Below are 72,089 nucleotides of genomic sequence, written 5' to 3' on the forward strand. Positions count from 1 at the left end.
GTAAGAATGATTCTCCACCTGAAAAAAAAGTTATTCAAGCTCCATCACCTACTAAAGAAATTGAAAAGACTATTTTTGTCTTTAACCTTGAGAATGAGATTGCAAAAATCAAGATATCGGTCCCCTTTAGTGAAATCCTCAAGGTAGAAAAATAAGAAATAAGATTGTTGAAATGCTTAATTCACAACCAGGAGTAGCTGATATCCTAAATGTACAAGAAGATAATCCTATTATTTTCTTGGGTCCAAGACTTGAAGATGAACATAATGAAGAGTTCCCTCCTTTCTACATAAGCATTAGCATTCATGACATGACTTTACATAATGCTATGTTAGATTCAGGGGCATTTCATAATATTATGCCCAAGGTGATCATGGAAAGACTGGGATTAGAGGTTACTAGACCATATAAGGATTTATTTTCCTTTGATTTAAAAAGATTTCAATGCATTGGTTTCATTAAAGATGTTGTTGTGGGTCTTACACAAATTCCAGCAAAAACAATTGTCATGGACATTGTTGTGGCTGACATTCCACCCAAGTTTGGGATGCTTCTTTCAAGATCGTGGGCAGCAAAAATCAAGGGCACAATGCAGATGGACCTTACTTATGCTACTATCCCTGTTTTTGGTGAGCAGAGAAGACTGTATCGGGAGACCAGAATGGCTTATATGGTAAGAAGCAAAGATAAACCACAAAACTTTCCTATTTATTCATGTGACACTGGTCTCGGATCAGCCATCCTTTTCAATGAGTCAGCTGAAGAGGAATTAGACGATAAGTTTTCAGAAAACCAGCGCCAAGGAGATCAGTAAAAAGATGAGAATGAGACTGCAGGTTGGTGGTCATTGTATTTTGATGGATTAGCAGGAAGAGAGGGGGCAGGAGCTGGAATTTGGATAAAAAATCCTAATAAAGAAAGTAAGTTTCTCTCCTACAAGTTGAATTTTGATTGCACTAACAATATGGCCAAGTATGAATCTCTGATTTTGGGATTAGAAGCTTTATTAAAATTGAAAGCTAGAAATATTGATGTTTGTGGAGATTCTGAATTGGTAATAAAACAAGTGGAAGGTGCTTGCCAAACCAAGGATGAAAGGATGAGTGCATATAGAAACTTAGTGTTGGATATGTTGGAAAAGTTTTAGGCTCATACTTTCAGTATAAAAACCAGAGACCAGAACTCTATTGCAGACTCTCTTGCTGTTTCAGCCAGCCTTTTTATTATTCCTACACACTCTTCTGAAAAATATGAGGTGGAAGTCCGTCACAGACCAGTTATACCATATAACATCATTAATTGGCAGGTCTTTGAGGATTATCAGCAAGTAAGAAATTTCATTGAGTTAAAGGAAGAATTTCAAAGTACTCAAATGGATCAACAGTATATGTTTGTGGAATCAAAGGAAAAGCGTGAAGTCTTACAATTAAAAAACAACTTGATTCCAAAGGGTCTCATTCCCCTTAAGAAATTGTTTGATCAAAACGATGTATTCAAAGCACCAAAACTACAAGCTGATGAAGAAGAGGTAGAAAGATGCAATTTAGGAGACTCACTGGTGCCTAAGATGGTCAAGATTTCAAAATTTCTTTCAGCTGATATGAAGACTAAATATGTTGAGATGATGAAAAGGTCCATTAATGTCTTTGCATGGAGCTATGCTGACTTGAAACAATATGATTCCTCAATTATACATCATACCATTCCTATTAAGGAGAATGAGAAGCCTTTCAAGCAGAAGTTAAGAAGAATTAATCCTCTTCTTATGCCTTTGATTGAAAAGGAAGTGAAAAAACTATTTGATGCTAAGATTATTGTTCCAATCATATTCTCAAATTGGCTTTCTAATTTGGTCTCAGTTAGAAAAAAGAATGGAGAGATCAGGATTTCTATAGACTTCAGAAACCTGAATAAAGCTTCACTAAAAGATAATTATCCTCTTCCTAAGATGGATTTGATTCTGCAAAACATTGTTGGCTCACAAAGGATGTCTATGCTTGGTGGTTTCTCAGGGTACAATCAGATTCTTGTTCATCTAGATGATCAGGAGAAAACAGCCTTCACAACACCATGGGGAACATTCATGTATTCCAAGATGACTTTTGGTCTCATGAATGCAGGAGCCACTTTCCAGAGAGCAATGGATATTGCTTTTGCTGAACAAAAGGACAAATCATTGGTGGTTTATCTTGATGACATCACATTTTTTTCAAAGAGAGAAAAGATCATTTGAAGCACCTTGAAAGGATTCTGCTGAAGTGTAGAAGGTTTGGTATTTCTCTTAATCCAACCAAAAGTATTTTTGCTTTAACCTCTGGAAAACTTCTTGGTCATATTATTTCTGAAGAAGGAATTAGGATTGATCCTAATAGACTTAGTGCAATTCAAAAGCTAGGTTTGACAAGAAGTAGGAAAGAGATTCAATCCTTCATTGGAAAAGTTAACTTTGTTAGAAGATTCATTCCTAACTTTGCTGAAGTTGTCAAGAGTATAACAAAGATGTTAAAAAAGGGGGTGGATTTCAAGTGGACATCTGAAGCAAAGAAATCATTCGAGATCAAGAAGGCACTCACACAAGCACCAGTACTTATCAGCCCAGATTTTGCCAAGGAGTTCCTTACTTTCACATTTGTTTCTGAAGACACAATTGCTGGAGTTCTGCTGCAAAAAGGAAGTCAAGGTACTGAACAACCTATTTCTTTCTTTAGAAATACATTAGCAAATGCTGAACTGAAATATAATATCCAAGAGAAGCAAGCCTATGCCTTGGTGAAAGCAATAAAGGATTTCAAAATTTATGTTTTGAATTCTCACATTGTTGCCTACATTCCAAATGTTGTTATAAAGGACATTCTAACACAGGCTGATCCAGATGGAAAAAGGGGAAAGTGGATAGCAAAATTGTTAGAGTATGACATTGAGATTAAACCCACAAAGTTGGTAAAGGGTCAAGGATTAGCCAAGATGCTGACACAATCAAATTTGGACTGTCTGGATATTAACTTGAGTACAGAGATCTCAGAAAATTTCTGAAAATGAAGAGGAATTGGTCCAAATAAATGAAAAATTCTTGCTGTCAGAATGGTATAAGGATGTAGAATTTGTTTTGCAGCATAATAAAGCTCCTGCTAATCTTTCAAAATCCAAAGCTCGGTTTGTCAAGCTAAAATCTTTAAGATATTTTGTGTATGACCAAAATTTGTTTTGGAAAGATGTAGGAGGGATATTGTTAAATTGACTCATTGAAGAAGACGCTGATAAAGTAATTGATGAATTCCACAAGGGAGATTGTGGAAGACATCACTATTGGAAAGCTACTGCAAACAAGATCTTGAGAGCTGGCTATTTTTGGCCAACTATGTTCAAAGATATCTATAAAAATATCACTAAATGTAATGAATGTCAGGTGTTTGAAGGGAAGAGGAAGCTTGTGCCACTGCCTTTGGTTCGTATATATGTTGAATCGCCCTTTCAGCAATGGGCATTAGATTTCATAGGGGAAATCCATCCTCCTTCATCAGGTCAGCATCATTGGATTCTCACGGCCACAGATTACTTTACCAAATGGATAGAAGCGGTCCCAACAAGGCACGCAAATGACTCAGTGATTATTTCCTTCTTAGAAAATAATATATTATCAAGATTTGGTTGTCGAATGAAGATTATAACTGACAATGATCAAGCCTTTAAGTCCAAGAAGATGATTAATTTTTTCCATCAGTATCACATTTCTCTTGGGCATTCCACTACTTATTATCCGCAAGGAAATGGCCTTGCTGAATCATCAAACAAAAGTCTTGTAAAAATCATCAAGAAGTTGCTGCAAGAAAATAAGAAAGCTTGGCATTTGAAATTAAAATATGCTTTGTGGGTTGACCGGATTTGTACAAAGAGATCCATTGGGACATCGCCATATGAGTTAGTATACGGTGTTGAAGCCATATTCCCAACATCCCTTGGAGTGCCCGTGATGATGCTGATTCAAGGATTAGAGGAGGAACCAAATGCTGTACAAAGAAGAATCAATCAGCTGATAGCCTTGCAGGATAAAAGAAATGAGGTGTTTGACAGTCATCAATAAAGTCAGAATAGAATCAAGAGAACGTTTGACAAAAAGATCAAAGAAGTTACTTTTCAGATCCATGATGAAGTGTTGAAATGGGAAGCTAGAATTGAAGAAAAAGGTAAACATGGTAAATTTGAAAATTTGTGGAAGGGGCCATATCAAATTTCTGCTTTCCATGGAAATAATACTTACATTCTGTAAGAGATTGATGGAAAACCATATGCTGGAGGACCTGTCAATGGCAGGTTCCTAAAGCATTATTACTAATCAAAATTCTGCCAGTTTCTCACAACATTGTATATACCCGTTTTATCAGTTTTTCTTTTGTTGCAAATAATGACAAGCTGAACAGAAAGCTCAAGCCCAAGGTGAAGGCCCAAGAAGCTAGAGAGGAATGCTTGTCAAGCAAATCTATGTTTTTCATAAAATGGACAAAGCATTGGACCTGCGAGTTCTTAGTGTACTACAGGAGCACACTATCCCAAGTGGAGCCACTGTTATCACTTAAGAATCCTAATGCCAAAATTTCTCATACTAGCTTGATGATAAAGGTCAGTGTTAGTCTAAGTTTGATTTTGTTTTTCCTTAGAGTCTGATTCTTAGGAGGTCTTAAGTCAAGCATGCATACTCATCTATCACTGGTCACCCTCATTCATCACCGATCTCATAGCCATGTGTCAGTGTGATTTAAAAATCATTATGTACCACACAGCCTTTTTAGGTGATTGCGTAGCGCATGTAACCATTCTGAGGTATTTTTGCAGCGCATTAATCGTTTTATAAGTTTTACAGTGCAAAGGTCCATTACGTGATTACGCAGCACAAAAGTACTTTAGGTGTTTTCGCAGCGCGATAGCTTTTAGGTGATTTCGCAGCGCATTATTCAAAATTTACACTGATCGCGCTGCGAAATCGGAGGTTCGTGCATTCCGCAACGAATCTTTCCCAACTATCAAATCTGTCAAGTTAACCTATGGCTACGTCATTCATTTTTAGTTTATGCACTCCATACATCATCTCCAACTGCTTATCTCCATCATTGCAATCACTAGGTACATTGGTACACACAAAATACAAGTTCCAAGAAAGGCCAAGTATGCTCGGTTTTAATGATGATTGTAGGCCTTGCATGAGAAACAAATCTACTAGATTTCAATTTGAAAACATCGTCATCAAGCGAGGCAGCTATCAAGTGAGACAGTCATTCAAGCGAGGCAGATTTTGGAGTTTGAGAAGCGCTAGCATTTCCATCCTACAAGTCACTGAATCTTCATGGAGGGATCGGAAGAAAGGAAAGACCATAGATCAGGCAAATGTCTGAGAAACGAGCCTGAAGGTTTGGATATAACCTTGAAGAACAGAGAGGTCGAACAGGCATTTAAACATGGTGGATGCTGGAATTTTTGCAAGAAGCTCCAGGGAGGACATGCACAAGTGACTAAGGAATTTTCACTGAATTTCAGAGGGCTAAACTCAAAGGTTGGCATGTTGATATTGCAGGTCTCACCAGACATGATATCCACAGTTACAGAAATACCAAGAGGGCAAGAAAATTGGTTCAAGAATTTCAAATTTGACATGAATCCATGCAAAGAATTTCTAAAGCAGCAGTTCATTAACTCAGATTTGAGAAAGTTTGTTCCTAGAAGTTATGTTAAAGAATCATATGCTCAATTGCTTACTTGTATACAAAAGTATCTGACCTGTGAAGGGAGATATAACAAAGTGTATTCTAACCATTTTAAACTGTTGTTGCATTTCATAGGGAAAACATCTATTGATCTACCTTTTTACATGTTCTGCAGCTTAAGTAAAATGTGTGATAAAGTACAACTGAGAAAGGTAGCCTGTGAGACTTCACTATTCCACCATGGCTTGGTTAAGTTAATGGTTCTGCATGAACTCCAGAGGGTAGGAAGAGACTGGGACACATTCATATTCATGTCTGGTTTCAAGAGCAAGACCGGTCTCAGCCCTCTAGCAGCAAAAGAACCTTCAATAAAAAGCAGTCCTCAAACAGAAACAAGAGCCAAGAGGGTTTCAAAGTTAAAAGCAAGGAAACAAGTTGGAGAGTCTACCAAGCCACTGACTATTTAGGATGCACCCCAGCAGTAAATTAAAGAAAAAACTCAGGTCAAAGAAACTGCACATGAATCAAGCACAACTGGAGGAGTTCAAAGAAGAATAACTAGGAGCCAGGTGGCCAAAGAAGAAGGTAAGTTAGTGAGTGTTGAAGAAAGCCTTGTTTCAAAGGGAGACTTAAATGATTTATTGCAAGCAATTGACATTGAAGAGTCCCCACTAGTTCAAGCTGATTTGATGCAGTCAGGGAAAGAAAATACAAAGAAAGTTAAAGCGTCAAAGAAACTCAAGTTTGATGAGCAAGTTGAACAATTTGTTTTCAAACCCAGGAGATCCATAACAAGGAAGTTCAAGAAAGTACAGGAGGTACCACCAAGGGTAGATGAAACAGGGGAGGAGACTCGGCCTCGTGAAAGAAAGGATAAAGGAAAAACAGTTGCCACCCAAGAAGAAGACAATATGGAAGACTTGAAAAATAAATTGGGATTGGCCAACCTTGAAATTGCTAGACTAAACAAGGTTGCCAGAAAATTTGCACTTAAAGAAGCCTATTTCAACCAAATGCAAGCTTGATGGGAAGACAAAACATTTCAAATTCCTGAAGTGGTGGATTTTAGTGTTCAATTTCGTAGCTGGACTACTCCTGCAATAAAAGAAGCTTGATTTATCTGAAAGGTAAACACAAACCTCAGGTCAGGGATCAAAGTAATGAAGAAACAAATTGAAGACTTAAAGATACAGTTGAACCAGCTACAAGAATCTTCATAAAGAAATATCACTACAAGTAAGGCTATGTTTCAAAGTTTTGATGATTTTGATTGGTATAATCCTTCTTGAAGAATCAAACATCTCATTTAGTTTTGAAAGGTTTTGGAGCTATTGAAAGAATCCTTAAATGGTAAAAGGATAAAAAATGGCAAAATTTTGGTTGAAGCTGTGCTTTTAGAACAACACAGTAGTTTCGTAGCGCGCTACGAAACTGCTGAAGATGATAACTAAAGCTCAGCAGTTTCGTAGCGTGCTACGAAATTGTTGAATCAACACAGTCTAATTTCAATTAACCAGTTTTGAATATGAGCGGGAATTTTTGATAGGTGGAGATAATATGTATTCGAATCCAACTTTAGATTTTTGTCATAAAGTGAGCATATTTACCACACTTCAGGATATGTGAAACAGTTTGCAAGAATTTTGGCTTTCACGCATGAAAACGGTGGACAGCACATCAAGGATGTGGTAGTCTGCTCCATTTTGGGTAATTAAAAGACAAAGGATATACTTCGTTGGATTCGAACATTTTGAGGCAAACTAAAGACCGACACACAGGGGTAGTTTCTTATGTTTCAGGGCATTGGAAAACATGTGAGATTGGAGACCAACATAGAGCCTTGATGGTCCATCACAACCAAACTAGAAGGGGACCAGATGTCAAAGAACGACGATGATTGTAGACCAAGGCTGTTATGGAATTTGAGTCCTACTTGATTTAGATATCTAGAAGGTCTAGTTGAAGTTTGTTACATATAATAAGCAGTTAAAAGTTAAACAGGTGTCGTTAGAAGTAGTTCTCGAGTTCCCCTAATGTTTAAGGAGGAATCTCAGTCAGGTATAAGAACTATATAAATAGGAGAAAGAAAAATGCACAAAGAGTTGGAAGTTTATGTAAAAAAGCCTTGTGGTGAAGCTTATGTAAAGATTCTGTTCTTTTGGTAATACAGTAATGGTCTTTGCTTCTCAAGAATCATAGTGACTTCAATGTATGAATTCCTCTTGTTGTCTTTCATTGTTGTTTACATTTGGATGAGTACTTGATTACATGGAAATCACATGTTGTGTTCTAATTTCTTTCATGTACTCATATACTGTCTCTTTTGTCTTTGCTGTACTTTATATATATTGAAGTATGAATGCCTTGATTTCATTGCAAAACCAATTCACTGTGGATGCTAAATGACATATGACTCCATGAGCCCAATGGATGGTTGTTGATTTAGATTTTACCAGCCTCATTCCTATTTGTTTCATAAAAAGTGTTAGCCATCTCAATCACAATCACAAACCTTAAACCCTTTGAGAGAGCCCTCTCAAGCTAAGGAGGCTAAGCCTTAGCTAAAAGATTGGTCTGAAACAATTACTTGAAGTCTTCCAGGTCTGCAGCCTTCTAGGGCCTGATTTTGAGATAACATTTTGGTGCGTCTGCCGGGAACCTGAAGATTATTCATTCCTGAAAACAAGAGACTGAACATCTGAAGGTAACAGGAGCTCAGAAGACCTTTCGAGGCTGCATTCTACCTTGGTGACTCCATACAATCTCAAAGTTCAAAAGGTGGCTTCGAGAGGGAGATATACACGGAGCAATCCTGACCTAGATCCACCTACTCCTGTGGACAATCCAAACACCATTTCAAGGAGCAGACAAAGATTTACTGAAACACCAGGTACTCCATCTTTTTCAAAATCTTTGCTCTCTGAATTTTCAAGAAGTCCTGAGGATAAAATTTTTGATGATAAAATTCATGAGGTGTTGTTGAGGTCTGAAAATGAAGAAGAACTTATTGGAATTCTTTTAGATTTACAAAAAAGAGGTATTGATACTTCATCCTTAGTGTCACAAAAAGATAAGGAGGAATTTTGGGAGGTTGTTACTTCATAATTACTGTTAGAAGAGGAAGATTTAAACAAACTCAAAGAGCTTGATCCTTTTGAAGTCTTACTCAAGTCTAAAACTGGTCTACCCCTTCCAAATTGGAGTACCTTTGTCAGTGGTTTGCAAAGTCCAAATAGTCCTTTTCGTACCAGCACTTTATCCTCTGCCTCTGCTAGTCCTAGCAACTCTTAGACACTAGGAAATCCACCTCATATTAGTTCTATTTCCAATGTTCATACAGTACCTTTCATCACTGCTCCTCCATTCATTATGGTCGTACCTGCTAGGTATTCTCCACTAGCCCTCCCTGCTGTTTTACATGACCTTCCCAACAAATATGCTGCTGGAATCCCAACATGGGGTGGAGATGAAGACATTACAGTAGAGGAACATGTAGATAGATTCAATGCTTTTGCTGACAAAGAGGAAGTTGATGATGAAGATGTGAAGCTAAGATTGTTTGCTCAAACTTTCATTAGAGAGGTCAGAAAATGGTTTAAAGCTCTTAGAGCTGGAAGCATTCACAGTTGGGTAGAGTTTGAAGATTGTTTCCTAAGGAAATGGGGAAATAGAACTAACCCTATCCAAGCTCTCACTGAATACAACAATCTTAGAAGAGCTCCTGATGAAACTGTTCAAAACTTCTCCAAGAGATTTAATAAAATATACAATTCCATCCCAACTCATTTGAAACCTCCTGGGGCTTTGGCACAACTGAGATATGCTGAAGCATTTGATTTTGATTTCTCCCTGTTACTCAGAGAAAGGGATTCTGCTACTCTTGCTGATATGAAAAATGATGCAATTAAAGTGGAAGTAAACATGATTGCTGCTAAGAAATCGAAGATGGCGAAAGCCAAACTAAAAGAAGAAGAGAAACCTTCTACATCAGCTCCAGAAGATAAGTTTGAAACAATGATGAAGACCATGGAAACACTGATGGATCGGTTGGCTCTTGGGAATACCTCTGCTTCCCCAGCATAGCATGAACCTCAGTTTAGGAATCCTCAGTTTAGAAGGCCTCAGAATCAACAAAGGCCAAGAGAGAACAGAAATCAACAGCTAGATCCTCTAGTAAGACCTCCTTTCCAACAAAATTTGGTGGACAAAGAAGATGAACTTGAAATTCCCGAGGAGTCCATCCATTGTCTTGATGAAGAATTGTCATGGATTTTCTTGACCAGGGAAGAACATGATGAGTCGAGTATGACCAAACCTGGGGAAGAGCCTTCAGACTATCTAAAGGGCTATCAGCATGCTATTTTTGAGATGCAAAAGTACTACAATCTCAGGAATAGAAACGTTCCCATTACAGCAAAAAAAGCACAGCCCAAGAAGGATGCCTCAAAGGCACTTGAAGATAAGAAGGACAACTCAAAGGTTACTGACGGTAAGAATGATTCTCCACCTGAGAAAAAAGTTATTCAAGCTCCATCACCTACTAAAGAATTGAAAAGATTGTTTCTGTTTTTAACCGTGGGAATGAGATTGCAAAAATCAAGATATCAGTCCCCTTTAGTGAAATCCTCAAGGTAGACAAATACAGAAATAAGATTGTTGAAATGCTTAATTCACAACCAGGAGTAGCTGATATCCTAAATGTACAAGAAGATAATCCTATTATTTGATTGGGTCCAAGACTTGAAGATGAACAGAATGAAGAGTTCCCTCCTTTCTACATAACCATTAACATTCATGACACGACTTTACATAATGCTACATTAGATTCAGGGGCATCTCATAATATTATGCCCAAGGTGATCATGGAAAGACTGGCATTAGAGGTTACTAGACCATATAAGGATTTATTTTCCTTTGATTCAAAAAGAGTTCAATGCATTGGTTTGATTAAAGATGTTGTTGTGGGTCTTACACAAATTCCAGCAAAAACAATTTTCATGGACATTGTTGTGGCTAACATTCCAACCAAGTTTTGGATGCTTATTTCAAGATCATGGGCAGCAAAATCAAGGGCACAATGCAAATGGACCTACTTATGCTACAATCCATGTTTTTGGTGAGCAGAGAAGACTATATCAGGAGACCAGAATGGCTTATATGGTAAGCAACAAATATAAACCACAAAACTTTCCTATTTATTCATGTGACACTGGTCAAGGATCAACCATCCTTTTCAATGAGTCAGCTGAAGAGGAATTAGAGGATAAGTTTTCAGAAAATCAGCACCAAGGAGATCAGCAAAAAGATGAGAATGAGACAGCAGGTTGGTGGTCATTGTATTTTGATGGATCAGCAGGAAGAGAGGGGGCAGGAGTTGGAATTTGGATCACATGTCCAGATAAATAAAGTAAGTTTCTCTCCTACAAGTTGAATTTTGATTGCACTAACAATATGGCCGAGTATGAATCTCTGATTTTTGGATTATAAGATTTATTAAAATTGAAAGCTAGAAATATTGCTATTTGTGGAGATTCTGAATTGGTAATAAAACAGGTGGAAGGTGCTTACCAAACCAAGGATGTAAGGATGAGGGCATATAGAAACTTAGTGTTGGATATGTTGGAAAATTTTCAGGCTCATGCTTTCATTATAAAATCTAGAGACTAGAACTCTATTGCAGATTCTCTTGCTGTTTCAGCCAGCCTTTTTATTATTCCTACACACTCTTCTGAAAAATATGAGGTGGAAGTCCGTCACAGACCAGTTATACCATATAACATCATTAATTGGCAGGTCTTTGAGGATTATCAGCAAGTAAGAAATTTCATTGAGTTAAAGGAAGAATTTCAAAGTACTCAAATGGATCAGCAGTATATGTTTGTGGAATCAAAGGAAAAGCGTGAAGTCTTACAATTAAAAAACAACTTGATTCCAAAGGGTCTCATTCCCCTTGAGAAATTGTTTGATCAAAACGATGTATTCAAAGCACCAAAATTACAAGCTGATGAAGAAGAGGTAGAAAGATGCAATTTAGGAGACTCACTGGTGCCTAAGATGGTCAAGATTTCAAAATTTCTTTCAGCTGATATGAAGACTAAATATGTTGAGATGATGAAAAGGTCCATTAATGTCTTTGCATGGAGCTATGCTGACTTGAAACAATATGATTCCTCAATTATACATCATACCATTCCTATTAAGGAGAATGAGAAGCCTTTCAAGCAGAAGTTAAGAAGAATTAATCCTCTTCTTATGCCTTTGATTGAAAAGGAAGTGAAAAAACTATTTTATGCTAATATTATTGTTCCAATCATATTCTCAAATTGGCTTGCTAATTTGGTCCCAGTTAGAAAAAAGAATGGAGAGATCAGGATTTGTATAGACTTCAAAAACCTGAATAAAGCTTCACTGAAAGCTAATTATCCTCTTCCTAAGATGGATCTGATTCTACAAAACATTGTTGGCTCACAAAGGATGTCTATGCTTGATGGTTTCTCAGGGTACAATCAGATTCTTGTTCATCTAGATGATCAGGAGAAAACAGCCTTCACAACACCATGGGGAACATTCATGTATGCCAAGATGCCTTTTGATCTCATGAATGCAGGAGCCAATTTGCAGAGAACAATGGATATTGCTTTTGCTGAAGAAAAGGAAAAATCGGTGGTGGTTTATCTTGATGACATCACAGTTTTTTCAAAGAGAGAAGAAGATCATTTGAAGCACCTTGAAAGGATTCTACTGAAGTGTAGAAGGTTTGGTATTTCTCTTAATCCAACCAAAAGTATTTTTTCTTTAACCTCTGGCAAACTTCTTGGTCATATTATTTCTGAAGAAGGAATTAGGATTGATCCTAATAGAGTTAGTGCAATTCAAAAGCTAGATTTGCCAAGAAGTAGGAAAGAGATTCAATCCTTCCTTGGAAAAGTTAACTTTGTTAGAAGATTCATTCCTAACTTTGCTGAAGTTGTCAAGAGTATAACAAAGATGTTAAAAAAGGGGGTCAATTTCAAGTGGATATCTGAAGCAAAGAAATCATTCGAGGAGATCAAGAAGGCAATCACACAAGCACCAGTACTTATCAGCCCGGATTTTTCCAAGGAGTTCCTTATTTTCACATTTTCTTCTGAAGACACAATTGTTGGAGTTCTGCTGCAAAAATGAAGTCAAGGTACTGAACAACCTATTTCTTTCTTCAGCAAGACATTAGCAAATGCTGAACTGAAATATAAATCCTAGAGAAGCAATCCTATGCCTTGGTGAAAGAAATAAAGGATTTCAGAATTTATGTTTTGCATTCTCACATTGTTGCCTACATTCCAAATGCTGTTATAAAGGACATTCTAACACACGCTGATCCAGATGGAAAAAGGGACAAGTGGATAGAAAAATTGTTAGAGTATGACATTGAGATTAAACCCACAAAGTTGGTAAAGGGTCAAGGATTAGCCAAGATGCTGACACAATCAAATTTGGACTGTCTGGATATTAACTTGAGTACAGAGATCTCAGAAAATTTCTGTAAATGAAGAGGAATTGGTCCAAATAAATGAAAAATTCTTGCTGTCAGAATGGTATAAGGATGTAGAATTTGTTTTGCAGCATAATAAAGCTCCTGCTAATCTTTCAAAATCCAAAGCTCGGTTTGTCAAGCTAAAATATTTAAGATATTTTGTGTATGACCAAAATTTGTTTTGGAAAGATGTAGGAGGGATATTGTTAAATTGACTCATTGAAGAAGACGTTGATAAAGTAATTGATGAATTCCACAAGGGAGATTGTGGAAGACATCACTATTGGAAAGCTACTGCAAACAAGATCTTGAGAGCTGGCTATTTTTGGCCAACTATGTTCAAATATATCTATAAAAATATCACTAAATGTAATGAATGTCAGGTGTTTGAAGGGAAGAGGAAGCTTGTGCCACTGCCTTTGGTTCGTATATATGTTGAATCACCCTTTCAGCAATGGGCATTAGATTTCATAGGGGAAATCCATCCTCCTTCATCAGGTCAGCATCATTGGATTCTCACGGCCACAGATTACTTTACCAAATGGATAGAAGCGGTCCCAACAAGGCACGCAAATGACTCAGTGATTATTTCCTTCTTAGAAAATAATATATTATCAAGATTTGGTTGTCGAATGAAGATTATAACTGACAATGCTCAAGCCTTTAAGTCCAAGAAGATGATTAATTTTTTCCATCAGTATCACATTTCTCTTGGGCATTCCACTACTTATTATCCGCAAGGAAATGGCCTTGCTGAATCATCAAACAAAAGTCTTGTAAAAATCATCAAGAAGCTGTTGCAAGAAAATAAGAAAGCTTGGCATTTGAAATTAAAATATGCTTTGTGGGCTGACCGAATTTTTACAAAGAGATCCATTGGGACATCGCCATATGAGTTAGTATACGGTGCTGAAGCCATATTCCCAACATCCCTTGGAGTGCTTGTGATGAAGCTGATTCAAGGATTAGAGGAGGAACCAAATGCTGTACAAAGAAGAATCAATCAGCTGATAGCCTTGCAGGACAAAAAAATGACGTGTTTGACAGTCATCAACAAAGTCAAAATAGAATCAAGAGAACATTTGATAAAAAGATCAAAGAAGTTACTTTTCAGATCCAAGATAAAGTGTTGAAATGGGAAGCTAGAATTGAAGAAAAAGGTAAACATGGTAAATTTGAAAATTTGTGGAAGGGGCCATATCAAATTTCTGCTTTCCATGGAAATAATACTTACATTCTGCAAGAGATTGATGGAAAATCATATGCTGGAGGACCTGTCAATGGAAGGTTCCTAAAGCATTATTACTGATCAAAATTCTGCCAGTTTCTCACAACTTTGGATATACCCGTTTTATCAGTTTTTCTTTTTTTGCAAATAATGACAATCTGAACAGAAAGCTCAAGCCCGAGGTCAAGGCCCAAGAAGCTAGAGAAGAATGGTTGTCAAGCAAATCCATATTTTTTATAAAATGGACAAAGCATTGGACCTGCGAGTTCTTAGTGTACTATAGGAGCACACTATCCCAAGTGGAGCCACTGTTATCACTTAAGAATCCTAATGCCAAAATTTCTCATACTAGCTTGATGATAAAGGTCAGTGTTAGTCTAAGTTTGATTTCGTTTTTCCTTAGAGTCTGAGTCTTAGGAGGTCTTAAGTCAAGCATGCATTCTCATCTATCACTGGTCACCCTCATTCACCACTGATCTCATAGCCATGTGTCAGTTTGATTTAAAAATCATTATGTACCGCACAGCCTTTTTAGATGATTGCATAGTGCATGTAACCATTCTGAGGTATTTTCATAGCGCATTAATCCTTTTAGCAGTTTCGTAGTGCAAAGGTCCATTAGGTGATTACACAGTGCAAAAGTCCTTTAGGTGTTTTCGCAGCGCGATAGGTTTTAGGTGATTTCGCAGCGCATTATTCAAAATTTACACTGACCGCGCTGCGAAATCGGAGATTCGTGCATTCCGCAGCGAATCTTTCACAACTGTCAAATCTATCAAGTTAACCTATGGCTACGTCATTCATTGTTAGTTTATGCACTCCATACATCATCTCCAACTGCTTATCTCCATCATTTCAATCACTAGGTACACTGGTACACACGAAATACAAGTTCCAAAAAAGGCCAAGTATGCTCGGTTTTAATGATGATTGTAGGCCTTACATGAGAAACAAATCTACTAGATTTCAATTTGAAAACATCTTCATCAAGCGAGGCAGCTATCAAGCGAGGCAGCCATTCAAGCGAGGCAGCCATTCAAGCGAGGCAGAGTTTGGAGTTCGAGCAGCGCTAGCATTTCCAGCCTACAGGTCACTGAATCTTCATGGAGGGATCGGCAGAAAGGAAAGACCATAGATCAGGCAAATGTTTGAGAAATGAGCTTGAAGGTTTGGATATAACCTTGAAGGACAGAGAGGTTGAACAGGCATTTAAACAAGCTGGATGTTGGAATTTTTGCAAGAAGCTCCAGGGAGGACATGCACAAGTGACTAAGGAATTTGCACTGAATTTCACAGGGCTAAAATCAAAGGTTGGCATGTTGGAATTGCAGGTCTCACCAGACATGATATCCACAGTTACAGAAATACCAAGAGGGCAAGAAAATTGTTTCAAGAATTTCAAATTTGACATGAATCCATGCAAAGAATTTCTAAAGCCGCAGTTCATTAACTCAGATTTGAGCAAGTTTGTTCCTAGAAGTTATGTTAAAGAATCATATGCTCAATTGCTTACATGTATACAGAAGTATCTGACCTGTGAAGGGAGATATAACAAAGTGTGTTCATACCATTTTAAACTATTGTTGCATTTCACAGGGAAAACATCTATTGATCTACCTTTTTACTTGTTCCGCATCTTAAGTAAAATGTGTGATAAGGTAAAATTCAGAAAGGAAGCCTGTGAGACTTCACTATTCCACCATGGCTCGGTTAAGTTAATGGTTTTGCATGAACTCCAGAGGGTAGGCAGAGACTGTGACACATTCATATTCATGTCCGGTTTCAGGAGCAAGACTGGTGTCAGCCCTCTAGCGGCAAAAGAACCTTCAACAACAACCAGTCCTCAAACCGAAACAAGAGCCAAGAGGGTTTCAAAGTTAAAAGCAAGGAAACAAGTTGGAGAGTCTACCAAGCCACTGACTATTTAGGATGCACCCCAGCAGTCAATTAAAGAAAAAACTAAGGTCAAAATAACTGCACATGAATCAAGCACAGGTGGAGGAGTTCAAAGAAGAAGAACTAGGAGCCAGGTGGCCAAAGAAAAAGGTAAGTTAGTGACTGTTGAAGAAAGCCTTGTTTCAAAGGGAGATTTAAATGATTTATTGCAAGCAATTTTCATTGAACAGTCCCCACTAGTTCAAGCTGATTTGATGCAGTCAGGAAAAGAAAAGACAAAAAAAGTTAAAGCCTCAAAGAAACTCAAGTTTGATGAGCAAGTTGAACAATTTGTTTTCAAACCCAGGAGACCCATAACAAGGAAGTTCAAGCAAGTACAGGAGGTACCACCAAGGGCAGATGAAATAGGGGAGGAGACTCGGCCTCGTGAAAGAAAGTACAAAAGCAAAATAGTTGCCACCCAAGAAGAAGGCAGTATGGAAGACTTGAAAAATAAATTGGGATTGGCCAACCTTGAAATTGCTAGACTAAAGAAGGTTTCCAGAAAATTTGCACTTAAAGAAGCCAATTTCAACCAAATGCAATCTCGGTGGGAAGACCAAACATTTCAAATTCCTAAAGTGGTGGATTTTATTGTTCAATTTTGTAGCTGGACTACTCTTGCAATAAAAGAAGCCCAATTTATCCGAAAGGTAAACATAAACCTCAGGTCAGGGATCAAAGTAATGAAGAAACAAATTGAAGACTTAATGATACAGTTGAACGAACTACAAGGATCTTCATAAAGAAATATCACTACAAGTAAGGCTATGTTTCAAAGTTTTGATGATTTTGATTGGTATAATCCTTCTTGAAGAATCAAACATCTCATTCAGTTTTGAAAGGTTTTGGAGCTGTTGAAAGAATCCTTAAATGGTAAAAGGCTAAAAAATGGCAAAATTTTGGTTGAAGTTGTGATTTTAGAACAACACAGCAGTTTCGTAGCGTGCTACGAAACTGCTGAAGATGATAACTAAAGCTCAGCAGTTTCGTAGCGCGCTACAAAACTGCTGAAGCAACATAGTCTAATTTCAATTAACCGGTTTTCAATATGAGCGGGAATTTTGAAAGGGGAATGTCTACAAGGTATGCAAGGAATCAGCTGAAGCTATTAAGATTCAACCAGGTCAAGACAGGTGGAGATAATATGTATTTGAATCCAAATTTAGATTTTTGTCATAAAGTGAGCATATTTACCACACTTCAGGATATGTGAAACAGTTTGCAAGAATTTTGGCTTTCACGCATGAAAATAGTGGAAAACACCTCAAGGATGTGGCAGTCTGCTCCATTTTGGGTAATTAAAAGATAAAGGATATACTTCGTTGGATCCGAACATTTTGAGGAAAACTAAAGACCGGTACACAGGGTTAGTTTCCTATGTTTCAGGGCATTGGAAAACATGTGACATTGAAGACCAACATCGAGCCTTGAAGGTCCATCACGGCCAAACTAGAAGGGGACCAGATGTCAAAGAACGACGATGATTGTAGACCAACGCTGTTATGGAATTTGAGTCCTACTTGATTTAGATATCTAGAAGGTCTAGTTGAAGTTTGTTACATTTAATAAGCAGTTAAAAGTTAAACAGGTGTCGTTAGAAGTAGTTCTCGAGTTCCCCTAATGCTTAAGGAGGAATCTCAGTCAGGTAGAAGAACTCTATAAATAGGAGAAAGAAAATGCACAAAGGGTTGGAATTTTATGTTAAAAAACCTTGTGGTGAAGCTTATGTAAAGATTCTGTTCTTTTGGTAATACAGTAATGGTTTTTGCTGCTCAAGAATCCTAGTGACTTCAATGTATGAATTCCTATTGTCTTTCGTTGTTGCTTACAGTTGGATGATTACTTGATTACTTGGAAATCACATGTTGTGTTCTAATTTCTTTAATGTACTCATATACTGTCTCTTTTGTCTTTGTTGTACTTTATATATATTGAAGTCTGAATGCCTTGATTTCATTGCAAAACCAATTCACTGTGGATGCTAAATGACATATGACTCCATGAGCCCAATGGATGCTTGTTGATTTAGATTTTACCAGCCCCATTCCTATTTGTTTCATAAAAAGAGTTAGCCATCTCAATCACAATCACAAACCTTAAACCCTTTGAGAGAGCCCTCTCAGGCTAAGGAGTCTAAGCCTTAGCTAAAAGATTGGTCTGAAATAGTTACTTGAAGTCTTCCTGGTCTGCAGCCTTCCAGGGCCTAATTGTTAGATAACACATTCCACTCCCTCAACCTACACTGCCAGAATTACAAAAAAACCCCTAGTCTAATTTAAGACCACAACTCCCAACCCAACCCAACCCTAATCCTAATAACATACCAGTCCAATCTATTCAAATAATTGAAACACCAGACATAGGAGCCAATCTAAGGGAGTGTAATGACCTTCAATTGAGATCTGGGTGCATCATTGAAACAAAGGGAGATAAAACTGCACAATTTGAAAATCAGTTACCTATAGAAAAACCATTGCAAGAAGAGGATGTGATCAGACAACAAACTCATAATCAAGTAATCGCATCTTCTCCTCCATTCCCAGAACGATTAACTATACCTCGATCTACACAACATCCTAATTTTGACATTCTGGGAGAACTTAAAAATCTGTACATAAAAATCCCACTCCTCCAAGCCATCCAAGACATCTCAATATATGGGAAGACCATCAAGGAACTATGTATAAAAAACCAAGGAGGAGAATAACAAATAACCCGACAGTCCAAGTAGTTGGCACTTTATCCGACCTATTATCACGAAGAGAAACACCCATTAAATATGAAGACCTAGGAAATATGATAGTAACAGTGCAAATCCATGGGAAAACTTTTGCAAATGCCTTAGTTGATTTAGGGGCTACAATTAATATCCTAACAACCACCACTTGTCAAAAACTGGGCATTACATCAGTAGAACCAACCTCGAATTTATTAGAACTGGCCGACCAATCTATGGTTAGGCCAGAAGGAACACTACATGATGTCATGGTATCTGTTGATTCCTGGGATTATCCTGCCGACTTTCTAATAATAAACCCCAAAAACTGACTTGATGGACATCCATTGATTTTAGACAGACCTTGGCTTGCAACTGCTGACGCTTATATTAGCTGTCGGCAAGGTAGTACGACCATAAATAGAGGGGCTAATATCAAGAAGCTAGCCTTGTATCCTCCAGTCCAGCCAAGTGTCACAATAATGAAAACTAACAAACATCTTGTATTATACCTCACTGAAAATATTAGATCTCCATTAACCATAGTAGATGCCCTCGATTTCAAAGATCAAACAGAGGATGATGTTATTAACAACATTCTTAGCCAGGCTAAATCTAGATCCCACATACAATGCCAGATGATAGAAGCAGTATTTGATAGTGAATTAGAAGAGGATCCTCTCAAATATACCCACGATCAAACAATACCTACTACCTCTGTATCAAATAGAAAAAATGTAGAAATTGAGCCGGGAAAAACTTTAAACATTAATGGAAACCTGACTCTAGAATAAGAACACAAGCTAATTCAGCTACTGAGAAAACATAAAGAAGCATTTGCATGGGATTATCCTGACATGAAAGGAATTGATCCCCAGTTATGTACACACCACATTTACATATAAAAGGATGTAAGACCTGTTCACCAACCACAAAGGAGACTTAACCCTCACCTAAACGACATTGTAAAAGCTGAACTTCAAAAGCTTTTGGATGTGAACTTTATTTACCCAATCTCCGATAGCAAATGGGTCTCTCCGCTTGTCGTGGTACCAAAGAATAATAGAAAATGGAGGATTTGCATAGATTATAGAGAACTGGATAAAGAAACACAAAAAGACCACTTTCCCCTTCCATTCATTGACCAGGTATGAGATACGTTAGTAGGAAAGAAATTCTTTTCTTTCTTGGATGGCTTCAGTGGATACAATCAAATTCAGATTGCCCTTGAAGACCAAGACAAAACTACTTTTACCTATCCTTGGGGAATATTTGCCTATAGAGTTTTACCTTTTGGCCTATGCAATGCCCCTACCACATTTCAAAGGGCTATCCTTAGCATTTTTTCAAATTTAATAAATGAAGGGCTCGAAGTATACATGGATGAATTTACACCATACGGAAATGATTTCGACCTAGCATTAGACACACTAGAAAAAGTGCTGCAGCGATGCATTTCCACCAGGCTCTGTCTGAGCCATGAAAAATACTATATGATGATGACTGAAGGACTTATTCTAAGCCATTATATTTTAGCAGCTGGAATATACGTATACTCGACCAAAATTCAAATAATTTTGTTAATACCTACTCCTACCACTCAGACAGAGGTACACAGTTTTCTCAGATTCTTTAGTTATTATAGAAGATTTATAGAACATTTTTCTCATATTGCAGCACTTTTATATGCACTAACAGGGAATGTTGACTTTGTCTGGATAGAAAAATGTGATTGCGCTTTTGAGAATCTGAAAAATCTTGTGTCAATAGCCCCAGTACTCTGAGGACCAAATTGGGACCTACCATTTCAAATTTCATCAGATGCTTTAGACACAACTATTGGAGCATTCCTTGGGTAGGAAGAAGATAAAAAACCATATGCAATTTATCATATTAGCAAAAATTTGTCCCCTGCTGAATTGAACTATACTGTGACTGAAAAGGAATTTTTAGCTGTAATACATGCTGTTAATAAATTTAGGCATTAGGTCACTGGATATCCTGTTATTTTATATGCATATCACTCTGCCATAAAATATTTAGCAAATAAACCTATTACAAATGGTAAAGTAACCAGATGGATAATTTTATTATAGGAATTCGATATCACAATAAAGGACCGACCGGGAAAGGAAAATCTTGTAGCTGATTTTCTCTCATGGATGCCAAAACTAGTAGATATAGCAATGGTCGAAGATCAATTTCCAGATGAACATCTGTTCACTGTTACTATTAAAACACCATGGTATGTTGATGTTGAAAATTACCTAGCAGTAGGCAAATTACCGAAGCATATGACCCCCAATGAATGAAAGCAGATTGTCTAGCGAAGTACTCGGTTTTCTTGGATTGGGGGATACCTGTTTCATACGGGGGCAGCTATGCACATCAGGAGATGCGTCCGTGAAGATGAAATTTTTGACATCTTGAAAGATTGTCACGATGGACCATGTGGTGGGCACTTCACAGATCGAAGAACTGGTCACAAAGTGCTACAAACAGGATATTATTGGCCCACGATCTTTAAAGATGCAAATAAATTCGTTCAAGCTTGTGATAGCTGCCAGAGAGTAGGACACCCTAGATAGGCTGATGAAATGCCCTTGAACCCATAGCTAGTTATTGAACCATTTGAACGATGGGCACTCGATTTTGTTGGTCCAATTAACCCGTCGTCAAATTAGAAAACATACATTCTAGTAGCAACAAAATATGTCACCAAATGGGTTGAAGCAAAGGAATTGTCGAGAGCTATAGAATATTCCGTCATACAGTTCTTGTTCCACATATTTGTCAGATATGGCCTCCCAAGAGATATAATTACGGATGGAGGAACCCAGTTTGCTGGTAATAAAATTTCTGCCACACTAAAAAATTATCATATTCAGCATAAAATTACTACTCCATACCACCCATAGGTAAATGGTCAAGTAGAGAGCACAAACAAAATAATAGAAGCAATACTGACAAAAACCATTGCATCACATAGACACAATTGGGCTGCAAGACTGCCAGAAGCACTGTGGGCATATAGAACAACATGGAGGAGTACTACCGGTTATTCACCATACCATCTAGTATTTGGAAAGGAACCCATGTTTCCAATAGAATTTGAAATATAGACATTACAAATAGCACAAGAGGTCGATCTAGATTTAGACGAAGCCCAGACTAGTAGATTACAGTAGATCAATGAGCTAGATGAAATCAGGCTCTCTGCCCTTCAACATACTGTGTTAATTCAATAGCAGCGAACCAAATGGCATGACGCCCTCATTAAAAAGAAAGTCTTCCTCGAAGGAGATTGGGCGCTCCTATATGACTCTAGGTTCCAAGATTTTCCTGGAAAACTTCAGACTCGCTGGCTGGGACCATACGAAATCCAGAAGGTACATGATAATGGCACCATTACTCTAACCACTATTGATGGATCCAGACATACCTTTAAAGAAAATGGCCACCGAGTTCGATTATATCACAAACCGTTTACTCAGGAATCCTTCTACCAGCAACTTCGTGAAGACTCCAACATGCAGATTTTGGTTGAGGAAGAGAAATCTTCCTCACCCTTGGATCATTGAATATTTCTACTACTCCTACATTGTACATAATTTTTTGTCTTGTATATATTTTTCACTTGTATAGAATTTGTGCTTTGATGTTCCTTTCTAAAGGAACAACATCTTTACCATTTTTCTGTTCCTTTTATAAGGAATAGCATTTCCATCGTTTCGCTGTTCCTCTTCGGAAGAAACAACACTTGCATTTTTTTGCTATTCCTTTTCCCATTTCTACTGTTCCTTTTCTAAAAGGAACAGCGTTTTCTGTTTCTGTTGTTCCTTTTTCCAAAGGAACAACATTTTCGTGTTTTTCTGTTCCTTTCCCAAAAGGAACAACATTTTCGTGTTTTGTTGTTCCTTTTCTAAAAGGAACATCATTTTCTGTTTTCTGTTGTTCCTTTTTCCAAGGGAACAACATTTTCGTGTTTTTCTATTCCTTTCCCAAAAGGAACAACATTTTCGTGTTTCTGGTGTTCCTTTTCCAAAAGGAACAACATTCCCTGTCTTTTGTTATTCCTTTTTTCTGAAGGAACAACATTTTTGTGCTATGTTGTTCCTTTTCCAAAAGGAACAACATTTTTCGTCTTCTGCTGTTCCTTTTTCCAAAGGAACAACATTTTCATGTTTTGTTGTTCCTTTTTCAGAAGGAACAACACATTTTTGTTTCTGTTGTTCCTTTTTTCGAAGGAACGACACATTCTTGTTTCTGCTATTCCTTTTTCCAAAGGAACATCACATTTTTGTTTATGTTGTTCCTTTTTCCGAAGGAATGACACATTCTTGTTTCTGTTGTTCCTTTCTCTGAAGGAATGGCACATTTTTGTTTCCATTGTTCCTTTTCCAAAGGAACGACACATTTATGTTTTTGTTGTTCCTTTTTCCGAAGGAGAAACATTCTTGTTTTTGCTGTTCCTTTTTCCAAAGGAACGGCATATTCTTGTTTCTGATGTTCCTTTTCCGATGGAATGACACTTTTTTTTTCTGCTATTCCTTTTCCAAAGGAATGACACATTTGCGTTCTTACTGTTCCTTTTTCCGAAGGAGCAGCATTCTTGTTTCTGCTATTCCTTTTCCCGAAGGAACAACATTTTTTCTTTTGCACGGCGCATTTTTCTTTTCTGTTGTTCCTTTTTGCGGAGGAACAACACTGGTGTTTTCTGTTGTTCCTTTTTGCGGAGGAATAGCATTAGCATTTTCTCTATTCCTTTTCGAAAAACACAACATTCTTTGCATTTTTCTTGTGCTTGTTTTCTTTGCTGCACAACAGTTTCGAGTTTTTTCTACGATTTTGTATATAGCACTTCTTTTATCTTTATCTTTTTGTGTGTTTTATCATTCAGATCACTTCTGAAACACAACTATACACTTATGCAATGAATATGAGAACTAGAAGATGCTAAAATCAGAAAATTACATAAAAAGTTGTTGTTTACAAGAATTTTCTCTGAATTGATAAGAGAAAAGAGGAAAGGACACAAATATTGATTATCTTGCTATCACTGTTCTACTAATACCGGTATGGTTCGTTATCTTTTATCATGATGATTACTTTTAAACTTTCATAATCCTTTTTTACCATTATTAAAGAATAAGAATGAAGGGCATATTTTTCTATTGAGATGTTAAGACTTCTTCCACCATCCCTACTCTTAAGGAGTGTTGAACCACCCTCTGTGTATAAATAAGGGAAAGTACCTTATAAAAAGAAAAAAAAAGTAAAACATTGACATAATTTGCTAGCATGGTTTGTCAGATGAAGGATAGGGGGTCTCATTGGGAGCCAGCCTACCATGATCATAAGGAAGAAAGTGAAGTGGCATTTCCCTTATGGCCACCATACCAAGGAAATGATCCAAGAGGAACATTAGAAAAAAAAATAGAAAAAGTCCTTGGAACATGAGGTCTCATCATGAGCCGGCCTACCCACCTTTCACTCCTTCCTAGTGAATGGCATTATGACTTATCTGGTTACCAAGCCATCATAATGGCCTCCATTTTGACATTCCATAGTACTTTCCTGAACATACACAAAGGATCATGGTTCCATGGGTGAAATAAACAACTCTGTCAAGGTTATGGACACCTGTGGGCAACAGAGCTCTATTGACGGTATTGAGGTCATATTTTTTTATACACCAATAGCACTTATTAATCCCTTCTTCTACCTTTCTAATGGATCAAATAACATTATGAAAAAAAAGCTTTTCGAACCTCTAATACATGAAATCTGTTATAATCAATCATGACGGAAAAAGTTGATCGTGACTATACTGAACTCTTTGTGCACGTCAGCTGTCCTATCCTCCAAATCTCGCATCATATCACGGTGTTTTCTTATTTATTAAGTGATTCTATAATACATCTCGATTTTGGAAATCCGCTTGTTCTTGTAAACATGGCATCTCGGTATACGCTGCTCCTTTTCGACTCTGCATCACGTCAGTCTAGCACGTCGCTCCCTCATTTGACGGCTGAGGACGGCCTATCCCATTACAAGGGCAGAGAAGGTAACCTCATAATTCACTAGCATACGTGTCAGTTTTCCATTTGAAGAACTTTTACTTGGGAACAACAAGGCTTAACGGTATATCATTTTTCAATTTGCATGGCTTGTTGTTTCAAAATTATTTCCGCGTTATGCTCTGCAACAATTAGCAAGTAATTTGAACTCTAAACAAGTTTGTTGTTCCATCATTTGTTTTCCTCTGGTTTCTAACAACTTGAACAGCCTGTTGTTCCATTGTCGTCTATGTGTTTCTTACAGTTTGCTAAGCATGGGAGGAAGATCAATTCATAAAGAACCACAGGTTTTGACAGTCTCGGATGCTGCACGAGAAATCCTAACAAGGGTAGGATGGATAGTTTATCTTAATCGCCTGCAAGAGTCCAAAGAGACTGTGGAAATTGAATTCTTACAGAACCTGCAAGAATATCACTCCACGGTAAGAGGGAGACAAATAGCAGTCACCGACAATATAATTTCATAAGTTTTGGGACTACCAGCCACTGGATCTGTGTGGACTCTGAAGAAGATAAGACTGCACAACGCCATCAAAATCTTCCAAGATGAAGGACAGAACCTAATTCGAAGTGGGAAGGGAGTTCTACCAGCAGCTTTGGGAGAACCGTGGGTAGAATTGGCAAAGATCATTCAAAATTACATTACCCGTGAAGGCAGAAAAGACATGGTAAGACCACACCACCTTAATCTTTTAGTTGTATTAAAACAGAAATGCACTGTGAATTTGCCTGTGTTTTTAAATTCTTTACTACATGATGTTTCCTAAAGCATGAAAAAATCCCGCCATGTAGAATTAGTAGTAAGTCATCACGGGTTGATATGGTTGATAGTTAACTACAGTCTTGCTCAGAAACAGAGCAGCTGGGAAGCGCTAATTTTTACAATACTGCAAATACATCAAATAGTACATTGAAATGGAGGAAATCCGTTAGATTGGCATGGATCAGAGTGAGGCTGGAAAATTCCCAAGGGAACATCAGTCAACTGGTCGAAGTAGTTGATTCAGGGGACGAGAAACCTCCCAAATTGGAAGGAGGAGAGAAAGAAAGAAAATCAAATGATGAGGAAGAAATAGAAGGAGAAACCGAACAATATGGGCAGGCTGAAGAAGATACAGAGCAATGTGAGGAAAGCCTGTTGCAAAATCCACTATGAGAGGATGAATTGGCCTAGATTCTGGCTAACATGGGAGAATATACTCAACCTCTCAGCCCACTAAACCTCCACACTGAAGAAGAGCCATAGGAACACTCTATTCATGATAAGAGTGCATCCGAAGAGTTATGCGATGAGGAAGAAGAAGAAGAGAATCATTCCAACCATGATGAAAGTGAATCGGGAGAGAAAAATGATGAAGATGGAGAAGAGGAACAATTTGTTCCAAGTCAGAATACACCTGAAGAATTTGATGAGGAAGAGAGGGGAGAAGAAGAAGTTACTCAGGAAATTGCAGAACAAGCTAGGGTTTCTACCCCCGAACAACCCGATCAACAGAATAATGAGGAAGTACCCCAGGAGAAAAATCAAGAAATTGGTCAAGAAGAAAGTCCAGGCCCGAGTGCGTGAATGGCTGTTCCTTCCAGTCAAATGGAGGAAATCAAAAGATTACGAAAGGAACAAAAAAAACTTCTTAATGTAATCATGCAACTTCGACAACAAATCAGGATTCTGAAGATGAGGAAGAGAGAAAAAAGGACCTCGGTGGTGAAACCCCTTAGAAAAAAGGTCAAAAGGACTCAGGTCCAGCCTGCCATTCAAAATCAAAAGGAACAGCATTCGGCTGTTACTCATGTTGAAATTCAAACAGATGACACAACGGCCTGTGATAAGGAAATTCAGACAGAGGTGCAGTCCTCTGAAGAAGTTCAAACCATAATTACAGAACCACGCAATAAGATGATTCAAGTGAACCTTCTGCCTACAACTACTATGTGGGATAGTGACCCGAGGACAGTAACCCTACGAGAGGGTTTGATGCAAGCTCAACAAGTAGTAGAAAAACTTACAGAACAAACTGTCCCGTGAGAGAAGTATGAAGAATTACAACAACAGCTAAGGAATGTCAATTTGTCCGAAAGTCAGGCTTTTGAAGGATGGTGAAAGGAAGAAGAAAGAGTCGCAAAGGTAACTCATAGGCTAGACGTAGTTATCAAACAAATGGATACCTTATGCTCTTTATACACTGATGTCCTAGCATGTAGAGCGCCTGCTAAGAATTATGCCTTATTTTTAATGGAAAGATATTTGCAATTAAAAATTAAGGCTGTCAAAGCAGGAGCCCCTATACAAATTAACACAATTGATGATCTCATAAATTGTTGTAAGCACTATGGGGTAAAAGTTCAGAGATTATTATGCGAATTCTATTTGCACAACCTTGTTTTAAATCAAGAAACAGAGCAGAACCTCAACCCTTTCGTTGGGGATATTCAACTGCAGGCATTTATTTCGTTTGGAGTTAATCAAATAAAATGGCTTAAAGCCTATAATGCCTTCCAAAGACAAGAAAATGGATTAGATTTATGGGTAAGAGCTGAGCCTAGAAATCCATTGCAGTTATGGAAGAAACATAGGAAACTCATGAGGACTCTGATCGTGATTGAAGCATTAGGACCCATTCATACAACAATCAATCAACAAGGGATAGAATACTTCTTTACCATCAAAGACCTTTCCATTGCCGCTGCTAAATTTCGATATCAGATTTCTAATCCGAATATCCAACGCAGGGAACCGTTTAATTATCAGAACTTTAAGTTAGTTTCTGATAACTTGGGCCTCTATGGTGATCTTATTTTTAGGGCAGGGCCATCTTGGTTAGGTTATAGGTTCCAGAGTCTGGTCATTTGGCATACTGCACCAGGATACCAAGCCTTATACGAAATGCCTGAGGGCCAGACAGGGCATCTGTTTGAACACCTAGCTAGACATCACGGTTGTAGACCTCCTCATGGGATCCCGTCTCCAGCCTACTACCTCACTGCCTTGCATGTCAACTACAATGTTTTCATGAGGTCATGAAAAAGGGTAAGTAGGGGGGTGTGTTCGACAACGGAGAAGGTATGTTATTTTCGTTTACCTTGTTATCTTTTCTTCAAGATTCACAACCTTCTCACATCATGAGCTAAGCATATGGTAGAAAATATGATAAAATCTAGAAGGTTTATATGGAATATGAAATGACTAATAATTACCCTTTTTATATGCAGAAAGAGGAGAAAATGGAGGACTGTCATCCCAAAGGAAAGAACGAGACCAAGTTAACTGCTGTCCCTTTGGCAGGGAACCACGCTCAAACAAGGCGAACCAAATTGGAGTGTAACTGCTGGAAAAAGGAAAAGGAGATCTCCAATCGGCACAAAAGAAGAAGAAGATAACTAAAAGTTAACTAAAAGTTAACTACTTGACGAATCCCTCAGGATCCTTTGATCCTGAGGGATCACTATCTTAACGATCTTTTGCATTGTTAATATTGTCGTTTGGCTATTATAAAAAGGGGTAGCACTATTAGCTTGGGGAGAGAAGACTATTATTATTCTTATGAAATTTTCTTCGGTACTTGAACTTTGATCATCGACTCTTTTTGAAGAGAGAGTCCGTGTAACTCTGTTTCATATTTTAATATAAAAACCTGGTTGTTGTTCTATCATTGATTCTGGGGTAGTCTAAAGCAGCGAGTCCCTGGAGGCTTAGGGCCCGGCCCTGGTGGATCACTTACTCCTATATCATATTTCTCATTCATGTGTGGTTTGATTTCTTTCCTTCACTTTGCTCAGTAATGTGAAGCGCTTTACTGTTTTACATATCGGCTTTGTTATACTTTATTAAATATTACTTTTACTCACAACAAGAATGCTATGTTATCATTCTAACTCTGCATCGCATTAGTGTTCCTCCCGACAAATCACATAGCATTGCTGTTCCTTACAGATTAACCGAGCTGTATGTTCTTGGATCAGTATTACTGTATGATTTACTCTTAAAATCGTGACTGTTGTTTATTCGGAATTACTACTCTGTTACCATTGCTGTTCTGAAACCAATGTCGTTCTGAAACAATTGTTGTTCCATTACAATTGCTGCTATTATATAGATATGATTCATGTGTACTGTATCGAGCTCTGATTACTGTTCCTTTTACTGATTAAGTGTGTTGCATGTTTAACTTGGGTAGCTGTACATTTCGATTTCAATTGCTGCTCTATACGTTATTTCTAAGAGTTTGTTGTTCCATTTCTGGCTGTTGTTCAAATCGGAAGCTGTTACTTAGTTCCCATAGATTATAATTATTTTTCCATTCATAGGTTAAGGTGTTGTTGTTAAATCTTATTAATAAAGATAGTTTTTGTTCCATTTCTTGCTATTTTAAAATCATCATTGCTTTGGTGTGCAGAAGGTTTGAAACTATAGTGAACATTGACCTATACTGTTTAGTTCCCAGTTTGACGATCCTTCTTTTGAGTGCTTCTTTAATTTCATCAGTTTACAGAGGGAAGAGTTACTGTTACTATACCCTCAACTGATAAATTTTTGTAGCGTTTTGAACACATGATTTGAATTCTAGGTTTCTTTCCACAAATAGATTTCATTTCAAGCATCTGTTTACTCTTGTATTGAGAGCACTATGCTACTAGCATTACTCTGATAAATGACTGCCTCAAACTGAGTACACTCTTTGAAATAACAAATCGTTCTTGGATTGACAATTAATGTAGGGTAAATAGAGGTGAAAAAGACCCTTTTTACTGCTCGACACCAGACATTGAAATGACACTTTTTAGCATACTATTGTGAATTCAGCCCAAAATGCTATAAAAAAATATTGATGGTAATTTTGTTAATATATAAGTTTTATGCATGCCTTTATTTAAATAGTTATCTTGCAATGTAAAACATATCTAAGGATGCACATAATACGTTGCATCTTTAGTGCTGATGTGTGAACTTGAGACAGCAAAGTCCAACATTTAACAGTTTGCCTACAATATGCACTAGTCGTTAAAGTCTAAAGTCTTCTCATACTAGTGCCAGGTTTAAGGGTGCCAAAGACTTTAGACTTTAACGATGATATGGTGCACACTTGGCTTCAAGACAACATATTCTTTAGGAATTTCATGTTGGGAAACCTCCAAATCTGTTTTCAGGAAAACTCAAATTAAATGGAAATTTTTTTGTATAATGGTTGTGATTCATATGGATGCACATTAATATATATGGCTTTTTCCTAAATTTGAATAATTTATGTATTTTTTGGTGACCTTTTAGCATAGTTAATGCACTAATGTTGTTGTTACAATATTTGGCCCAAACAATAAATAGAAAAAACCCATTTTCAATTTAGTAGGAGCAAATCTCACAATAATACCCATCATTGAACATTCTGATCCACTAAATCACTTTTACATCCTTTTGAAGTCCTTCAACAAAGTACTTAAAAGTTGTGAACACTATCATAATAATACTTCTATCTATAAAACAAGCATTTCAAGCTTGCCTTTGTTTTATGATATGGATATTTGTCCTTCAAACAGAGTTATGTGGCATAGAACCACTTTCACACTTAAGAAAAAATGTGGTTGTAAATGCATGCTAAACTCTCTTAGCACAAATATGCTCTTAGTATGGTATAGGATTCTCAAAATAGTTCCAGGTTTAAGGGTGCCAAAGAATTTAGATTTTAACTATGATATGGTGCATGCTTGGCTTCAAGACAACATATTCTTTAGGAATTTCATGTTGGGAAACCTCCAAATCTATTTCCAGGAAAACTCAAATTAAATGGAAATTTTTTTGTATAATGGTTGTGATTCATATGGATGCCCATTAATATATATGTTTCTTTCCTAAATTTGAATAATTTATATATTTTTTGGTCAACCAGTTTTTTTATTTGGTTTTTATCTAGTTCTGATTCGATTTGATAGTAGAAAGAACTCGGGAACTTGAGAGGATAAATTAATATCCGCCCCAACCAAGTTCAATTACAGCTTGTGATGTCATTTTTGTTCGTGAGAAAATTGTTGGTCCATACAACAAATGTATATATTATTGGAATACTATCTAACTATGAATATAGAAGTGTTCAACTATATTTTTGAGGACATTGTATTTATGAAAATCAGAAAGCCAAATCTTTGAAATAACACAATTTATGGTAGTGGTAAGTTGGCAGTCAGATCTGAAATAACATCATTTTGGATAGTTGAGAACTTCATATGTGTTTTGAAGAACTGAAATCGATTAACATAGTGACAACTCATCATATAATGCTCTAAGTTCTCCAAAACCCTAGCTAGAGAAAACCAATAGAAACCTTAGCTCCACCAAAGATATTCAAAAATATTGATTGTTGGAGTATCTTTGGTGGAGCTAGCGTTTCTCTTAGTTTTCCCTATCTAGGCTTTTTGAAAGCATGGAGAATTATATGATAGGTTGTGATTGTGTTCATGGGTTTCATTTCTTCTTTATATATATGAGGTTTTTGGGTGAATGCTCCAAGAAACATTAGAACCTTAAGACAAAAACATATAAAGTAAAAAGAAGATTGAAAAAGAGAGAGAGGGAGAGATAAAGAAGCACTACTCTTACATCTCTAACCCAAGTATGAAAAGGAATATGCACAAGTGCATGGTCAACTATAATAACAACTCACTCCTTCCTCTATTTATATGAGAGATAAAGGGGCTTTACAATAACCAGTGGACCTAGTCCACTACAAGCAAACGTGCAAGACACAAGTATGTCCACCCATGTGAAGCACTCTACTCTAAGTGACATGTGTGAGGCTCAAAGGTGTCGATGATTAACAAGCAAGGCCTTCATGGCATGAGCACTACTCCCCATGGTCCAACAATCCTCCAAAGGTCTAAAGCTCCAAGGCATCTCCATGGTCGTGTGTTTACTTAAGGACAATGCATATCTAGGGTCATGTGTCGCCTTAAGGACTCCCACACCTACATATCCACTCCCTCAACCGAAGAGTCCATGTGTCAAGTGTAAACCTCCATGCAAGCAACCAAGCAACCCCGAGTTATCTAGGGCTCAATAACCTCCTCTGAAATACACAACTCTACTCCAAGCACATAAACTCCCTTCATGCATCAACAACATAAAGTCACCAAAATCCATACTTATCCAACACTTCGAAGAAGAATGTCTTGCAAACATCCAAAAAAGATCTCGCAGAAAATAGTAAACAACCTCTAATGTCCAAGTCCATCATGGAAGATCATGGTGCAACCATACACCATGCACCCCACATCCTTCATTTCTTCTTTATATATATGAAGTTTTCGGGTGAATGCTCCAAGAAACACTAGCACATTAAGACAAAAGCACATAAAGAACAAATAAGATTGAACAAGAGAGAGAGAGAGAGAGAGAGAGAGAGAGAGAGAGAGAGAGAGAGAGAGAGAGAGAATGTAGCACTACTCTTACATATGTAACCTAAGTATGAAAAGGAATATGGAAAAGTGCATGATCGACTATAATAAAAACTCACTCCTTCCTCTATTTATATGAGAGGTAAAGGGGCTTTACAATAACAAGTGGACCTAGTCCACTACAAGAAAACTTGCAAGACATAAGTAGGTCCACCCATGTGAAGCACTATACTCTACGTGACATGTGTGAGGCTCAAAGGTGACAATTATTAACAAGCAAGGCCTCCATGGCATGAGAACTACTCCCCAAGTTCCACCAATCCTCCAAAGGTCTAAAGTTCCAATGCCTCTCCATGGTCATGTATCTCCCTAAGGACAATGCATATCCAAGGTCATGTGTCACCTTAAGGACTCCCACACCTACATATCCACTCCCTCAACCCAAGAATCCACATGTCAAGTGTAAATATCCATGCAAGCAACCAAGCAACCCTGTGCTATCTAGGGCTCAATAACCTCCTCTGAAATACCCAACTCTACTCCAAGCACATAATATTCCTTCATGCATCAAGAACATGAAGTCACCAAGCTCCATTCTTATCCAACACTTCGAGGAAGAATGTCTTTCAAACATCCAAAGAAGGTCTAGCAGCAAATAGTAAACCACCTCCAATGTCCATGTCCATTATGGAAAAGCATGGTCCAACCATACACCATGCATCCCACATCTCACAAAGCACCTCCAAGGCCCAAACATGGTGTAAACATTTTCAAGGTAGCCCGAAAAGCTAAAAATTATGTCCCTCTCATCATAAATTCCTTTGTACCTCCATGCATATTCAGTTACAACTTTCACTCATAAGTTTCAATAATCAAAGTTTGCAACTCCTCTTTTCTACAAAAAGTGGGAAGACTAACTATAAAATTACCATTAAACATTGGAGTATAGGCATTTTATGAAGGCGGTCTGAAAGAGACCATTTGGGGCAAGGGCAGTATCCATAATGCCTTGGTCCTTAGTTGGCATCCAAACCTTGACGAAGCTGTTTGTGAAGTGCGCTATTTCATGGATTTTGGAAGAGACTATTTTAGGTAGGCAACATCCATACTGCTTTTGATTTGAATTGAGTTGGCATCCATACCTTCTAAGAATAATCCTTTGTATCATATTTATTTTTTTGGTTACTCAGCTACAAACTACTTCTGCTAACATTTACATTTGTTCTTCAAAGTCAATATCCAATTCTGGTTGAGATCACTAGTATTTTTTGTTGTTGCTTGTCTTCATATCTTTGCTATTATTTTTTAATTATTCAAGTTTTTGCTATAGTTAGGGTCTTCTTAATTTCTGATTTTTGGTCTGCTTTATTTTTTAGATTTCAGATCTAGTTCTGGAATTTTTGGATTTCAAATTTCAGTTATAATAGCAGAATTTTGGGTTGGCTCAAATCATTAGTATTAGAACCCCAATAATTAAATAGTAGATTCATATAATATTTTTCGTTACAGTTCAGATTATTTACTTATGTTCACCAATCTATTTATCTTTCAAGGAATCCTTGTAGGTAAGATAGAGCAAAGCACAACTCAGAGATATATTGTCACCAACATACACATTAACACAGCAACACTCATAGATGCATTCATAAATGCTATATCATACATTCATATATAGTTTTATCAGCAATCTAAGTGTCATCAAGATGTGATCATTCTTGCACCTTAAGATCTGTCTCACACAGTCATTTCCTCCCCCTATTTATAGATTTTACAATATCCTCAATGTAGATTGTTTTGAAAAAGTATTAAATGATTATCTAATTTCTAACCTCTACCATTTGGCAAAGCCAAAGTTTATTTCTCCTGTCTTGTCTTGTCTTGTCTTCTGTATTTATGTTGAATGTTCTTTCATCAGTTACTATCATAAGTTAATAATTAATGTGATTGCTAATGGATTAATGGAGTTAATTATGGGCTAATGAAGTAACTGACCTATGCAAAGAACATGTTAACTAAAAATTAACATCGAATCGGAGCTCAGGTGACGACAATCCTAAGCTAGAGTAAAAGAGAAACCAATCACCAAGGGAAGTTCATTGACAAGTTCTCACGATTTCTGCAATGGCATATGGGAGATTTCTTAAGTTTCATGTTGATGGGCAAGGACACTAAAGTTGAAGATTTTGGATCAAGTTTTTTTTTTAAATTTATTTCCTTATGGGTTCGCGTTGGCCATTTATTGTCCTTTGCAGATGACGGAAATATTTTTTTGTGAATACTCCAAGTTATATCTTCCTGGTCATGATCTTTAACAATTTTTTATTAGAAGCTAAAATTCTGAGTAGGAAGGAGTATTTTTGAGCTACGATTAGCACTACTGGGTACTCACACATGTCTAAAGTTATTGTTTTATGTGCTATGGCATGGCCCTTTTGTTAGGGCACACATAAATTGAGCAAGTTTGGCCTTATCTAAGGCATGTTTTAAGCTACAAGAAACATGACTCCATTTATGGATCGAACTACCTTCTACTTACGATTTCTTCAATACTTACATCTTGGGATTCTCACAACAATTTCGTACACATCCAAAACTCCAATGGAGAGTTCAAAAACTTTCGTGTTACAGGTCTGAAGTATTTTGATCATTGAAGCTATTTTACTCCTTCCAAAGTGTATTAGAATTCTTGAACGTTTGAATTTGTGTGAAAGGATATTGTTCCAGCATGATTCAACCCCAACTTTAATAACTTCACTGTGTAATGCTCACAAAATGTATCTCCTTACAAAGCAATTTGACTTTAAAAATTCTTGACACTAAACTCTATTACAAACCTAGGATAGTTTGTGGAGGCAGTTCAGTCCTGTATTAGGACAAAACTGTAGCAGCATTTGAGGCATGTTTTAATATAGACCTGAAGCATTGGTGACCAGTGCTGAGGCCCAAACAAACATATATAGTAGTACTCAAATCAACAATTTGAAGATCGTTCCATGGGAAAATTTGTGGTATTCCAACAATGATTTGTCACTATACTCAACAACACTTTACATATTGTAGCAGAAGTGATGAAGGTCGAAGATTGAAAATCTATCCTAAATTGAAGGAATAGGCATTCAAGAATCCTTTTTCTATGAAGTGTCATCTTAAGGAAGAAATTCTTGAATTGATACTCCAGTAGTTACTACATCCACATAAATCCTTGAGATTGTACCAGTGTCACATTTTCTCCATGAATATTCAGTTGCCAAACAAGCAAGGGTTGAAGAGGAGAAAGGTATTGATGACTAAAATAGTAATCAAACTTTGTTTGAAGTCAGATTGACCAAGTGCGGTAGAGTGTAAGAATTAAGAACATTTGGTTATCATTGTATTCTTACAGTGCCCATTTAAAATTGTTGAAAAGTGTGCAACAAGAAATGTAAAAACAAAAATTTCTAAAAATAACAGTTTGGCCAGTGTGGAATTTTGGCCACCTTGGGTGAGAGGTGAAACTGCTAAAAATAGCATTTTCTAAAAATAGCATTTCTGGGTCCCTTCTTATTTATAGCAGTCCTTGGTCTATCTATAGGAAGTAAATTCGAATTTGGTCTTACCAACAATTTGGAATATTAATTAATTATCCATAGTTAATTAGTTAAGGAAAAGAAAAATTGAAGTCTTTGTGAGAAAATGCAATTATTTCTCCACTAATTGGGGAATGTGTCCTTGATTTTCTCCACTAATTGAGGAATTGAGGATGAATTATATATTGAGAGGATCATTTGCCTTAGTTTAACTTAATCAAGTTTAGTTAGATTAATTTAACAAGTTGTTAAATTAATGAGATACAGTTTGTTGATGCTTGCATGCATGTGACAACTATTATTTTCAGATAACTGTGTATTCACTCATGGATAACTGATGCATGTCAGTTCTGTCAGAGACCCAGTTGAGATCAGATGTGGGACAGTGTACTATCAGATGCTAGGATATTTCTAGTAAGTATTCCTTGCATGGGGAAGGAAGCTTCTTCCTTCTATGACTGCGTAGTTGGACCTGAGGTGACAGCAAGTATGATCAGGCCAATTTACATGTGTTTTGTAATTGGACCCCAATCAAAACTACGCAAGGAAATAGGAGCTTGGACCCGAGGTGTAGCCTTTATATACAGGGCTAGGTAGTCCATGAGATTTATCATCAGAGTACAGAGAGAGCATGATAGCTTTTGATCTGATTATTTTTGTATGTTGTTGAGGATTTCCACTTGATTGATAATACATAGATGGGGTTTTAGGCTAGTGCTTTTCTTGGATAAATTTTTTGTGTTATGTGTGATTGATTCCTTCTTATCAGTTAAATGTGTTCATGTTTGATGTTTCTCATGTTCAATTAAGCTTCCACAAAGTTTATGGTAGATGTAGATCTAGTATTATGCTTTAGTACATTGCATATATCGGTTTGATCTGTAGGTGAAATTTCTACATGATATCAGTGAGCTAGCTGATTTGTAGAGAAGATTCTACATGGTATCGGAGCACATGTGATCAAGGAAGAACGATACACAAGAAGGAATTTGAAGTTTATTATTCAGGATATAGATCTCAAGTTCTTATCACAACTATTTCAATGATGGCATTCTATGGTTTGAGGCTTGAGTATGCCCTTGATGGCAGCTCAAACTATATAGCCTGGAAGGATCACATGGAGGCAGTATTGGAAGATAACAACCTTAAGGACTTCATTGATCAAGAAGTCCCTAAGCCTACTGATGCTACTCAACTGGCGAAATGGAAGAAGTGTGTGGCTAGAGCTAGGAGAATTCTCTTGGAGGGAGTGTAAGATTACATTGTCTCGAGCCTCCATGGGAAGGAGACTTTGTTTGCAATGTGGAAAATATTGAAAGATTTATATCAGAATAGAAATGATCAGAGGAAGCTGGCACTGAAGGACAAACTTTGAAAGATCAAGTGTAAAAAGGATGAGATGATCTCTATGTATATGACCAAGCTCATCACATGCAGGGATGAGCTTGCAAGTGTAGGGATCATGACAGCTAATGATGATATGGTGAGTCTAGCACTCCTTGGCCTTCCTAAGAGCTAGCATAGCTACCATGACTCGGTTAATGGAAGGGACAAACTACCAGATTGGGAATGACTATGGTCGGATTTGATGCAGGAGGAGATCAGACGGAGCACTAGAGATGGTTCTTCATCCATGGAGGATGAAGACAACTGTGCCTTAGCGAGTAAGGAAAAGAAGGGGAAGGAGAAGGTTTCTCTTTCTGAATCTAGTTCTTCCAATGGTGGCAAGAAGGTTGACAAATCAAAAGTGTGATGCTTTCGTTGTCATGAGGTGGGCCATTATGTTGTAAATTGTCCACAGAGGAAATCCAAGAAGGGATCCGAGGAAGGATCTGAGGGTGAGGCACTTTCTTCACAGTTTGAGTTGAATTTCACATGCTTCGCATGCATGGTTTCATCCATGGTGGGAAGTGGTTGGTTTCTTGACAATGGAGCTTCTTTCCACAAGACTGACGACAAGAGTTTGTTCAGTACTTTGGAGGAGAAAGATCTCCAGATACTCATAGCGATGGGTAATGATGAAAAGTGTTGTGTCTCAGGTGTAGGCACAGTTATTTTTAAGAGGGAGTAAGGAAATTTCCTTACCTTGACCGATATTAAGTATGTACCAGGATTGAAGAGAAACTTGGTGTTGATCGCGATGCTGGAAGACAGAGGCTATGATGTAGTATTTAGTAAGGGAAAGGTTTTCCTTAGACACATCATCACTAGACAGGTGAAGCGGATTGGTTCACGTGTCAAGAACCTATATGATCTTGAGGTTCAAGATGCATGCAAAGCCTTAAGCAACAAAGCAATTGATGGAGACTTGGTGGTTGAGAGGGAAAGTATATTACCTCTCAACATGTAGCACCAGAAGAAGTCTTATATAATTGTGGAGGAGCCACGATTGGTGTAGTAACTTTAGGAGGTTGTGGAGCAGCCACAACAGGGGAAGCTGAGAGGAGATCAAGTAGAGAAATCTACTCATGCAGAGACCTCCAGTAGGGGGAAACTTCGAACCAGGTGGGTTGAGGGATCACATGTAGCCATACCTCCAGGTAGGAGGCGGGATGATGTAGAGTGATTGTCCCAAGGAGGAGGGGCAGGATCCTTGAGGTACCCAACCTCTTGGATGTGACCTTATTACGGGAGCCCCAATGTGGAGTAGCAGGAACTGACTGATTGGGTAGAGACAGATGCAGATGGAGTGGCAGAGAGAGCTACAGTGCAGGGAATCCCAGGACAACACAAAGCATGCAGGCTGCAACAATGCAAGAGGAGCATAGAGAAGGGTCCAATGGTGTGAGATGCATGGAGATTTTGTAGTAGCACAGAGGTCAAAGAGGGAGCACTTGTCAGCAGTAGGTAGAGCTTCAGCATCAGAGTATGTTTCTAACCCAACATAGTGGTCAGTTGGGAGTTTTTCTGTTCCAAGTGTTGCTGGAGCAACTGCACTTGGTAGATGTGTTGCATTCAGAACATTCCAGAGTTAAGGGATCGGGTTCAAGAGGAAGCCTTTCTTGTTGAGAGGGAGTGCTAAAAAGTGTGCAACAAGAAATGTAAAAATAGAAATTGCTAAAAATAGCAGTTTGGCCAATGTGGAATTTTGGCCACCTTGGGTGAGAGGTGAAACTGCTACAAATAACATCTTCTAAAAATAGCATTTCTAGGTCCCTTCCTATTTATAGTAGTCCCTGGTCTATATATAGGAAGCAAATTCGAATTTGGTCTTACCAACAGTTTGGAATATTAATTAATTAATTATCCATGAGTTAATTAGTGAAGGAAAAGAAAACTTGAAGTCTTTGTGACAACATGCAATTATTTCTCCACTAATAGGGAATGTGTCCCTGATTTGCTCCACTGATTGAGGAATTAAGGATGAGTTCTATATTGAGAGGATCAGTTGACTTAGTTAAACTTATTCAAGTTCAGTTAGATTAATTTAACAAGTTGTTAAATTAATAAGATACAGTTTGTTGATGCTTGCATGCATGTGACAACTGTTATTTTCAAATAGTTGTGTATTCACTCATGGATAACTGATGCATGTCAGTTCTGTCAGAGAGCCAATTGAGATCATATGTGGGACAGTGTACTATCAGATGCTAGGATATTTCTAGTAAGTATTCCTTGCATGGGGAAGGAAGCTTCTTCCTTCTATGACTGCATAGTTGGACGTGAGGTGACAGCAAGTATGATCAGGCCAATTTACATGTGTTTTGTAATTGGACCCCAATCAAAACTGCGCAAGGAAATATGAGCTTGGACATAAGGCGTAGCCTTTATATACAAGGCTAGGTAGTCCATGAGCTTTATCATCAGAGTATAGAGAGAGCAGGATAGCTTTTGAGTTGATTCTTTTTGTATGTTGTTGAGGATTTCCACTTGATTGATAATACAAAGATGGGGTTTAAGTCTGGTGCTTTTCCTGGATAAATTCTTTTGTGTTATGTGTGATTGATTCCTTCTTATCAGTTATATGTGTTCATGCTTGATTGTGCTCATGTTCAATTAAGCTTTCGCAAAGTTTATGGTAGATGTAGATCTAGTATTATGCTTCAGTACATTGCATATATCAGTTTGATCTGTAAGTGAAATTTCTACATGATATCAGTGAGCTAGCTGATTTGTAGAGAAAATTCTACAGAAATGACTCTTTGTGAGCCTGAACTTCTCATGATGAGCCTATGGGACAATTTTGAGAAGTTTAGGCTTGGGATTCTAACAAGCATTTGTTTAGTCAATTTACTGTCCTAAATTTCTTGCATGAATAATCAACCGAGGTTTGTAGACTGATGAAGTGTGATGCACTATATGGGCTTAGTTAACTTTTCTCTTACTTCATTGTTTTGTATTTTTATGTTTGTTTTGGGGGTTTATGTTCTTTGATGTCTAAGAATATACAATCTATGAGATATTTACATGGATCTAATAATTTTTTTATAGGAAGTGTTAGGATATTCCGACACATAGGAAATAGTTAAGTACAACTTGGTCTAGTATAGAGTTAGGTATAGAGTTAGGTAAAGTGTGTTTCTTTACTATGTACATTTTGTAACTTACAATCCAACGGTCACGATATGTAGTGATCCGATGGTTCATTCTCTCCCCGGTATTACCGACACTTGATCCGTGGCTTAACACCCGATTGGTCCATGATCTCTATTTAAAGAGCATGGAGGGTCATTTGTAGGTTAACCGTTGATGAGAGAAGCTTATGTAAATTTTCATTATTTTATTAATAAATTTCCTGAAGTGGCTGCGTTGGCTCAGGCCATGGACTGTTTCCCTCTTTGAGGGTTTTAACCACGTCAAAAGTACTAGTGTATTGATCTGCGATCTATTTGTGTGCGGTGTCCTTTGGTGTTCTGTCTGAGGAACTTACCCTGTAAATTCCTACATGGTATCAGAGCTATTGGCTTTATACAAATAGACTCCAGCCTTGTATGTCGGTTTAAGAAATCCCTTTATGGTCTCAAGCAAGCTCCTCGAGCTTGGTATGCCAAAATGGATAACTTTCTTTTAGAAAATGGCTTTTCTAGGTGTCATTCTGACAATACTGTCTACACCAAGAAAGTGGGCAAGTCACTTATCATTCTTGTTCTTTATGTTGATGATCTTATCCTGACTGGTAGTGATCCCAACCTTATAAACCATGTGAAGTCTAGCCTTAAAAGGAAGTTTGAAATGATAGACTTAGGACACTTACATTATTTTCTTGGTCTTCAAGTCTTGCAATCCAAGGAAGGTATTTCCCTTTCCCAATCCAAGTATGCCTGTGATATTATACGCCATTTTCACATGGAATACTATAATCCAGCCCCTTCTCCCTTTCAATTTGGAGTCAAACTTTCAATCACTTGTACTTCTCCTGAAGTTGATGCTACCTTATACCATCAACTTGTAGGAAAACTTTTGTATCTAACCCATACGCGTCGTGACCTTTCCTTTGTTGTTGGCCTTGTTGCTCGGTTTATGCAAAACCCACGTGAAAGTCATTGGAAAGTAGTTAAAAGAATACTTCGTTATGTTCGAGGTATAGTTCAGTTTGGGATTCATTACAATGTCGAAGCATCTCCTCTATTGGTTTCACTGATTTCGATTGGGCTAGTGACCCTGATGATCGGAAGTCTACTGCAGGTTATGTGTTCACTCTTGGTTCAGGACCTATTACATGGGATTGCAAGAAACAAGGTGCCATTTCTCTTTCTTCAGCAGAAGCAGAGTATCGTGGTGCCATAGAAGCTAGTAAGGAAACCTTGTGGCTTTATCAGATCCTATCAGAGTTTGGCTTTCACCCGCAGCATCCGACTACACTTTGGTGTGATAATCAAAGTGCCATTCAACTATGCAAAGATCCAGTCCAACATCAGCGCAACAACCACATTGAACTGCACATGCACTTCATCAGAAAGCTCATGCATGACCATGTTCTTGAAGTGCAATATTGTTCAACAGATGATCAAGTTGCAGACATCTTTACAAAGGCTCTCACAAAGGCGAAGTTCACTAAACTTCGATTTATGGTTAGAGTTCAGGAAGTTGTCACTAAGGGGGGATAGGCTCTAGTGCCTCCTTCCTTCTTCTATTGTGTCATATTTGTAAATCTTTCAATCCTATCCCAAGTTGTTCTTAAGGGGGGATGTTAGGATATTCCGACACATAGGAATTAGTTAAGTACAACTTGGTCTAGTATAGAGTTAAGTATAGAGTTAGGTAAAGTGTGTTTCTTTACTATGTACATTTTGTAACTTACAATCCGACGGTTCATTCTCTCCTCGGTATTACCGACACTTGATCCATGGCTTAACACCCGATTGGTCCATGATCTCTATTTAAAGAGCATGGAGGGTCATTTGTAGGTTAACCGTTCATGAGAGAAGCTTATGTAAATTTTCATTCTTTTATTAATAAATTGCCTGAAGTGGTCGCGTTGGCTCAGGCCGTGGATTGTTTCCCTCTTTGAGGGTTTTAACCATGTCAAAAGTACTGGTGTATTGATCTACGATCTGTTTGTGAGCGGTGTCCTTTGGTGTTCTGTCTCAGGAACTTACCCTATAAATTCCTACAGGAAGAATAGGCTCCTAAGTTAGTCTAATCTCCTAAAAATGGACCAAGAATCATTATAGAAATAGAGCATCTATCTTATCTACCATTTAGTCCTAATCCATGGATCTAATTCTTACAACCAAAATTAATATTGATGCAGAAGGTAATTCAATAATTTCATTCATTTAACCATTCAGCCATTCAATTTTGGAACATGATAGAGTCAATCTCCTCGAAATGATTTTTTGGAATGTCAAGTGATGCAACTAAGTAATGATATAAAAATAGAAAAGAAAAGATGACCGAACGTAAAACGACAATATGTTGAGTAAGCTTAATCACTGCATGAATTAGATATTCAACCAATTAAGTTAGAATTTTCATTATTTCAAAATGGTTATGAGAACATCTATTAATACAGATAATTGACAGTTCTATGCTAATAAAATGAGTAATCGAAATACTAAGAATCTAAGCAACTATGTATTCTCATTTCTTAATTTTTCATTCAATCATTTCTCATATAATATCTTAGAAGAATAAGACTTGCACAATTTTGATTTTTATCCTTACACTATTGGTTACAAACTGAAATGAAACAAAACTAGAGAAAATGAACTTATAGAAACAGAATAGTAGAAATTAAAATGAAAAACAACAAGTGAAAAACCTCCTTTAGTGTAGGGGCCCTCTGCAATTGATGTGGCTAGATGATAGCTAATTAAGGATGCCTTTTTAAACCACCATTGACAAAACAAAGTTTGTATTATCAAAAAACAAAGTTTGAACAGAGTTTTAACAAAAGGCCTGTAATCCCTACTAGCTTCTAACTACTTCTCGGTCTCATTTAACTGATATTTATAGAAAAGAAACATAAATGTCTAAGAGAAAATATTATTACAGGTGGCTTGATCTGAATCTATCATGACTGTTTACAGAACGACATGCTACAAATGGCTTAATTCGAATTGTAATGAGACTATTAAACTTTTGAACAACTACAGGTGGCCTGATCTACATTAACTTCTCAACTCTTGATCAGCTACAAGTGGGTTAATCCGCATTAACTCTTCAATAGAAATATTAGACTCCTGATCAACTACGAAACATCAAGAGTCCTACTACTACTAGATAACATATTTGAATCCATCTTTGACCATGACTTTAGGCATGCTTTTTTGTTGATCTGGATCGAGTAAGTAGGATAGAATCCATGTAGAGATGATTTTGGAGATGCCCATGTGGCCCAGTTCTTCATTTGACACCTGTAACCTGCCAAACCATAAGAGTAGCTACGGAATCCACAGTTAGTTGTAGAATAGACTGCATTCTGTAGCTAATTTGAAAAAATCTATTAAAATAGCAAGAACATGAAAATATAAGATGGTAATCATTTTAATGCTTTCTTAAGACAAAATCTAGCATTTATCATTCATTAGATTTGTAGTCTTGTGAGAAATCAAGAGAAAGAGGTGAGAACAAATGTCAGGGGAAAGGTAATTCTTAGGTTCAACATACCCCCACTGCAAAATCATTGCATGCGCTCATGCAATTTGCCAAAAATGTGAGTTCTTCTTTTCTAATGCATTTGCTTAGACACTTCTGCTAGTACATCTAATTTTCTTCTTCTTCTCTTCCTTGAAGTGACTGCCATTCTGGGTTTCCTCATAAGAAGCCTGTATTTGAGGTTGATGACTGTTTTGTTCAGAGTTCTATTCTTTCTTTTCAACTTCCTATTTTTCTTATACCACAGTCCTAGATGTAGAATGGTATTATCATGAATAGCCTTGTCTAATTTACTTTGTTCCCTTAAGGTTTCATTCTCCTTTTTGATATGTTTGTTCAATATCTCTAATTCATAAATTTCCTATTTGAGAGAGTCAATTAGAGGTTCTTGTGGATTGACAGAGGGTTCTGGATTCATTGAGGCACTTTTCTTCTCCATTGATTCTATATAATCATATATTTGTTGTTGTACTGAGTCTATGCCTGGAGATCTTCTACTTGGGCTACCTTCAAAATGATTGTCAAGAGAATTTTGAGGACTGTGTGCAGAAGAGATGTTAACAGGAGAAGTTTTTGGAGTTTCCTTTTCTAAGTTTATGAACTCTATCCCTTTTGACGGTGTTTTCTTTGCCAACCCTCGGAGTCTAGAGCTTCTTCTAGGTTGTGGATGACTTACATTCTCTTTCTCTGTGATCTTTTTCTCTTGATCTGATTTGCTTCCTGATTTCTGTCAGTTCTTCAGATATTAATTTTTCATTATATTTTTGTGATGAAGGCTCAGGTTTGTCTTTAATGGTTATACCAATCTTCTTTCTTCTGCTTCTTCTAACATTATATTCTTTGGATGACTCTGGTGCTCCTTGAAAATGATTTCTAATGAGGAAATCCTCCTAGGTATCTCCTATGCTTTTTAAATGAAACTCAATTAGTATCTTTATCAACCCATGATGGTACATGGTTGTGTCTATGAACTCTATTTTCTTCTGCACATTTGAGGCCATCCTTCTTAAACTATTTAGCAGGAAGAAAGGAAGATTGATTTCTCCATTTTATAGGAAATTCATGAGTAAACGTATATGGTAGACATACATGCACCCAAATCTCCCCTCACAGGTGATAGATTTATGTAATATCAAAAGAATTCTCCTCCATTTACTTTTAAGAGCTGAAATGGGAATTCCTTTTCTAAAAACAGAGACATCCATACCTAGGTTCCTCAAGATTACTTTCCATGATTCACTGTGGGATTCCTTATTTTTGGACCATCTTTCACCATGTCTTGGAAGTTCTGTAGCCTCTGTTATGAATGATTCTGTTGCTACAAACTTAATATCTCCAATTTCTACCTCTTTACCATCAAAATATTTAGCAAAATAGTTTGTGATCTCTTTATGAAAACCATAAAAATTTTCAATGAATTTGAGCCATCCATACTTCTGCAACAATTCCTTCAGCCATGGGTATCCTTCGATATACTTTGCTCCTACCGGTTCTGACCTGACAATGAGTCCCATGCCTTTTGCTTCACAAAATTCCTTAACCTTCAGAATTACCCTTCCTAATTTATGAAATGGATTTACTGTGAGTATGGTGAAAATAACCGCGAATTTGTGTGAAATAGTTAGATGGTAAGGGTTTTGGAGAGACGTGGACAAATATGACACGTCGTAGTCATGACCGTTAAAAACAATGAGGGAGTTAATTATGGACCATTATGTGACAAAAGACAGATAGTGTGGAGGATATGCATTACAATAGAGATGGGAATCAAATCAAATGATGATTTGTCATGGAGACATATGAATGTCCATATTATACATATTCTATGTTTTAACCTTGCTATTTTAAAATAAATTCTTTCACTTTTTGTTGGAAATAATACTGAGAGGGGGGGTGAATCAGTATTATCAGATCAGTAAAACCTTTCAAATTTCATACTCATAAACATATACGCTATTTCAGTTAAGTGAACCCACGTGTACACGCTACTGTGTCTAATGCAACTAGCGTATATCCAGAGATCTTATGATTCAGTTAATCTTATCTTCAGTAAATGCATCAGAACATTATTAAGCATATTAACAGTAAACAGGTGCAGTATAACAGAACAGATCATCACACAAAAGCCACACACATGAACACCATGATATAAGGTGGAAACCCAATGTGGGTGAAAACAACCTGCTGCAATTTGTCTCTTTCTTCTTTAATGAGAAACTTCTTTTACAATGTACTGGTGCAGTCCTTTACTAGCACGCAGGCTACAACCTGCAGAGGGCTACAACCCTCTTAGCTCTTGTACTAGCCGATCCATTTACTAGTACGTAGGTGCCTACCTACAGAATGCTTCTTTACTCATTTTCCAGCTGCTACTGGAAGGGAGCTACAACCCCCTGGCTCTTGTACTGGCTGATATGTTTACCAGTACGTAGGTGTCGGCCTACGATCTACCTGGGACCACGTTTCATACATTTTCATACTAGATCCATAAGACAATCACCATTGTAGTACAACCTGCATCATCAATCACTGAAACACCCAATTCTGAATCACTGTAACCCTGTCAACAACAACCAGACAACATAGCAACAACCAGATCCAGCTCCATCTTCAAATATCATATTTCACATTGTATACGCTACTTGGATGAACCCAACCTGCGTGTATACGCTCTTTTACCAAAACCAACCCGCGTACAGATCTGCAAATTCTAACTTATAACTCCGCAGCTATATCAGACATCAAAACATACCCAGATCATAACAATAAACATGCGTCAACAGATCTAGTCTATCCACAGTCATACCATAGGAAGATAATCCTTCCAAGCCTTGAGATCTCATTCCATCATTCATCATCCTCCACATGAGTGAAGCCTTGGTTCAGATCACCAACCCATAGCCTGCATTTGGATCTCACTCTTCCTCAGATCTTCATCACTTACACACACACACTTTGGCCTAATGATCTTCTCCTTATATAGCCTTAGGCCCTTCACAATACCACGCGCCAAAACCATAGTAACACAATACCATCAACCTCGAAACTAGGGATCGACACGTCCGTCGAGACACCATGGTCCAAAACCATAGGCACAACTTCCAAGGACTAACTACCACTGACCAAAGGTATGTTTTCACATGTACGCTCTTTTACTGAAGCCATCCTGCGTGTACACGCGACTTGGTATATAGCGAACCTGCGTATATGCGACTTGGTATATAGTGAACCTGCTTGTATACGCGACTTGGGCTTAATGAACCTGCGTGTATGAACTTTCTTGGCCTGCTGTACTAAGATCTGTCCTCTGATTAAGTTTCCATCACCTGTACCAACCTCTGAGTGAGTTGTCATCAAGGACAACACTTGAATCATAATGCCAACACTTTTATCTCCTGGAACTTAACCTTCTTGTTTGTCATTTTTCTTTGATGTTGATCCACAGATACCCTTCTTAGTGTATCAATATTCAAAAAAAGATTCTTCAATTCCTTGCAATCAACATTTATTTAGAATAGAGCTGTGGAATGGAATTATGGTTGTAGAATCAAACTAGCAGTGGAATGGAGTTAGTTGTAGAACATGACAAAGAAGAAATATGGCTATGGAACATGGATGTGAAAAAAAAAATGGAAATGGAGTGTAATGAAAGGAAAATGGAATATAAAATTGAAAGGGAATGAGAATGAAGTGAGATGAATATGAAATGAAATGAATTCGCAGATTAGGTACTGCAAATGAATGTAGCTTTATGTCACTACTTATTACAGAAAGAAAATTGTTGGGTATGGAGCCTGATTATCTTCTATATGTAAAGGTATCACCACATTGGACCCCAGTTCGAAAAGGGGGCGGCAACGCCGCCCATAAAATATTCACTGTAGAGGGGGTCCGGGGGGGTGACTGCGACCTTTGGGAGCCCCCCCCTAGCGGGGGGTTTCAAGGGCAGCGCCCCCGAAGCTAAAAATAGCTGTAAAATTGCCTTGTAAAAGTATAGTAATTTCTAGTCAATCTGAGTCGTTCAATAGGCGGATGATCTGACAGTAGAACTTATGTTTAGTTTAGGGTTTTTTGCCCTAGAAGGCAACCCCTCTCTTTGTATGAGGGCATTGTATTTGAGGCTATGTGATATATGTGTATTCGGTGAGCGGGAAATAGAGAGGTGAGACTGTGAGAGAAAACAGAGGATATTACAGCGGATCTGTTGTAGGTTGTGTCTCTTCATTTTGTTGGATAATAGAAAGGAAGGACTGGCTGTTTGGGGTGGACGTAGCCCAAACTGGGTGAACCAAGTATATCTGTGTCTCTCTTGTTTTATGCACTTTCTGTGTTTATATTTATGCAATATTTTATGTGTTCCATTGCTCCATAATATATAATTTTCTAAAAAAATACGAAATATAGGATGTTAGAAATATCTGATTTTCACCCTGTATTTCCTGTATAAGTAAGCCAATGAACAATTGGTTTTCAGACTTATACATTATATATATATATATATATATATATATATATATATATATATATATATATATATATATATATAGGAAAACTAAGTTAGTGGAGAAGAAGTATTCTTCTTCACCAACTTCATCTCAGTGTTATCTTGGAAAATTCTAACAAAATCCTCCCTTGAAATTGGCTTACGATATATCTTTAAGCAATGACCATTTACAAGAAGAGGTACCTTTCTCTCATCTATTTTCCTTATTCTCACTGCTCCATTATTAAAGACTTATTCAATCTCATATTGCCCAAGCTAATGAGTCTGGAATTTCGCTTGAAAATCATTGAATTTTGAATCCAACAAAAGTGCCCAATATCCTGCTTAAAACTTTTTCTACTCGATATACTTATCATGCCATTTATCCCTTTGTTGTTGGACTAAACTGGTTCTTTGAACTGCATCTTGCCTGCTCTCATCAAGCTCATTGAGTTGCTCCAATCTATGCTTTTGTGCTTCTGATAAATCCAATCCCAATTGGACTACCATCTTGAAGGTTCTGAATTGAAACTCTATAAGGAACATGACTTGCTTCCCATAAACAAGCTAACAGGGAGTATGTCCTGTTGTGTTCCTCCATGTAGTTCAGTAGGATGATAAGGCTTCAGGAAGCCTTTCTGCCCAATCTCTTCTATGTAGATGTATAGTATTAGTGAGAATTCCGTCAATCACCTTATTGGTATATTCAACTTGACCATTCGCTTGTGGATGGTAAAGAGTATACTTCCTATGTTTTATTTTGTATTCTTCTACAAGTATTTCCACCATTTTATATGTAAATTGAGATCCTTGATCTATCACTATTTCTCTTGGAACACCGAAACAAGTGAAGATGTCCTGAAAAAGAAAATTAACTACATATTTCTCATTAGAAAAAGGTAATGCTTTAGCTTCTACCCATTTAGTGACATAATCAGTGCATACCAAAATATACTTCTTTTGTTTAGATGGAGGATTAATTGGTCCAACAAAATCCAAGGCCCATTTTTCAAAAGGTTCAATGAGTACCTGAGTTTGTAGTGGAATTTCATCTGAGGGAGCAGGTTTCCCTATCCTTTGACAATTATCACACCTTTTGACATACTCTTTGGCATCTCTAAAGATGGAGGGCCAATAATATCCTAAATAAAGGATTTTATAGGCTGTCCTTTTCTCAGCAAAGTTTCCACCACAAGGTTCATCATGGCATGCCTTAAGAATTTCAGACATTTCATCTTCTTGAACATATCTTCTTATGATGAGATCTGGACCTGTTTTATACAATTCATTAGTAATCCATGAGTAATTTTCACTTGTTTGAATGATTTTTCTTTTTTCCTTAGGAAATAGTTGTGAAGGTAATTTTCTTGTGGCTAAGTAGTTAGCAATATCTGCAAACCAAGAAGTTTGAGTATTTACTGCAAAAATATATTCTTTAGGAAATTTATTTTCAACTGGAGTGTTATCTTTGATATTTTGAATTCTAGACAAGAAATCAGAAACTGTATTTTGTTTTCCAGGTCTATCTAAAACAATGATGTTGAACTCTTGCAGGAGTAATAACCATCTTGTAACTTTTCCATTAGTAATTGGTTTATTCATTAAGTATCTAATTGCAGAGTGATCTGTATGAACAAAGGTTTCCGAGCCTGTTATATAATGTCTAAACTTGTTGATAGCATGAACAACAACTAAGAATTCCTTTTCAGTTACAGTGTAATTTAACTCAGTGGGAGTTGTTAGTGTCAGTCTTTCCAGCCTTCCTCCAGTGATCAAACATGCTCTTACAAAGTGATTTTGAAGTGTCAAGGTCAAATTTTGTCATTTCAGTGAGTCTTCAAACAAAATTTGGTCACTAGGCATTAGGTCTAGGGTTTGCTTTCACTCTTTTCAAAATTTTCCCAAATTCCAATCTATGTCACTATTCCATTGAGTCTATCATCATTCATAGGGTTTTCATTATCATGTCAGTGTCTAATGAGTCATTTTACACCTTGTTCATGCTTCAGTTGCGCCTAGGTAAGGTCATTTCCCTCTCCTAGGGTTTTGAAGGCAATTTCTCTTGGACGGTCAAATCATCGGAAAAACTTGTATCCTGATGTTCATACACCTTCCCCTATCCTTAAAGTACCTTATCAAATGCTTCCCATCACTGAGATCCCCCAAATTCCTCATTTTCGCGCAAACCCTAGTTTCTTGCTACAACCTGGCAATTTTCTAGGTTGGGCCTATGTTTTTCCCTTTTGGACCCCTTCCCCTCACTCAATATTTGAGATTCCACTTTCCCCTGCTTCCTAACATCCCTTCCTATTCCCAAAAATATTCTCAAGAATTTAGAAGCCCCCTATCCCCTTCATTTCGCTTCTTTTCGACAAAATTCCTTGTTTCACACATCAGGATAAGTTTCACTCAAAAGATGTTTCAGAGCAATCAAAGATGAATTTTGGACAACTGAGAGAGTTTTTTATCCACAACATGCCAAAGAAGAAAAACCTCCCTCACGTTTTACACAGGTGTCACGGTTTTAGAGAAATGTCAAAAATACAATCGCCTCGGGAGAATTGATGCACCTCTGGAGTGACCTTGGGAAAATCAGGTTTTCTCCTAGCTTGGTTGGCCAAATAACTTTCTTGATGAGTCAAAGGATAACTAGAAAAAAATATCTTTCCAATGAGCTATCCTGTGCCTAATTGGGACACAGGGAAGGCCTCCAAAAGCCTCCTGCAAAAGGCGCTACGCACTGAGATGGGCGCTACGCACTGGGCCTCACTGGCCAGTGTAAAAATACACAGGCGCTACGCACTCAGGTGTGCGCTACGCATTGGGTAATTTTTTTTGCTCCTTCATCCAGATTCATGCCAAATTGCCTCCAACTGCTTGAAAGGAGGTTCTTTATGTTTTCTCAGTGAATTTTAGACATGATTATGGTGTTTTGAAGTGGAGAAACAAGTGTGAAATGTAAAACCCTATGTTTATTTCCAAATTCACTTCTTAGGGTTTGAAACAAATATTAGGGACTGTGTGGGTTAATATATGCCTATGTTAATCTATTTTCAGTTGTGTCCATGCTCATTGTTAACCTTAGCCTCACACTCTCTTTTTTCCATTACATCCCTGCTGTCATTGTTATGGCCATTGTCATTTCCACCTCTTTTCTACACACTTGTCAAATTCCTTCATAATCAAAGCAATGACTGTTTTTTCATGCAAACTCATTTGACTAAACTATTCTCATTGTGGCTTTCCTATGATACTTTGATACACATGTGACATATTTGGAAATTGCACCAAACTCTCATTCTTCATCTCATTGAAAGCCAAATAGACTTCGAAACACCATGAAGGCGGATAGACAGTGACTTTACAACTGAAACTGCATGCACCGGGATGGCACTAAAATGTCGAAAAGGGAGTATAGACTCCGAATCTTGGCCGAAGCCTCTTTGGCTGAGCATGTCACTTGATGAGGCACCTTCAGCCTAAATTTCAAAGAATTTGGGGAAAATTTTGTCAATTTTGAAATTTTTGTGTAAAAACAGGTTTTTTGGCTCAACGCGCAGCGCGCCGCGCGCTACCCTTAAGATTGGGAGGTCCAAATCACGAAAGGTTTTCATTTTTGGATTTTTCATGATGAAATACACCTACTCAGCTACTGCCAAGGCATTTCATCAAGGTTTGGGTCCCCAAAAGGTCAAAAAACATGCAAAAAATGACCTCACTGCCCCTTTTTGGACACACAGGAAGCAGCCTTGGGAGAATGCACTTTTGGAGGGGCAAATGGACATCAAATTGGAACATTCCACTTGGGTTGGAAAGTAGACATCCAGGGCTTTCCGAAAAGCCAATCTGAGCTCAATTTGGATGCCAGGAAGTGCCCCAAAAGCAGGTGGAAAGGCACGCGGCGCATAGGGCTCAAGCGCGCTACACATCAGGATTTTTTGCAAAGTTTTCATCTTCAGCTCAGGAAACGAAGCCAGTTTGACCAGTTTTGACTTGTGATGGGATTTTTCACCCTCCTTGATGTAATTAGTGAAAATTTATGTTGACTTGACACTTATTTACCTATTCTAGATGATTCATTCATAAAATAGCAAAAATTTAATGAATGAATTGGTTTCCTAGCTTATAGAGGCAAGTTGTTTTGACTGCCTAGATTGTAGTGCTTTGTTTAGAATTGGTTGAAACAGCTCCTAAGATGATGAGCTCGACCCCTAGAGGCAAGGGAATGTGTTAGCTTGCCTATATTATGTATTTTCTTAGTCATTTTCAGGGTTGGATTCTTGGGAATAGCTTGATACACTATTGTACATATTTTATCTGCATTTTTGGCAAAGGATAGACCAGGGTTTTGCAGCACTATTTGGGATTCATGTGGCCTTATGTGTTGATGGTGTGTTTCTCTCAGTACTTTTAAGTTGTGTATGTGTACCAATTTTCTTATTTAATCTTCTGCAATTAAACAAATGAAGTGTTAAGGTGGAATCCATAAATTTGCTATGCTCTGCCTTTAAATTTGTTTAATTTTCCATGTTTTCTTTAGTTTAAGGAGAATCCTTGAGACTTCCTTGCTCTCCTTAGCTCCTCACCTGTCAGGTTTATTCATTCAATCACTTTAAAGGCATCAAAACAATTGCCTATCTTGCCCCAAGTAGACCTCTGCAAAAGCCGTGCCTCATCCCCGCACCCAAAATTGCCTTTCCCTTGAATTCAACAAAACTTCAAAAATCAATTCCATAGTCCTTGTACTTCATACCTAGCCTAAAATTAGTCATCAATTCAGTCATCTCGAGCCTCTCTGATTACCTTTTTCTGAGATTGACCGGAGAGAGCCCTCTCCTATCCTCGTAGGGCTAGCTACGAGGCTGAGCTTGGTTTGATGTTGCCTCGAGTTTTGTCTTCCTCAGCCTGAGGCAGATTCGAATGCTAACATGAGTCAAATTCTTGCTTGTGCAGTAGATGGCATGAGGGATCAAATCTTTTTATCCTAATACAACTCCCAAAGTTGTATCTGAAGCATCTAATGAAATATGAAAAGGTAGTTTCCAATTTGGACCTCTTAAGATGGGTGCCGCAAATCTTTTTTCTTTCAAAGTCTCAAATGCCAATTGGCAATCAGAATTCCAATTGAATTCACAATCCATGGTGAGAAATTTGAAGAGTAGTGATGCTAGTTTAGTGAAATTTTCTATCAACCTTCTATAAGATCCTATGAATCCTAGAAAACTTCTAACATCCTTTTGACAACTTGGAATTGATAATTTAGAGATGACTTCAACTTTAGATTTATCAACCTTAATTCCATCTCGTAAAATGTGATGTCCTAAAATAATACCTTCTGTAAACATCATTAAACATTTTTCATGGCTTAGTGAAAGGTTTTCCTCATTACATATTTTAAGAAATTTTTCCAAATTTTCTAATGCTTCCTCAAATGTATTCCCATAAACTGTAAAGTCATCCATATATACCTCTACACAATCATGTATCAGATCAGAAACAATTCCTAGTACTACTCTTTGAAATGTTGTAGGTGCATTGCATAATCCAAAAGGGAGTACTTGGTTGGCATAAGTTCCCCATGGGTAGGTGAATGTGGTTTTATCTTGATCTTCAGGTGCTACCTGAACTTGATTGTAACCACTAAAACCATCCAAGAATGAGAAGTATAGCTTACCTGCTAATGTATCTAACACCTGATCTATAAAGGGCAAAGGAAAATGATCTTTCAGGGTAGCTTTATTCAGTTCTCGATAATCAATACATACCCTACATTTACTATTCTTTTTAGGCATAATCACTAGAGGAAAAACTCACTGGCTATCTAAAATTGGGTAGATAAAATTTACATTCAACAATTTTTGCAACTCTTCTTTCACAATTTACCTAAGATTTGGACTCATCCTTCTTTGAGGCTGTCTGATAGGTTTACAATTTTCCTCAATGTAGATGTGATGTATACAAGTCTTAGGAATATTTCCTTTCATGTTAGTGTACTCCCATGCATATGCAGATGAATGTTGTTGTAAATTTTTTATTAAATTTTCCTATTGTAACTTTTCCAAGTTATTGTTTATGTTCAATGTTTTCCCTGGAAAGATTTCAACTGTAGAGCTACCAAATTATTCCATAGAATAAAGAGGCATCTGCCTAGATGAAAAATATTCAATAATAGATTTTTCTTGAAACTGATCATGTTCATATTCTGGAGATGATTCAAAATTTTCCATTGTATTCAAGATTTGACTATCTTCGCTAATGGTTGAAATAGTAAAGAGAGGTTTAATATCATTTTCATCATCAATCCATTCTTTTTCATCTATCTCTGTGATTGTTCTTGCTGGAGGATGCTGTGGGAAAAAATGCCTATGCAGGACGATCCTATCCACCTAAGGTGTGACAGTACCTTAGCAACAAACAGATACAGCTACTTCGGTTTCTTCCTTTATGAAATGTGAAAGAGGGGATATTGGTAGACTTACCGTTGTCTTCCGCTTGTCCCTCGATCTAGATCCTCTTATCTTTGGGTGTCCACAGCTACTTGCCTCCTCGCTTGCTCAAGAGAACAGCTACTTGATTCCCACGAGATCACAAGAGAACAGCTACCTGTGACAAGAGAACAGCTACTTGCGACAAGAGAAGAACACAACACAAAGGCAAATATACATATTCATAAATGATTAAGGATTAGAAGTAAATCAAATATACTAATGCAAATCATACAAAGTACACCAGCATATAGGAAAGAACCAAGAAGCTTTATTGATTGATAACAAGGTTCAGGAAGAGATACAACCCATAGGGCTCCAACCCAGCATCTCCTTCCCAGCAGAATGGAATTCCTTCTTCAACTCCCTTCAAAGCATTAAGCACCCAATGATCCAACCTCAAACCAACAGCAATTCTTTGCAATCACAAAACTCCAGCCTCCCTGATCTCATGTAGGAGAGATCTATATATAGGGATATTGGAGAGAGGATGAGTCAGCTTGAGGCTGGTATGAAACTAACTAGTGTCCTCTCCCTCTCTCAGTTCTTGAGTCCACTTGGAGGTTCTTGCTTCCACTTGGAGATTTGGAACCTCTTACTCATCACCAGTCGAATTCCCTGATGCAAGTGTCATTTTGGAAGCTTCCTGAGCATTGACACATTGAGAAATGAACCTGCCACTTGTCCAGTTACGCTCAGCGCAGGTAGCCTTTGTTGCAGTTGACATTCAACGCAGGTAGACAGTGGAGCAGTTGACATTCAGCGTAGATGCTCAGTGGAGCAGTTGACATGATCCAGAATTGGCTTGTTTTTGAGTGTTTTTAGCTGGAGAACTTCTGTGAATTGCTGTGGTTTGCTAGCCTTGTTCCTCTAGGGGTAGGAACAACATGTTTAGGGACTTTGGATCCCTTGATTATGGACATTTCATGCTCAATGCTATAAGGCACAAAAATGTCTATAACAGTTGCCCCGTAAAGTATGAGGCTGTTTATCAGGTGAAATGCTTTATCCAGGAGGGTCCGAAGTTCATCCATTTGCTGAGAGGAGACCTGTAATAAGATACAATACAATACATTATGATTCATACTTCTTTCATGATCTAGCTAAGGCGGGCATTCCCATGCTCATCTTTATAAATTCATTTTGGTACATAGAACAGACGATCGTCTGATGGTAGACTGATAATTTTGGCGAAATTATCATCCTTTGAGTAGGATGATCATCTGCTGCAATGATGTACATGTCAAATGTCTTTATTTTTCCTGAATATATATCGCAGCCCGGATGGATGAAACTAGATCCGGGGTCTTCAAACTCGTTCGATCTTTACTCTAAGTACAAGTCGATCCATGTGAGAATTGCGCTGAAGTCGAACATGGAAAGACATCGCTTGATTACCGATCAATGATGTAAACCGTTAACAAGTGTGAGAGGAATCACCGATAATGATAATGACCCTCAAGGTACTGCAGTAAAATTTACGTGGTGTGAATAAAGGACTTGGCATCGAACACCACGAAAAATCTTCTGGTCGAAGGTCATTGATGTATACCTGTCGCCGGAAGTGAGAAACTTGCCATTGAGGCATGCAAGCTTCAAAGTACTGAAGGGGTTATTCCTAGATCAACTTCTTCGATAATGAGCTGATGTTGACAAGAAGCGATCCTGTCAAAGGAGGGCCTTAATGAATCCCACATCAGTGACACGGAACGGAGCTAATGATTTTAATGGAGGTGAAAACAATCTGTAACATATGATTCAGGGTGGCGGTCATGAATGGATGAAGGATAATGTATGGCAGTGGATGGGACCCGGTTGACTCTTTCTGAACGACTTCTCTTGAACATATGGCGACACTGATGCGATGGATTGGTAGCATTACCCCAAGTATGGATGGTATGGCGAGACCATGGTGATGTGACCGGTGAATGAAACAACCCAACCCGATTGTGGAATGGAGGAAAAGTGTCATGTTCAAGAGCGACCTGCTACCATCAAAGCTTTCTTGATTTTTTCCCAATTTTTCCCCAGTCATTGCTGACCAGTACCTCTTTATTTTTTTCAAGCTTGAGGAGGATAACATATGCTTGTTCTAAAACCTGCCCTTCGGGCAAGCCCATCGCTATGTTTTAACAAGCCTAGCGATAGTGAAACTCGTTCTCGTCTAAAGACAAGTTTGTCGCTATTTAATGATTTTAACGAGTCTAATGACAAGGAAAACTCGGTCCTTTTCATTTTTAGAGAGTCTGAAAAGGTACATAAAGTTAACTCCAAAATTCCTTTTTCGTCATCTAATCCCTTAAGTCCGAAAAAGTATAAAACAATACAAAAGGGATGATTTTTCGATATTTTTAACGAGCCGAACAAAACAAGTGCTCGATCTTTTTATGCAATAATCCCTCAGGTCCAAAAAGATTAAAATCTAGAGGAGGGATAGCTCTTCCGGTCGCTTTAACGAGCTGGAAGGCCAAAACTCGGCAATCTTTTCATGTTTTACGAGTCAATTGAAAAGAGCTTAAAGAAGACTCGTCTTTTGAGGAACGAGTGATGAACAGGGTTAGCAGCTGATTCCAGGTACAGGTTGGAATTTTCCAATCATGGCAGTGTCACAAGGATGGCTAGGTGAAATCACTCTTCGCAGCTGTTCCTCAAAATGGGTAAACAATCATATGGAGGTAAACGATCGGCCAAATGAACAGTGGAGGTGACGGTGCACAAAACATGACCAAGGCTTTTATGGTTGATCAGGTTACATACTCAATGGTTATTTACCGGGATGGGTTCATTTTTTAACGAGCTTGAATGCGCCAAAACACTGCTCAATCTTATGTTTATTTTTTAACGAGCATGAACTATGTGCTAAAACTGCTCGGATCTCGCTTTTCTATTTTTTAACAAGCATAAATTCCGCGTTAAAACTGCTCGATAATACCAGTCATATGATAAGAGTGTCTCATGGGAGATTGCTATTTTTTATGGAGCTTCATCTCCCTACGCTTTGCTCCACTTCCTTTCTTTATGCAAGTTCGAAAACGACTAATCCTATGAGTTTAAAGGGTTAGGGGTCCTAAAAATTTAAAAAACTAAATAGTCGCCCCTTGCTTGCACTCCAAAAGGTTTGCATGCCCCCAGGCATAAGACAGAATTTCAAGGTTACCTCTACTTCTTTTCCACTAAAACTTTCATTTTACCGGGAGAGGCTTACCTCTTTCAAGTTACCCAAAGATTGTCTCGTTAGCAGATTAAACAAAACACTTCCTCGACAATGCCTACCGAAATAGACAAAGGTGAGTGAAAAGAAGATTATTTCACTCACATAAATTTGACAAAAGAATCTTATTCCAGAACAACCCCTCTTCCTCTACGGACGGGGTACGGACTAGTCATATTCTCTCGCGGAAACCTACCCTATACCCAAAGTTCTCTGCCGAAGCAGACCAGGACGCATGCCCCCTGGGTTCCAGTCATATCCTCCCGGATTACTCGCGCTCATCAGGAGGTCAGACCGTGGGTTGCGACACTTCTTTTGTGAATAGACCATTTAGGGATGGTATATGACTATTTGCGATGTGTGATCCGGGAAACGAAAGTTGGTCCACGAGCTTGACCATTCTTCCTTCATGTGGAAAACACATTACTCTAAAGAGTGAGGAGACTATGGCTCCCATGCAATATATATAGTCTCGTCCAAGGAGTAGGTTATAATCCAAGGGTCCTTGAACGACCATCACGTTCATTTGAACGGTCTTCCCTTTCAATGTTATTGGCACATTGGGGAGGATCCCTAAAGGGCGACTGGTTCCCTTATCAAAGCCTGATAGATTTCTCATTTCAGGCAAAAGCACAGGCGAACCAAGCGCTTTCCAAGCAATAGAGGAAAGGATACTCACAGATGCCCCTTCATCAATAACTATACCAGCCATTACCATTCTGTATATTTGGACAATAATTCTGAATGGTATGCTAGCTGGCAAGCGGGGTCTGCCTAGTTGGTTCCAGTCAAAGGACACAACCAGGTTGCTTGGTGGTGGGACCGAGTAAACAGCCGGATAGCGCTCTGATGAACTTCCTTCCTACGATAAAGGAATGGTGGCATTGTCCCCTTGATCATCAGAGTCAGTTCTGATGAAGAGAACTTGGACGGTGTCGTCTTTATTCTCCTCTGTGATTGTGTCATTCGAAGATAGAGCCTCTGAAGGCAAAACAGGGTCAACTGCCATTTCAACCTTTAGACTTTCATCTGGTATGGATTCAGACGGTTCATCTTCAATGACAAGTGCTTTGGCTGACCACCTGGGCGGGTCAACCGGATTCTCAACTAGCGAGGGACTTGGCAGGAGTCTTTGATATCCAGGAGGAAGATGCGCTCGTAATATCGGGCGATCTTCCAGAACTCTTTCTGCCTCATCTAAGAAGGGACAACGGTGGATGGCGTGATCGCCTTCACACAGTCTGCAGGGAAATTTAGCTTTCTCGCTCTGTCCTGGGGCTTCACTCCCACTAGTTGACGGTGAATAGTCGACATGGCTATCAGAGGCCGATGCTACCGAATTGTGCAAACGGGGGGACGAGTCTCTTAGTATCCGGGGGATACATGGACAATCTCTATGGAAGTGGTCTCCCCTGCATATGACGCATGGCGATTTAGGCCTTACGAGTGCTGTGTGTGGATTTTTGTTAGATGACACTTGTTTGCCCCCAGTCGCCTTAGGCTCCTTCTGCTTCTTTTCTTTCTTCTTCTTCTCCTTCTTCTCCCTAGGAACCCGGTTCTTTGTTCGACCAGTTCCGTCAAGCGAAGAGGAAGGAGGGGAGGAAGATGAAGTAGAAGGCTGGGAGGCAACTCTTGTCTGATCTAACTGTTGACTCGACTGTTCAGGAATGGTGGTATTCTGAATGACATTGGTTGAAAAGAGCCAGACTGGTAGGCCAATTGTCAGTCCTGGAAGTGACAATGTGGCCATGTGGGGCGCACCAACATCTCCCCAAGAGGAGAAGGGACTAGGATTTCCACCAAGGGGAACTCCTTGGTTGGTGTGCTCCATCTTTTCAACCTAAAGATCAACACAGGAATAATGGGTGATTGTTCCGTTTAAAATAAACTGTTAACGATACTTTAGACACAACTTGCTTTTTCAGTTTTAAAGAGTCGAGAAAAAGCTAAAGATGACTCTAGTCTCCTTCGATGTTTTAACGAGCCCGAAGTGACTAATGCTCGGATGGACTTTTTCTATTATAGAGTCTGAAAAAGGCCAAAATAAACTGCTCTGGAGATCTAGGCAGAGGGTGTGCCAAACTTTTCGCAAAACCACAGAATACTTTTTACGGTACGGGTGGTCGATCTTCGTGAATGCTGTGTTCACTGCATTGCGATTAGTAGGGCGGTCGACACGGCTTCCTAAGGATAAAGGATATATGCCTATAGGGGTCTCCCAATATATACGCGACGGTACGTGGGAGCAAAAATCCGTACTAGCGCTATCGTCCCTCAGGAGGAATCACCCACCTTCTACGAGATCGACAGTCACTAGGCTTAACAACGCCGGAACACGTCCCTAGCCTAGACCTCTATGTTGTGCGTTATGTTGCAAAGCGTTGTTAGGTTTATTCAGTATATTTTAAGTTGATCTTTCTAGAAGTTTGTCTTTCAGGATCACCACGAGATGTATGGTACAATTCCTAAATGCAGTCTAAGATGATAAGCAAGCTTTATAATCTTTTCAACTTTGAAAATCCTAGCTACTAAGGGAAAAGAGAGCGACTATCTTTTCTCAAAGAGCAATCAGCACACTCTAATGCACTCTTCCTAAATCAATCATGCAAACTTATCAAAATGCAAATGCACAATGCAGGTGTTTGTTTTCCACTTTCTTAGTATAAATGCCTACAAAGAAAGCTTTTTGTACAACTTTGAATTTGATTTTAAATGACTAATATAAACAAGTTTACGTTTTCCCAAAATCAACAAGGGTAGAAGAGATTACAATCACTTTTCGATTTTCGAAATGAATACTTGTCTAAAATCTAACATTACTTCCCTGTACGGAGGGGAAACATGGAAGGAGATCTGTCTTCTCGAAACCCTGAGGACAAAAATTGAGTCCTATTCTTTCTATTTGTCCTGATGATGGACCCCCTTTGGGGTTTGAAACGTTGGCAAAATGAACTAAGAACTGTGGTTAATCCGGATCATGAATCAAAAAACGCCCACAGAAGTCTAAAATCTAACATGAATACTTGTTTTGACATTCAAAAGTGACAAACTCAAACCAATAAGCAAAAGAAAATGTATAATCAAACTGCAAACAGCCAATGAACTCTCTCCTAAGATCACAATCAATCAATCAATCAGATCTGAATCAAGGGCTACAGGATGATTATTTCGCTAATGCAAAGGAAAACTGTAAATGACGTCACAAACACATAAAAACACTTACAGTATTTTTGTACAAAAATGAGGCAGAATTCAAGCAAAGAAAAGGGGTTATCAGACTAGTACCTATGCTGGTTAAAGGCTGCAAAAACAGAGATCAAAACAGGGCAAAAGACAGCAGAGAACCCCAGCTGCACAAGGCTAAACTGGTTCAGAGCAAGCCCAACACTGTCAGTTTGACATTCAGTGCAGGTAGCCTTCATGGGACCTGCATTGAAATGCAGAGTGCCTTCACAGTGTCTGTGCTGAAAGAGAAACTCTCGTTTCTCTTGGGTTCCGGGTCATAAAATGCTCAAAAATCAACTGTTTCAGGCCAAATCAGAAACAAAAGCAAGGTATAAACAGAGGGATGCTTTGAGAGGGTACTGAAGACTATCACAAAGGATCATCAAGTCATTTGTGAGTCCACTGTTCAGATCATAGACAAAATCCAGTGAAGGATCAAAGCAGCAACAGTCTACTTTGCAGAAGCAGTTCGATTGTTGCTGTGAGTCTATGAAGCAAACAATGATGTAAACACAAATAAAATGACTAAAACAAATGTCCCCAGCGGAGTCACCAATTTGTCGTGGGGAAAAATGCCTATGCAGGACGATCCTATCCACCTAAGGTGTGACAGTACCTTAGCAACAAACAGATACAGCTATTGTGATTTCTTCCTTTCTGAAATGTGAAAGAGGGGAGATTGGTAGACTTACCGTTGTCTTCCGGTTGTCCCTCGATCTAGATCCTCTTCTCTTTGGGTGTCCACAGCTACTTGCCTCCTCGCTTGCTCAAGAGAACAGCTACTTGATTCCCACGAGATCACAAGAGAACAGCTACCTGTGACAAGAGAACAGCTACTTGCGACAAGAGAAGAACACAACACAAAGGCAAATATACATATTCATAAATGATTCAGGATTAGAAGTAAATCAAATATACTAATGCAAATCATACAAAGTACACCAGCATATAGGAAATAACCAAGAAGCTTTATTGATTGATAACAAGGTTCAGGAAGAGATACAACCCATAGGGCTCCAACCCAGCATCTCCTTCCCAGCAGAATGGAATTCCTTCTTCAGCTCCCTTCAAAGCATTAAGCACCCAATGATCCAACCTCAAACCAACAGCAATTCTTTGTAATCACAAAATTCCAGCCTCCCTGATCTCATGTAGGAGAGATCTATATATAGGGATATTGGAGAGAGGATGAGTCAGCTTGAGGCTGGTATGAAACTGACTAGTGTCCTCTCCCTCTCTCAGTTCTTGAGTCCACTTGGAGGTTCTTGCTTCCACTTGGAGATTTGGAACCTCTTACTCATCACCAGTCGAATTCCCTGATGCAAGTGTCATTTTGGAAGCTTCCTGAGCATTGACACATTGAGAAATGAACCTGCCACTTGTCCAGTTACGCTCAGCGCAGGTAGCCTTTGTTGCAGTTGACATTCAACGCAGGTAGACAGTGGAGCAGTTGACATTCAGCGCAGATGCTCAGTGGAGCAGTTGACATGATCCAGAATTGGCTTGTTTTTGAGTGTTTTCAGGTGGAGAACTTCTGTGAATTGTTGTGGTTTGCTGGCCTTGTTCCTCTAGGGGTAGGAACAACATGTTTAGGGACTTTGGATCCCTTGATTATGGACATTTCATGCTCAATGTTGTAAGGCACAAAAATGTCTATAACAAAGGATATAAAGTGAATTTCTTAATTGAATTACCATCAGAGATATACATATCACCAGATCTATAGCTAATGAAAGCATCAGTTGTAGCCAGCCAAGGTCTTCCTAATATAATTGGATATCCTCCTAGATCGCTCTTTGGGGTTAGGATCATAAAATCAATAGGGTACTCCCAAGAGTCTAAGGACATTGAAATATCTTCTAACACACCATCTGGTTTGATTACAGATCTATTTGCCAATTGCAGTAATGTAGGTGTATAAAGAAGATTGGGAAGTTTGAGTTGTTCCATGGTTTGTTTGCTCATGATGTTTATTGTTGCTCCTAAGTCAATCAGTGTATTTGGGATTTCAACTCCATTGATATGTGTTTTTACAACTGGACTTCCTGGATCTACATATTTTTGTATGGCAATTTTTCCCATCATTATGTCTACTATTTTTCTTGCTAGGTGAATTATTTTCGCTTCCTTTGTTTTTCTTCTTGGTTTCTTCATGCTCAACTCTTTTATTGTTTTAGCTAGAATTGGAATCTCCTTAATGGCTTGTAACAAAGGGATTTTGACACATACATTTTTCAATTCATCTAGAAAATCATAATTAGGCAACATAATATGCTTTTCTACCCCTCTATCAACTTGTAATCTTTCTGGAAAAGGAGGTGTAGAAGTAGATACTAGTTGTTGCTCTATGATAGGAGTTGAGTTTATTGGTTCTTTCTATTTTTCATTTTCAGTGTTCTAGTTTTGAGGAGATGTTCCTTCAAAACTTTTATTTTTATGTAGAGAATTTTCCTAAGAATTGTCTTGTTCTCGAATAACCACATAAGGTTTTTTCTTTTCTAATATCCTACCAGATCTCAATTGCACATCATGGAGATCTAATGGAGTGATAATTTAAGTTGGAAATTGTTGTCCTTCCACCATATAGGTATTCTGAGGATTTTTATTGTTGGGGTTAGGTAATGATTGGGTAGGTAACTGATTTGGTCTTTGTGTAAATGGAAGTGAAAGTTAAGGGTTTTGGTTTTGAAGTTGGGGCTGTTGATTTTGTTGAGGAATTTGTTGGGGAGGATAGTTTGGATATGATGTAGGATATTGATAGTATGGAGAGAATCTTCCATAAGAATTTTGCATTCCTTGAGCCCAAGGTTGAGTTTGAGATTGAGATTGAGGCCAAGGTTGTTGCCAGGAATTCCAATTTGGAGGGCACTGCATATACATTTGGTTGTTAAAACCGTCATTTTGTTGCCCTTGCCAAGGTCTTCTAGAGACAAAGCAAAGATACTATGTTGAATTTGAAACTGTTTCTTCTTGAAAAAAAGCCTTAAGACCAAGGATTGAAGGACAACTTTTGGTCTCATGGTTTTTTGAACAAATCACACAAGTCTCTATGACTTTTTCATCTAAAGGGAATTCTCTTAAAGTGTGCTTCTTTCTGCATTTTGGACAAAAAATAGTGAGAGCATCAATCTTGGTTTTCTGCTTGTTTTGTAACTTAAGGGTGTCTATCTCTTCACTAAGGCTCCCTATAATATTTGTTGTAAATTCATCAAGCGTGTTTCCAATTTCTACCCTACTCACTGATCCAGTTGCAGATTTATTCACCCTAACAAGAGAAGGATCTCTTTGACCTTTCCCGGTTTTGGATTTTCCTCTTGAGAGATGAACACATAATTCTCCTATATCACTTAATGGGAGTTGAGAGATATCTCCCTTCCCCATCATGTTAAGTATATCGATCCACTCATCTCTAATGGCTTTTAATAGAAGAGCTTTTATATTATCTTGATATAAGTTATCCATTTTTGCTCTTTTTAAGTTATTGTTGAATCTTTCAATTAAATCCTCTAAATTTTCATCCTCTCTTTGCATCATTTTGAACACTTCATCTTTGTGATTGATAGGCATGCAATAATCCAAGTACCTATTCAAAAACACTTTCTTCATGTCATTCCATGTCCTAATGGACTGAATGACCAACCCCATGAACCATTTTAAAGCAACTCTTTTCAACGTTGAAGGGAACAATTTGAGTTTTTGAGAATCTTGTAAATAATTATAAGTTCTGCAAAAGACTTCAAATTCAAATAAGAAGGTTTCAGGGTCTTCACTTTTTAATCCATGAAAATTTGGGAGGAAAAAAGGTGAGATATTTTTTATTGTGGCATTTGTTTCTTCATCAACTATAGGGAATCCAAAATAATTATCAACTTCCCTATTTCCTCTACCTCTTGCATTATTTCCTCTACCTTCTCCATTATTTCCTCTACCTCTTCTTCTATCTTCTCCTCCTCCAAACAGTGAGAAATCTCTTTCCTCTCCTTCTTCTACCATTATAGTTTCTTCAGTGTCAATATAAGATTCAACCTGCAAGGTTACTTTCTCTTCCTCTGGTTCCTCTATTAATGGTATGTGGAAGATAGGTTCTACTTCTTCTTCTCCACTAGGTATTCTTAATTCTTAAACTAAAATATGTTCCCCTGTGGAGGTGAAAAAGGTTACTCCTTCTATTGGAGATCCAAGATTTTCCTCCTCTAGGATTGCCTTAGTAGATGAAGTAGGAGATCCACTTGCTTGAATTTTTGGCCTTAGAACTTCACAAGGTCTATGGCTAGGAATGTTATCATGAGATGGAGGTGTATCTCTTCTTAGTCTTGGTGGAATAGGTGGTGTTGTAGGAATTGAACTCTTGCCTCTAGCTATAAATCTACCCCTAGAGTCTCTTTTTCTACACATATCATGTTTTTTTTCAATGTAAGAGATAAGGTTACCTAATTACCCTTCCCTGGCAACGACGCCAAAATGTTTAGTCAATTTAGTGTCCTAAATTGCTTGCATGAATTATCGACCAAGGTTTGTAGACTGACGAAGTGTGATGCACTATATGTGCTTAGTTAACTTTTCTCTTACTTCGTTGTTTTGTATTTTTATGTTTGTTTTGGGAGTTTATGTTCTTTGATGTCTAAGAATATACAATCTATGAGAGATTTACATGGATCTAATGAGTCTTTTAAAGGAAGGATAGGTTCCTAAGTTAGTCTAATATCCTAAAAATATACCAAGAATCATTAGAGAAACATAGCATCTATCTTATCTACCATTTAGTCCTAATCCATGGATCTAATTCTTACAACCAAAAGTAATATTGATGCAGAAGGTAATTCAATAATTAAATTCATTTAGCCATTCAACCATTTAATTTTGGAACATGATAGAATCAATCACCTTGAAATGATTTTTTGGAATGTCAAGTGATGCAACTAAGTAATGACCTGAAAATATAAAAGAAAAGATGACAGATTGTAAAGCTGACAATATGCTGAGTGAGCTCAATCACTGCATGAATTAGATATTCAACCAATTAACTTAGAATTGTCATTATTTTTAAATGGTTTTGAGAACATCTATTAATATAGATAATTGACAGTTCTATGCTAAGAAAATAAGTAATCAAAATAGTAAGAAGCTAAGCAACTAATTTATTCTCATTTCTTCATTTTCATTCAATCATTTCTCATACAATATCTCAGAAGAATAAGACTTGCACAGTTGTGATTTTTATCCTTACACTATTGGTTACAAACTGAAATGAAATAAAACTAGAGAAATTGGACTTGCAAAAAACATAGTAGAAATTAAAATGAAAACAACAAGTGAAAAACCTCCTTCACTACAGGGGCCCTTTGAAACTGATGTGGCTGGATGATAGCTAATTAAGGATGCACTTTTAAACCACCATTTACATAACAGAGTTTGTATTATCAACAAAACGAAGTATGATCAGAGTTTTTAATAAAAACCCTGTAATCCCTACTAGCTTCTAACTACTTCTCGGTCTCATTTAACCGATATTTATAGAAAAAAAACATAATTGTCTAAGAGAAAATCTTCTTACAAGTGGCTTGAACTGAATCTATCATGACTATTTATAGAAGGACATGCCACAAATGGCTTAATTCGAATTGTAATGAGATTGTTAAACTTTTGAACAACTACAGGTGGCCTGATCTGCATTAACTCCTCAACTTCTGATCAGCTACAAGTGGCTTAATCTGCATTAACTCTTCAAAAAAACTATTAGACTCCTGATTAACTATGAAATATCAAGAGTCCTACTGCTATTAGATAACGTATTTGACTCCATCTTTGACCATGACTTTAGGCATTCTTTTCTGTCGATCTGGATCGAGTGAGTAGGATAGAATCCATGTAGAGATGATTCTGGAGATGCCCAGGTGGCCCAGATCTTCATTTGACACTTGTAACCTGCCAAACCATGAGAATAGCTATGGAATCCATAGTTAGCTATAGAATAGGCTGCGTTCTATAGCTAATTTGAAAAAATCTATTAAAATAGCAAGAACATGAAAATATAATATGGTGATCATTTTAATGCTTTCCTAAGACAAAATCTAGCATTTATCATTGATTGGATATGTAGTCTTGTGACAAATCAAGAGAAAGACGTGAGAACAAATTTCAAGGGAAAGATAATTCTGATGTTCAACAGCATTCCGTAGACATCCAAGACTCCATTCGCAGAACGTATGGATCAGCTAGAGGGAACTAAAAAGAGTAGAGTAACTAGACTATCAATACTCCCTATTTATTCTCAACTGCCTTCAGATCTTCAAGCCAAAATATTTTATAAAGAAGAAAATGGTGCTCGCAAGTGTATTGTGCCACCAATATTGCTGAGACATTGCTTACTATCGATGGCATCTTATATGTGATTCATACTAGATATGGAAAGTTGAAAGTCTACAATCCAAGAATTTGTATGGATGCTCTTTAGGTTTTTCCTACAGGAAGAGCTGCAACAGATCAACTTGTTGGTAGAGCAGGTAGGAAAGATCCTAGGACATGTTATCATTTGTACACTGAGACAACATATCAGAATGTAATTCTGCCAAATATGGTGCCTGAGGTCTAATGTAACAACCTTGGAAATGTTGTTTTACTACTCATGTCGTTGAACATTGAAAACCTTTTGGATTTTGATTTTATGGATCCTCCTCTACAAGATAATATTCTCAATTCAATATATCAGCTTTGGGTACTTTCTGCACTTGATAATTTGGGCAGATTGGCTACTCTTGTAAGGAATATGGTTGAGTTTCCTCTTGATCCTCCCCTTTTAAAAATGCTATTAATTGGGGAACAACTTGGTTGTGTTAATGAAGTCTTGACAATTGTTTCTATGCTTTTTGTCCCTTCTGTTTTTTTTTTCCTAAAGACAGGGCTGAAGAAAGTGATGTAGAATGGGAAAAGTTTTTTGTTCCTAAGAGTGAGGAGTGTCTATTCAACCAAATATGCATTGGGCTTGCACTTGTACACACCTCATTAAGTTTATAAGTTCATACCATACAATTGGGGCAGACATGTTAATGGTGGATGGCTCGCCAACAATGAAATCTGAGAGCATGAAGTCTGCTATCAGAAGAGGTACTATGCTCTGAGGCATAAATCCTCTAGGAGTCATTTGATAGGTTCTACCTTTTTATTATTGCAAATGAGGGTGATAAAGTGTGCAAGAAAAAAAAGTATGCTACTGTCAAATTGTGACTGCTTAGGAAGGACATATTAAATGGTAGTGGCTCCAACCATGCGAGGAAGCCCAGGATAGACATATTAAACCCCAGTGGCTCTTACCTAGGATCCCCAAGCTAGTATATTTATGATAGTTTATTGGCAAGAGGATGGCCTAGCAGAAAAATACCAAAATAGAAGAAAAAGTGAGAAAGAAAGATAGAAATGAAATGGAATTATATTAAGGACATTCATGGCCAAAACATGTCAATGCAATGAGTAGATTTAGGGGTGAAGACTTTTCACCAAGAATTATCCAAAGTATCACCCCCTGTTTCAGTCAATGTATGCTTGTGATGTGGATTTCAATACTCCTCAATCTTCTGAAGACAAGATTGAGAATGTTTTGGTATTTTCTTATCATGTCATGACTACATTTAAGAAATCAATGAATCTTCTAGAAATACAAGTGTGTAAAATTTGTTCTAAATCTGCTCTACTTCATATGAATGTTGGAAATGGTGAACCAAAATAAATGTTGGAAATTATCCTCTCTCCCCATATCCCACCCTTGTAATACGTTCTTACTCTCTCTGTCCCCCACTCTCACTCATTTCCTAGATAATATTTTCTCACTCTCTTCCCCTCACCCCACCCTCATTTCCTGGATAATATTTTATTTACACTCTTCCCCCACCTCCACCCTTATTTCCAATATCTTTTCAATGGATCTCCCACACCCACACCCTTAATAAGATTTTCTCACTCTCTCCATCCATGAGGGTGGGGGAGAGAGATGAGGGTTAGGCAGCCAAGGAAGATGAGGGCAGCAAATATGATGAATAATATCTTCTCACTATCTCTCTCCGTCAGATTGACCAATTAGACAGGATTTGCCAGCTATGCAATTTCCTAGAGATTGAGATTGAGGAGTACTTCATCTTCCATTGCTTGGTTTAATATGAGGTCTAAGGATGCTTCCGTGATCTTTTTAGAGAGACACAGATCCTTGGCAGCTTCTTTAAGTACCCTGAACATATTTGCTTGCCCTTACACATGCAAGAGGACTTTTATCTCAACTCATCTAACCTCCAGCCACATTAGCATCCTTGACCATCGCCCACCCAATGGATCACTTCCTTTATTATGGTGCTCCTGACTAAGGGCACTGAGTGGCAGATGGATAGAGATGACCCCTTATCAGTGAGGACTTGGGGTGTTGTTTTTAGTATTTATTTTATAATTCTAAGCAAGAATCTGAGATAAAGGTTGGAAGTAATATTGCAAACAATGATGGCATGATGACAGTAATATGGATAAGGTGGATATATCAGAGAGTAATGACTATATTCTTGACTTAAATATAGTGACTTTGGGGCATAGCAAGGTAGTGACACGTTAACCTTTTGACTGTGTTGACTAAGGAATAGTGACCAGTATGACAATAGGGCTTTGACAATATTATGTGGTAGAATAACCTTTAGGAAGGAAATCACCTTGTTTGGAATAATGTCCTTGACCTTATTGCAACAATGAGATAGCATGGCAACAAACTACAAAACTTATTTATTTTGTGGCTGAGAAATACTTTGATTCGCATTGCCTGGATTTTCTCTAGTTTATCTAAAGTATAGCAGAAGAGATCCAGAATAGTGCCAATAAGGACTATGAATCAATATTAAGACACATGTGGCTCAGTCATATTTGTAGTTGTCAGTTCAAAAGGAACAGAGCAGTCCTCTCCAAGTTAAAATCCAAAGCAGGTCTCTTAATATCTTCATTTGGTTAGAAATATTTGTGATATCAAGGTATGATTCTGCCAAGTTGAATTTATTATTGAATGGTTAGCGCATGTGAAAAGGGTTGTCCAGGCATGTTTGTTCATGGAGTTGCAGCATGAGGGCAGATTGATGAAGACTGAACTGAAGTAAGACTTCAAAGGGAGCTATAGACTCTCTAGCAGAATAACTTGATGATAAAAACAAGTCATGTCCACTGATTAGGATGTCTCTGATGATGCCTTTAGATGTATTGATGACCTTGTCATATGGGCCTAAGGGTCTATAGTAGAAAAAGGACAGGTTGCAGGTGGCTCATTGATTAAGTTTAGAGGAAATTATGAACTTGCCATATTGATTGAATTATAAAGGCACCATCACTGATGATGCCTAATTTTTTTTTTTCTCGGTAAAACTATACTAATATATTATATACAGAAGCCAAAAATTTACATCAGATCAAAACAAAAAGAACCAGGCACCTGAAAGGTCAACCTGGAACAGCTGAGACTGCAAGGTTCAAAGGACTAGACCATTCAAAAAGAGCCAGCCCTCGCAGGGGCCCCAACAGAAAATCCGATTGATCCCGTGCAGGGGAGACAGACTTTACCTAGACCACCAACAAAGGTGCTTGAACCCCATTCCAAACACAGACAAAATGCATACATAACGAAACTAAGCAAAGACAAACAACAATAGAAGCCAAAAGACCAGATAGAAGAGCCACATAGACCTTGAGCGAGGGCATCTCTATTCTTCCAGTTTCTCCTCCACTACCCAGCACCACCCGTAATCCTCCTCCTCCACAGTAGTGGGGGCAGTGTCCATATGGAAGTCTTTTGTTTTGCTGGTCCTCGCCTTTTGATCCAGAAGGCTTTTCAAGACATTCTCCAGGTCTGCAGAAGGATCCTTTGCTTCTTTCTCCGGGCTATCAGCATGCATCTTCCCATGATTGTCCAGAGAGTCATTGTCTTCCTGGGAAGCTTCAATGAATAGAACCGATACATGGGCACGGATCCGGGGGCTGTTCAAAGAACTGCTGAAGTTAAAAATGGCAGAGCCGAAGGCAGGCAAGGAAGCAGAGTTCAGAGCACCAGCATCCATGAACTGACTAGATTGAAGGGGGTTAGCTCCAGTGGAGCGAATGCCATGGCAATGACAGCAGTGGGTAGAAGTATCAACAATGGGAGTGCACGAAGTTCCTCCCCTGGAGGTGCCTCGACGGCTGAGAATGTGCTGTCGGGGCCTTACCATACTTGCAGGGACCGAAGGGATGAGACGTAGCTCCAGAGTGTGATACAAATCCTTCCCGGGAGAAATGCAGACAGACAGCCGAATGACCCAAATAGACAACATAATGACCCAGACGGAGAGGCAGTTGCTTGGAGCTGCATAGAGCACCTGAGGTTGCATAAACCTTCCTGAAGGAAAAAACAGAAACATATCCTGACCCCGCGCAGTGACATAGTTTTTAATCACAATGACCTCACCTCGGAACCCGTCCGCCATAACTACAACCTCCAAGCGAGCCAAATAGTCGTGTAGGGAATTAACTCTCC

Source organism: Pinus tabuliformis, chromosome 1_2, assembly GCF_031772625.1.
Source record: "Pinus tabuliformis cultivar Carrire ecotype Pingquan chromosome 1_2, CPIR1, whole genome shotgun sequence".
Classification (NCBI taxonomy): Eukaryota; Viridiplantae; Streptophyta; class Pinopsida; order Pinales; family Pinaceae; genus Pinus; species Pinus tabuliformis.